The following is a 72,089-nucleotide window of genomic DNA, read 5'->3' on the forward strand; positions in this document are numbered from 1 at the left end:
GTCCCCAGCCATGTCCCAAGACTCTCACTCCATGTTCCTAAGCACCCTGTAAACTATTCGGGTCCAACCCAACACTTTCATACTAGGTGACTTCAACTACCCCTCCATCAACTGGGAAAACTACTCATGCACCAATACAATGGCCCAGTGCTTCCTGGAATTCATAAATTTCAATGCCCTGAACCATCTCATTATTACCCCCACTAGAGGAAGCAGCATCCTTGACCTGGTCATTACTAACATGGGCAACCATTGCTCTACACCAGTAGTCAATTCCTCCCTGGTTAGATCCAACCACAAACTAATCACCATGGAAATCCCCATCTCACCCACGCACAAAAGTAGCCACCATGAAAAACTTCTCCAAAGCTAACTTTGGGCTCCTAAAAACAGAGTTGGCTAACTTCACGGCACCCATGTCAATGGAAAATAGTTGCATGACTGCCGAATCATGCACCAATGCACTGTACAAACACGTACATAAATGCATGGAACTAGCCATACCCAACAGAACCAAGGTACTCTCCTCCGAAAAAAGGAAGCCAATCTGGTGGTCCCCTACCATTAATAAACTCTACAACAGCAGGAAGAAACTGTTGCAGAAAAAGGTAAAGTCCCAAGACTGGAAAAACTCCCTTATTAGCCTCAACAAAAAGTTGAGATCCTTTATCAAAACACCTAAAGCCAGCAATGAAGGCAGAATTGCGGCAGACACTAAAAACAACCACAAAGCCTTCTATAGTTATATCAAGAATCTCCATGGCAATACCCAGGTTTGCTCTGAGCTACTACACAATGGTACCGCCTATACTGAGCCAACAGATATTGCCAGCATACTGGCCGACAGATTCAGTGCCAACTTTACCCCTCCACCCTCAAAGGACCAATCACAATACTGGAGGAATGCCAGGCATCCAGTATTACTGCAGCACAGGTTAAAGCTGCATTGTCCATGGCCAAGATTACAGCTTCCATGGGATCCGACAATATCCCTGGATGTGTTCTACAAAGTGAACTGGCACCACATCTGTGTGTCCTGTTGAATCACAGCCTCACCTCAGGCTTTGTCCCTACCAAATGGCGCAGTGCTACAGTCATCCCACTCCATAAAGGGGGAATGGCTACAGACCCAGGGAATTATTGCCTCATTAGCCTGACGAGTCTGATATGTAAGGTTATGGAGCACATCATCATGGACTTAATTAACAAGGATATAGGGAATCTCCAAACTCTAGATCCCACGCAATTTGGTTTTGTGAAAGGTAGATCATGCCTGCTCAACCTGGGTGACTTTGAGTCAGTCGCCAGAGCTGTGGATGAGGGCAAGGAAGTTCATACAGCCTACCTCGATCTGGCCAAGGCCTTTGATACCATTCCCCACTCAGGATTATTGATAAACTCACCAAACTAGGCATCAGTGCCTATATCACTAGGTGACAAAACAACGACAGTAGCTTCACCAAGGCTAGTGTCCTGCAGAAATGCAATTATGTTTCAAAGAAAGTCCAAAACGAAAGAATAATTTAAAACCAATTTAATTGGAACAAAATAAAAACAAAAAAACAAAATGAACGAAATAAAAAGTCCCTTTCTTAACACACGATAAGTGCTTTCGATAAAATCTTCCTCAGAGCGTAATAGGATATGGGACTGATGTTCGTTTTAAATAATGTATCAGCGATTCATCATCCAATCTGCAAGCAGTAAAAAATTATTAGAACCAATCAAACATGGAGTTGTACCATCTATTTTGCATATGCGGAGCCAGAGACTTCCGCTCATTAATAGCATATCTACTATTAACTTTAGGAATGCAAATCCTGTATTGAATGCAAATTAGCAGAATTGTGTAACCAATCGGGAATCTCGAAAATGTGGCAACAGCCAATATCAGATTATCTAAAAAGTGGTTCGCTGTAATACTGCTAAGTCCAGCATTAATGCCATTAAAATATTCTTGTTGATGATTTTTTAAAGTTATTCCCACAGTATGAGTGTCTTGATGAAGCAGCATTTGCAAACTAGAACGAAGGCGGTTGCGGTAGTAAAATCCACACTCATAACGCTCTTTATCTTAGTGGGAAAGAGGTAATTTGTCAAGCACAGATAGCCAATCCCTACTCCCAAAGAGCCACCAGTCATGCCAAATACAATCCAATCGATGTACACTCATGGAAGCCCCATCCAGTCAATCAAAAGAACCACTTTAGAGAGATTTAAAGACTTCCTGTATGACATTTAATGTTATATGATATGTTGATCAAGGGATTCACATATAACAAGGCACATAGATGCAAAATCAGGTTATCGCTCATGACCCGAAGCATAAAAGTTCATGAAGAAATCACAGGGCATGATTCATCACCCAAAATATTTCCAGGCTATAAAAGCGACCAATCCTAGTTACTTAATTTAACTATATGGCCAATCAAAAACACTCAAAAAAAATAAAAGGAGTGTTACAGTCTCATTCAACGCATTGTTAAAGCAACAAATAGGTACGACCATGTTGCTGGCTCTTAAATAATCAAGATTTCACCATCAAAAGCTCCATTCTGGGGAAATTTAGAGACTTCCTGTATAAAATTTAGTATGACTTATATGACATGTCATCCATAAAATTAATATATGGCGAAACACATAAATGTAAGATCGGGTCATCACTCATGTCTTGGTGTATAATGGTCCACGAGGAAACTACAAGGCATGGTTCGCCAATCAAAGCTCCCAGGCTGTAAAAATAGCCAATCCTAGTTGCTTGGTTTGACTCCAGGGTCAACCAGAGATACTCAACAATGGAAGGGGCATTACAGTCTCATTAGGCATATCCTAAATGGTTTCCCATATCGCTATGGAGGTTCTCCGCGTTCGTTCTAGTTTGCAAATGCTGCTTCATCAGGACACTCATACTGTGGGAATAACTTTCATCAACAAGAATACTTTAATGGCATTAATGCTGGACTTAGCAGTATTACAGCGAACCACTTTTTAGATACTCTGATATTGGCTGTTGCTGCATTTTCGAGATTCCCAATTGGTTACACAATTCTGCTAATTTGCATTCAATACAGGATTTGCATTCCTAAAGTTAATAGTAGATATGCGGAAGTCTCTGGCTCCGCATATGCAAAAATAGATGGTGCAACTCCACGTTTGATTGGTTCTAATCATTTTTTACTGCTTGCAGATTGGATGATGAATCACTGATACATTATTCAAAACGAACATCAGTCCCATATCCTACTACGATTTGAGGAAGATTTTATCGAAAGCGCTTATCGTGTGTTAAGAAAGGGACTTTTTATTTCGTTCATTTCGTTTTTTTGTTTTTATTTTGTTCCAATTAAATTGGTTTTAGATTATTCTATCGTTTTGGACTTTCTTTGAAACACCACTGCATTTCTGCAGGAGCTAGCCTTGGTGAAGCTACTGTCGTTGTTTTGTTGCTATTTTCTTAGGCAGTTCACCGCAGCAGTGGGAGAATTTTATTTTTGTATATCACTAGGTGGGTTGCAAATTGGCTCACAGATAGAACCCACAATGTGAAAGTAGCAGACTACAAGTCAGACTGCTGACCAGTCACAAGTGGAGTCCTACAGGGATTGGTCCTGGTTCCCCTCCTGTTTGGCATCTACTTCTCAAAAGTCCAGGCCAACACAGAGGGACTCTGGCTGACCAATTTCACAGACAACTGCAAGCTGGGAGCATTATTAGCTCCCCAAGTGATGTAGACATCCTACAGAAAGGCCTCACTGAGACCAATGACTGGTCTCTAAACCATGGCCTTAAGCTTAATGCCAAAAAATGCGTTAGTTCCCACTAATTACCACATCAATGGGAGCCCACTGAACACTGAAGGCGTTATAAGAGCTCTGGGGACACAGGTTGACAGCAGCCTCTCCTTTGACCACCACATTGCCACTGTGGTTTGAAAGTCCTTCTATGTGGCCCATCTCATTATCAAGGTTTTGCATCCAGGAAGAAAGAGGTCATCATCTCTCTCTCTCTACTCTTCCCTCATTAGGCAAATCATCGTATAATGCCTCATTTGGCATGTACCTCACTAGACACATGCAACAGCTGGAAAGGCCACAAAAGTACCTCACAAAGAGGATCCTAGGCCTTAAACACATGTCCTACATGGACAAACTCAAAAAACTCCAGCTATTCTCTGTCTTATATCATCTACTAAGAGGCGATCTCTGCTTGACTTACAAAGTCATGTCTGACCCAGCTCTGTTAGAAATGCTACATCTAAAGAAATCCAAATTCCTCTGCATCACACAGTCCAGAAACCTCAAACTCATTACTACAATCAACAGAACATGCTGGAGGGACAGGTTCATAACACAGAGACTACCCATGCTCTGGAATAGATTTCCCATACACGTCAAGCAGAGCACCTCACTGGCCGTCTTCAACAGAAATTTTGATGAGTGGATGGGAAATAGAAAGTTCACCCCAGGGATCACTCCGGTGGCTCTACTTGATAGAGGCACTGGGAACTAACATCGGGCGGCACGATGTCAGGGCACTTCTATGAGCTAGGCTTGTAAAGGATCCAGGGCCATTAGCCTAGTACACACCTATGGACCTATGAACCTATAAACAAGATACCTAGAAGATCACTAAGGATTTTTTTCTCCTCAGACTTGGCCTTGCTGCTGGTATAACTGAAGAAATCTTCAGACAGGTTTTTAGCAACTGTTTGTGTACATCACAGGTAGTTGGAGAATGGCTAAGCAGTACATTTTGTCTGTTACAAACTTCTAGAACACAAATATCTACCAAGCACTAAGTTGTTAATGGTGCAAAGATGTACACTAAATATGTTTTTTTTTTTTTAGAAAATGATGTAAAGGTATTAGTTCAGCATGCTGCTAAGGACACATAATGTGGAACTCTGAGTAACTGCGTGTTTTCTTTTACGGAGAATATCTACCAGGATAAAGCCAAGAATCTGAAATCATAAATACAATCAGGCTAATATATACTGAGCAAAATGTATTTCATATCAAGATTTTTAATGAATTGTCATTCCTAAAGCTTACTATTGTTTCTGTGAATTTGGTAGTCAGTATAAATATTTAAAGCAGTTTATAGAAACTGATTAAAATGTAACTTTTTAAGATACAGTGCATAAATGCACTTCCCTATGCATGTTCTTTCAGAATGGCTGACTATGGTCTTTTCAATACTGCATGTACATTTACATCTGTCTGCAAATGAATGCGTGTGTATTTGTACACAATATGTGTCCACTTGAGTGTGTGTGTGTGTGTGTGTGTGTGTGTGTGTGTGTGTGTGTGTGTGTGTGTGTGTGTGTGTGTGTGTGTGTGTGATGCATAGCAATATATAAAACTAATGGCAGAGTCACAGTTCACTCTTTACTTGGAAACAATGCTGTGCGATACTGTTAAACAGATGAAAATGTTAACAGTAGAATGAAAAACATTTATGTTTAACTTGCATTTTGTCTTCATAGTTTCAAAGTTTCAGTTTATGACATCATTGGTAATGCCTAAGCCTGCTATCCCACTTGCATATTTGTTACCACCCATTTTTGAGTCTAGTTTAATGTGAACATTCTGAAGAGTATTATCATATTTATTTTTAAGAGGAAGTGTGGTTTCTTTAAATTGCTAAACCAATGCTGTGTTTTGTTATGCATCACATGATAGTTATGATTATCACTAAAAATGTGTTAAACTTTCAATAAAACTTCCTGTTTGAACTTTATTTTGAGCCTCTTGGTCTCTTAAGTTTTTGTGAAAAGTTGTTAATGAATTTTTTTCCCTCCCCTGTTCAAAAAATGTTTTTTTTCTTTTCAGGCAGGAAGAATGAGGTCCTTACCTTGGGCTTCAAATGGCCTGACTACTCCTCTGGAAGAGACTAAACAAAGGGTAATACAAAAACTGAGAAAGTCACTTTTTTAACAGCAGCTTCAGTTCTATCACTGGATACTTTAGAGCTAAACATTTAAGGTTCATATGAATAATGCAAGCAGAAGGTTATAAATCGAAGTGGAAAGGAATGATGATAAAACGGGAGAGTTTGAGAAATCCCAATCCCTCCGAGCTACACGCTCCAGGGACCTAAATCTTGTCACCACAATAAACAGAACATGTTGGAGGGATAGATTCCTTTCCCAGAGACTTCCCATACTCTGGAATAAACTACCTATCTATATCAAACAAAGCTCCTCATTAGCACTCTTCAAGAAAAATCTTGATGATTGGATGGGAGATAGGAAATTCACCCTGAGGATCACTTCTATGGCTATGCTCAATAGGGGCAGACTTCATAGAAGTTTTTTTCAGGTAGATGGCAAATACTAGAGGTGTGATGGAAAAGAGTGGAATAAATGGGAACATGTTTTTGTAGGTGTAACAAGTGGGCAGATCTTAAAAATTCTCTGCACGGTACACTGTTGAGGGAGCAAATGGCTATAACCAAGGAAATGATTCTTTTGATCTGGGACAAAGGATCTGAATTGCCTGTACATAGTAAGGCCTTACTAATTTTAATGCTATTGGCTGTCAAAAAAAGCAGTTACTGGGAAATGGAAAACAAAAGCTAAACCAACTGAAATTGAAGTACTGAATATTGTAAAGAAGATAAAAGAAGTAGAGGTAGGATCTTTAGAAAAGGCAAGGAGCAGATTACATAAAAATAAATGAAATTGTGGGAACAATACACACAGAATAATGTTCAGGAGTGGAGTTTAAGGGCTGGTAGGAACTGAACAATTTATGTAATGCTTGAGTAAAGAATAATTATTAAAAAGAAAGAAAAAAAAAAAAATATATATATATATATATATATATATATATATATATATATATATATATATATATATATATATAATGCATGAGTATGAATAGGAACAATATTAATATGGTTTGTCTTCTTTTCTGTTAATATACATGTGCCTATGTCTTAAGTGATAATTTAATAAAGATGTTTAAAAAATAATTAAAATTCTCTTCATCACCCCTGTAAATGTAATCTGCTTATTCTAAGAGACTTTAACCTTAGTTTTCTTGCACCTGCTGCCAGTGATGTGACAGAATCTCTGGCCAGTCTATACCTGATACAATTAACTCATTCACTCCAATGGAGTTCAGGAAGTTTGCACTGTAACTTCCAATGGGCGGAGCCCAAGTCTTTTGACAGAATCATAGATTCATAGGTGTGTACTAGGCTAATGGCCCTGGTGCCTTTACAAGCCTAGCTCATAGGATTACCCTGGCATCATACCACCCGACCATAGTTCCCAGTGCCTCTGTTGACTAAAGCCACTGGAGTGATCCCTGGGGTGAACTTCCTATTTCCCATCCACTCATCAAGATTTCTCTTGAAGAGGGCCAGTGAGGTGCTCTGCTTGGCATTAAATTATGTCTTCACATTTCAAATAAATGTTCATATCTCTGGAATCATAGGGATTATGAAAGAACTATACATGGAAAATTCTTGAGCACAAACTATTTTTATAGTGGTAGTATTCTTTAGGTTTTAGGCCTTAAAACAGATTTTATAAGTCACAGTAAACACAGTAACTATTACATTTGTAATATTTTGTAAACAATTTACAATATCTTAGCAACCACTCAAGTTACACACATACTGTCAGCAGGATTATATTCATCTAGCTGAGAACTTTTGTATGAGGCTAAGTTCTGTCTGTGTAATTTGGTTATTGAGATATTTAGAAAAATGTGAAAATAACATCTGTATAAATTAATATCATAAAAACAAATATCTATTTACTTGCACTAGACAGAGGTTGAATATTAATGCAGTTGAGTTTGGTATTGTGCAAGCTTTAAGATGAAATATTCTTCTAAAACCTTGTATGTAGCATGGTTTTGGAATTACTGATGCAAATATGAACAAACAATATTTGACTCCTAGAAGCCTCAGTAGGAGTTAACTGCAGATGCACCTGGAGGTGCCACTTGGATGTAATGAGTTAAAACCTGAACCTACACAACCCAGCACACACTCATCCAACCACTCCCTACTAGACCTAGTCCAGCCTTACCATGCAGACCAACTTTCAGTGAACACTGCCTCATAACTTTCACTATACATGACCATCAGCTTAAGCCCGTCCCCAAACACATAACAGTTAGAACAAAATCACATATCAGCAATGACAACCTAGAACACCACTTACCAATACCTAACTGGACCCTACTTCTCAAATGTCAAGGTCCAAATGAAGCAGCATCTAACTTAACCCAAACCCTCCTCTCCCTTCTGGAGAAATAATTACTTCCAGTTACATGATATTAAATCCACTAAATAAACTGGATAACTAAAGAACTAACTCCTACTAGCCTTGAAGGTGAAGCTTGGCCAAATTAGAAACAAAGCTACTGCACTCAGACATATTCTGTACTCTGAAATCTCACCAAGCAAGCTATCCAGACATACAAGAATGCTTATTATAAGTGCAGGCAGCATTCCCTCTTGAACATATCTAAAAATTTCCATCTTGAAATAAATCTACTCGCAATATGCAAGACCCAGAAAACTCTTGCTCCAGAGTCCTAAATAGCAACAGCTCAGATCTCACCATTGCAGAATTTCTCCATGAATTCAGAAATCAACCAAATGTCTCCACTCCCTCCCAACTCCTTACCTCACCATCACTTTCCCTGTCTCCTGTACTCCTCCCATCCTTCCACTTTAAACACATCAGGTGCAAAGATATTGACACCCTGCTAGAACAAACTCCCTCTGACTCTATACCTGGTGCAAACAATATCTACCCTTGTTCATTTGTCTATGCAAATACTTCCTAACCACTTGTTTTACTAACATTTATAACTCTTGCCTAACAAACATTATACCCAATATCCAGAAAAAAATCCCTAATAACACCTATTCTTAAACAACATAAACCATAAAACTACTCCCACTTTATACCTTTATACCTTTATACCTATTTATATACTTCACACACACTTGGAAAAAATTCTTGAGAAACAAATCCATGCTCAGCTGACAGACATCAATATCACCTTCTCTCCAAAATGCAACATCCATTTTGGTGGGAGTTGCAGCACTGCAACAGCCCTACAGATCCCGATTGATGAAATCCTGTGCAAAAAGACACAGGAAACCATGCCAGGAAAGTCTTCAATACATTTAACAAGAGTATTCAACCTTATTAACAACTCATTGCTACTAGAAAAACTAATAGATTTTGGTGATTTTTGGTAAAACCGTTTAACACCAAAATATACCATGAGGCATTTTCATCCACAAAACAGAGACTTCCACAGAACATAGTAATGGTCAAATCACCCACAACCCATCATTTATATACTCTACTAAAATATATAACAAGCATCAATCAATTAACTAATAAAGACTTTATAATTTGTCAACAATTCCCTTAAAAATTAACTCTTACCAAAAGTTTAAAAAGCATTACATAAAAGTAGTATTAAAACTACACATATAAAACTAATTGAATAAACAAGTAGTGGTTTGAAAAAATCTTATTAAAAACATAAGAAATAAAAAGACCAGAAAGTGTGTCCAACAGTTCAAGTACAAAATATTATTTTATATATAAAATTTTTTAAATTTTGCTGCCTTCAATTTCAACACCAGCATTATTGTGGCATTTTCATTTAGCTCAGAACGGTTACTGGCATTAAATTTAAATTGCCAGAATAACACTTTATATTCAAGCTGCACTTCCCAGTCTCAACCCCTTAAGTCCATATTTACTCTGCCTAGAATTCCAAACTTGAAACTTGTATAATTTTTACAATTTAAAGCATGTTTGTATAAAGCATTATTCAGATTCTTGATTTTTAATGTCATATTTGTGCTCATAAATTCTTTTGTTCAACTTTCTACCCATTTTGCCAATGTAGAAAGCTGAAAAGGATGGCCCAAATATACCATCATTTTTGTTGAACAGTCCCCATTTTTTAAGAAAACAGTTTTTCTTTGTTTGCATCTACAGTACTTTTGTTTCCTACCGGGATGTCTTTAAATTTGTTGCATCTACCACATTTACTAGTACCCTTTGTTTCAGTCATATAATTGTCGGCATTGCTGCCCTTTTTCTCTAGACAACGTTTTATGTTCCTATTTGCTTTGTTTAGAAAATAAGGCTGTTTACCAACAACTGGCAACAAGTCAGAATTGGTATCTAACAAATTCCAATTCCACTTAATCATCTTTTTGACTTTCTTACCTCTGTTTGAATATCTGAGGACTAGAGCTCTGTTGAAGGAGTTAATTCTATGCTTACTAGCCCCTGAGACCATTAATTCAGCTCCAAGAAGGGGCTTATACTGTAAATCCCATTCTATGAACACTTCATCCTTTAAGTGTTTGACCATGTTCCTTCATGTCACTTCATGCTGGATGCCACAGTGGTGCAGCAGTAGCACTGTCGCCTCACAGCAAGAGGTTTTCTGGTTTGATTCTCGGCATGCCTTCTGTATGGAGTCTCCATGTCTGCCCTGCATTCATGTGGGTTTGTTCCGGTTTCCTGCCATTTTTCAAAGACATGCATCTGGAGCGTTTCTCCCCAGGCCTCTGCTGAAAATTGTCTTTGCTCCAAGTCGGACTTTCCTGGTAAACAAATGTTAAATAAATAAATAACATTCCTTAGGTAACTTCTAACATAAAACATATTACATAATTTCTTTAACTCAGCTGAAGGGAGTTCTTTGTTGGAAGTCATCCTTGACACTCTAATCATTTGGCCCTTTACCATTCCTTTCTTGCAGGAAAAAGGGTGACTGTTGTTGAAATGGAAAGTTGGTTTCCTGCAAATTCTAGATGCAAAACCATTATTGTCTACAGTAATGGTGGTGCCTAAATAATTGATACTTCCCTTGCTGTGCTGGTAAGTGAACTTTAAGAAGGTTATAGAGACTGTAAGAAGATACACAAAAGAGTTAACTTCAATAATTGGTCCTTCCCACAATATAAAAATGTGATCTCGAAAATGCAAATACAGTCTGACATGTCTAAAAAGCTCACTTTTGAAAATGTGTTTGGTTTCCCAACCCTTCATAACCAGATTTGCATATGTTGGTGCACACACTGCCTCCATAGCAAGTCATTTAAATTTCTCCCTCAAAAGAGATAAGTTCTGATCCAAAATTAATTCCATTAAATCCATAATGAAATTAATTTCTGAATTGTCCAAAAAGTCACAACTAATCAAACTCTCACAAAAAAAAACTCCAACCTTTCAGCCTTGGGAATACAGATGAACATAAATAGTTAGCAACATAAGGTCTCTAGCCCAAAGATCTTTTGTCAGACATCCCAAAAAGTTCCACAAATGTTTCAAAATATGTGGGCATGTTGAAAAGATAGGTTTGAGATGTCTGTATATGTAAGTGGGTATGTTTTGGATCCTTGTGCTGCCACTATAGGCCTGAACGGAGAATCCAAAACATTCTTGTGAATTTTGGGAATGCCAAAAATGTTAGGGATTCTGGGAGAAGAAATAGTCAAAAAATCGTAAATATTCTTTGTTAACACTCCCTGCATCAAGGCATCCTCAAGGAAGATGGCAATCTTCCTATATGCTATATTGATTTCATTAATCAAATAACTTTCATATACCAAATCATTTTGCAAAATACTAAATATTTTCCCAAGATAATCTAGTTGGTCAAAAATGATCACTCCCCCACCCTTATTGGGCTTCATAACTCTAATGTTTTTGTTATTTAGTAATTCATCCAACACAGACTTCTCATCCCTAGCTAAATTGGACTTGAAATGCACATTGTTCTTGCTAATCCTGTTTAAGTCTTGCTCACATAATTTCTCAAATATAGAGATAGAAGGCTGAGGTACTGCCAAGTATGTATTCTTCTATTAAACACACTGGTGATGAAATTATCACTACATGAACCATTTTGAACTGCTAAATTCAGCTTCCTAGTGAATAATCTACATTTATGCAGGGCATCTACTAGATAAACCCTGCAAGTAGGAACAAATTTAAAGCCTTTCTTTAATAACAAAAAGTGTTCTTTAACAATGGGAACAGTGCTATAACTGAATATATTGAAACCATTTTAAGTTGTCTTGACCTAATATACATACCTGTTCCCCCATGATTTTCTCCATTCCCTGTGACCCTGATGGTTTATCTTGAGAAATTGCTCTCTGCATTTGGATATTCCCACCTGTTGATGCTCTCTCCATTCTGCTATTCTTTCTGAGCGTCTCAGAGTGAGAGATTCTAAAGGGTCACTAAAATTGTTACTACTAACTCCAATGTCATGGGTATCTTCCACCAAGTCACTAAATTTAGTGTGTTCTGTAGCCTTGTATGGTCCCTCATTGTACCCCTCATTGTGGCTATTATGTAATGGATGGTTGTTCTTAAACACATAGGCTTGATTCAGCATATATTGCTTAACATCCCTCTCTATTTTTTGGGGTTTTTTTTCTAAATATAATTGGCTGTATTTGTTTATCAATGTCCTTAAAAATTCCTTCATATTTACTGCTATTAAAACTGAAAAGTGAATTATTACTAACAGAATTGTTAAGCTTAGCAGTGCCCTCAAATTGTTTCTTAATAATTTTGTGTGTATGTGTATACATACACACACACACACACACACATATATATATATATATATATATATACATATATATATATATGTATATATATATATATATATATATATATATATACATATATATATATATATATATATATATATATATACATATATATATATATATATATATATATATATATATATATATATATATATGTATATATATATATATATATATATATATATATATATATATATATATATATATAGGTCCAGTTTGTAATTTCGAAATACTGAAATCCTGAAATTCAGTATTTCAGAATCAGAAAGCCGAAAACTCAAGCACAACTCACAAATGCGAAAACACACAACCGCGATTTTCAAAATCACGACACTATGTCACTCATACAGTACACACATAAAAACAACCCCCCCCCACAATCAAACAAATGTATCTAAACTACATATAAGCAGGGGGCAAGCCCCACTGCACCCCCCCATGTGGGGGGCTGTGCCCCTCCACCCCCCTATTTATATATTCTAATTCTGAGACCGGACAAACAGAAACACAAATGAAACTCACACACACACACACACACACACACACACACACACACACACACACACACACACACACACACACACACACACACACATCTTACAGTCCCTCACACACACACATCACAGTCATAACACACACTCACACACACTAAAGCCCCTAACCAACATACTTACACACACAAACATACCTAAATTAAACTCAAACATCCACACACCACACCAGCGGAAACAGAAATTCAAAATTTATGTGCTTCGGGATTTTAAATTTTGCGCTTCTGCCGGTTTCAGAACTTTGAGTATTCGGCTTTGTGATTTCGAAATACTGAATTTCGGGATTTCAGTATTTTGAAATTACAAAGTGGACATATATATATATATATATATATATATATATATATATATATATATATATATACACACACATATATGTATATATGTGTGTGTGTGTGTGTGTGTGTGTGTGTGTGTGTGTGTGTGTGTGTGTGTGCAGCTCATTTTTCCTACCTTTGGCCAGAGTGGGGGATCCCTGTCAGGGAAGACAGGTGCTCCCTCAATTCCTGTCAGATATCAATATTTTTCCATTCAGAGCTGGCAGTTGCTAGCTCCAACTATGGCAGATATGACTCCTGCAGCATGTAGAGGAGACGTTTGGTCTCTTTATCTGACCAGCTTGGGGCTTAACCCTGGGATTTAACAGATGTCATTATCCAAAGTACTAGTATAAGAGTATACTGTATATGTGTAAAGCAGGGTACAAGAGAGTATGTACCACACCCTCTGAGATGTAACATCACCATGCCCATCCCATACAACCATATAGGAGTACTGCCTATGAAAGTGATAGCAGTGTGAAGGTTGGTATAGCAACATGACTGCAGCACTGACATAGACGTCTATCTTTCAGTAGCATTGTTTATTAAGTAAGTGAAAAACTTCCTACATAATAATACCTATATAGTTTGTTGCCCTCCTTTTTTTGGGTGGGGCATTTCTGTGTACATACATCTATACAAATATACAAGAGTGTATGCTTTAACATTTTTTAATCGCACTGTTTATGTTACCATGAGCTGAAGATTTTTAATGCATGCTGTGACTTTATCCTGCATTGTGAAGGAAGTTAGATCATTAACAGTACGTTATCTAATTCTGATCCTTTTTATCCCCCCCCCCCCACTTTCAAGTAAACTATTGGTAGGTGCTGCAAACTATTGTAAGGGTATTAATGATGCAATGATAGTTAGACAGAGTAAAGCTCAAATGACTGCTGGTGCACTAAATAGTTGGATATAAGCTCTAGCACTCATTGGCTTAACATGCACCCTAATGTTTATGAAAATCAGGATTAAGTTCTGAGTTTCTAAAGTATAGTCAAACACTCTATTTGTGCTGTTCTGACAAGGTCAAAAAAAGACTGAAACGTGTAATGTCTACAGCTAGTGGTGTTTGCCTTTATTGGCCTGAATATACTCATAAAGACTCAAAATGTAAAAAGGCATGGGCATTCAGAAGCCATGTAGCTGAAACACTGGTATGCCTTAAGGAGCTATATACATATACTGTATACCATGTGCCTTACCTACAAAAGGTTTAAGGTATTACATAGTGAAGACTCTGTCTTGGCTGCGTCTTTCTTGCAGTTTTTACTGAATGGTTTGTCTGTGTGACCTTTTTACCCTTTGGTTTATGTGCTGAAACCTCACTCATGCACATAAGTACAGCTCACCCACAAGAAGCTGAAGTAATTTTATACTTATTGGAAGGGATACACACTTGCTCTTTGGTGTGATTCATAGTGCTTAACTCATTGAAGCTGCATTTGCATAGTACGTTTCTAAATCAGCACCAATTTATGACAATAGATATACATCCACCATGTTCAACTGTGCAGAGCTAAGGTTGTTGTTGACAGTCCCAGTTAAGCACGAACTAACCAAATGGAATTAATAACAGAGGAAATAAGCAGAAATTAACAGAGCAACAAACAATTTGTATAATTAAGAAAGACTTCTGTTCAGATGCATTTCTGTACATGTAACACATGAAAAATAGTACCATTTTACAGACTTATGAGTGACAGGACTGGGAATGTATAAATGTCATTTTACTGCTGTCTGCATGTGTCAAGTGCTTTGTAGATTTTAAATTACATTCTTAATGGTTACAGAAAAATAGGGTATTAGCACAGAATGATTTTGCAGTACCTAAAATACCTAGAACCACTTCATAACATACAAAATTTATATACATAACTCTTCACAGTTAAGTACAGATTGGTATGACTTATGGAAGAAAAGTAACACCTCAGTCAATACACTTATGTCATTTGCATTAGCAAACTATAGTGTAAGTGCCATCTGTGGAAGATTGTTTTAATTGTGGGCCAAATTTTTTTATTCATTTTATTTTATTTTATTTAACATTTCTTGACCGGGATAGTCCGACTAGGTTCAACAGAGCCTGTTTTCAGCAGAGGCCTGGGGAGAAATGCTCCAGATGCATGTTTTTGGAATGTGGGAGGAAACCGAAGTACCCAGAGGAAACCCACACGAACACAGGGAAAACATGCAAACTCCACTCAGAAGGCACCCCAGCCGAGAATCGAACCAGAGAACCTCTTGCTGTGAGGGGACAACGTTAACCGCTGCACCACTAAAATATATGTTTTCAGGTTCTAGCATGCAGTGATCAAGACATCAGTATGACAACTTTAGTCCATAGAAGAACCTCATCCTCATGGATGCTCTGAGAACATATGGACAATTGTCTGTCTGTCTGTCTGTTTGGGAAAGAGGGCCAAAGCAGGAAGATATATCTAAGGCATAAATCAAATAGTGGTTGATATCAATGCTTAAGGGTGAGGAACAGCACATTGCCACAGGAAGGAAAAGAGCAAATTACCTAAGTGGACATTTAAGGACTAAAGCTAGGAGGAATGTAATTGCCCATAGCAGCAATGGTAGGGGCCCTTCCACACTCCAACAGTTAACACTCATTGTGGAATATCTTCTCTGCATAAGGGGTAACGACTTTGATGAAGATGAAGATGCAACAGGAATCATCATAGCTGATATGTAAGTCAGAGCTTTCAGACCACTACAGCAGCCACAGTCATGCAATGTGGAAGGTTATTGCATAGCTGGTGGCAGTACTATTCTAACATCTACTGCATAAGATACTTGTGTACATATAACCCATAACATTTTCCATCACCAAGTGACCTATCCACATCAACCATATAGAAAAGTGCCAACTGTCTGCATGGTAATTGTGGTCATCATCTATTTATAGATAAATAATTTTTATTCTAATAAGGTATCAGTACCATATAATCATTTATTCCTTCACAGAGTCAGCACCAGAACCAAACACTTACACTGTGCCGTTACAGCCAGCTGATTTTGACAGTAGAATGGCTGTTGACAATGAAACCATAGCTCTCATATTTATGACAGAACATGAGGACAGTGGCACACAGTCACAAAGTTACTGGCAGGATCCTAACCTCACAGCAGGCAGATAACTCCATAAGCAGTGATATGGGCTCATATATATGTATATATAACTGGGGAAGGAGGGACACAACGTAGCTCAACACCAGTCTGTTGTAAACAATCTGAGCACCCTGAGAAAGTGCTACCATCTCAGATTTAGCATTACCCACTGCCACACCTGTATCAGGGGGTGCTAGGCAAAGGCATAGTTCACAGTTACCTCCTGAAACATGTAAGACTTTGGTTTCCCAGAAGAGGATGTGCCATGAAGTAATGCAGACACAGACAGTCAGGAAGAGATGGTAAAGATGGTTATGAAGTGCATATATGAAGAATTTCATCAGTACATGTGAATTTTAGAGTCAAAGGGCAATGCCATGATGATTCTCGTGCAGTGTATGGTAGCACACACAACATTCATATGTGCCTTCATGCACACACTAGTAAAGAGTTACCAGACTCACATTGGAAGAACAGGTGGATGTGGATGGGGACTACCTGCACACATAGAAGACAAGTAGTCTGAGCTCCATGTGATTCTCCAGAAAGTGCTACAAGAAATATAAGCTCACTGAGGTTCTGTCACAGCTTGCTGTGAGGAAAATATTAGTTTTTTTGTTTTCTTGCATTTTGTTATGCTTGATTGCCTTCTTCTGTTTTGCATACTGTGATTTATTTTCTTTACACTGTATTTCACTTGTATTCTGCTCTTAGTTGCATAATTAAACTAGGAAAGAGACCACAGCTGTGTCTGCAACATCTACTCCAAGGCCACAAATTATTGGAGAGCCCACATTCTGTCTCTCAGTAGTCATCTTGGGATTAGTGCTTCAGTTTTGCTCCTGGTGAGAGAAGGAGCATAGAGCATTATTTCCTGAAGACTGCTGCTGATCACCGGAAAGCCTAATAACTGCTTCATATTAGCCAGCTTGGAATTTGTGCTCATATTTTGTTCCTGGTGAGAGGATAGATTGTATTGATTTCTGACTGTTTCTAATTGGGCAGTGAGTGTCTGTGTTTGCAGGAAAAGGCTACAACAAGCCTACTGTCCCTTGCATCATCTAGGACAAGACTGTTGATCACCAAAGAGCCAGTGGCCTGCTTCTCATCTTGGGATTGGTACTACTGTTTTGTTTCTGGTGAACAAATAAGCAAAGGAGCATTGTATCCCAGCAGTGTGAAGCTGTGGTGAGACCAGTACTAACAGTAGCCTGGCAGTAGCCATTCAGGCAAATCCTCACATTTCATCATTCTTGACAAGCTACTTCTTTCTTTTCAGTCATTGTTCCACTGTATTCAGCATTCATCAGACCTATAATTGAGTACAATGCCCCCTTTGGTATGCACCTAACCAGGCATGCCCAACAATTGGAATGTCCAAAGAGGTTCCTCAATAAAAGAATACTAGTCATGAGTAACATAGGTTCATAGGTAGGTACTAGGCTATCTGCTCGAAGGCATTTATAAGCCTAGCCAGAATGTGTTGGCTTTCGCCGCCCCCTTAGATTAGTTCCCTGTGCCTCTGTCCAGCAGAGCCACTGAAGTGATCCCTGGGGTAAACTTTCTGTTTCCCATCCACTCGTCAAGGTTTCTCTTGAAGAGTGCTAGCGAGGAGCTATGCCTAATGTAGATTGGAATCTTGTTCAAAAGCATGGGAAGTCTCTAGAACAGGAATTTATCCCTCCAGCACGTCCTATTTATTGTTGTGGTGAGGTTTAGATCCCTAGAGCATGTGGCTCGATGGGATATGGTTTTCTTTAGGTGGAGCATGTCCATCAATTCTGGGTTGGACATGGCCTTGTATGTCAGGCAGAGATCACCTCTGGGCAAGCGGTATGCAACCGAGTACAGCTGGAGTTTCTTCAGTCGAGCTGCATAGGGCATCTGTTTGAGGCCAGTGATCCTCTTGGTGAGGTACTGCTGTGGTCTTTCCAGCTGTTCCAGGTGTCTTGTAAGGTACATCCCAAATGTGGCATTGTACTCTATGATGGCTCTGATGAGTGATGAGTAGAGGGGCGTAATGACCTCTTTTGATCTGGATGCAAACCCTTTTGTGATTAGGTGGGCCACATAGAAGGATTTTCTAACCACTTTGGCAATGTGATTATCAAAGGAGAGATTACTATCTACCTGGGTCCCCAGATCCCTTATTACATTTTTCGTATTTAGGGGACTACCACCTATGTGGTAGTTTGTGGGTACTTTGTTATTTCCAAAGGGAATAACTATGCACTTTTTGTCATTTAGCTTGAGGCCATGATTTTGACACCAGGTATGCGTCTCAGTTAGACCCTTTTGGAGGATGTCTGTGTCAGCCTGTGAGTCAATTATAGCCCCTAGTTTGCAGTCATCTGCAAACTTGGTCAGCCATAGTCCTCCTGTGCTTGTCTGTACCTCTGAGAAGAATATGCCGAACAGGAGGGGTCCTAGGACTGAGCCCTGTGGAACGCCACTTGTAACCGGTTTAGGGTCAGACCTAGCTACCGCAACTCACCATGTGGGTTCTGTCAGTGAGCCAATTGGCAACAAATCTTGTGACAGGTTTATGTTCAGGCTGGTGAGCTTGTCTATAATACCAGAATGGGGAATGGTGTCAAAGGCCTTTGCAAGGTCTAGGTAGGCTGTGTATACCACCTTTCCCTCATCTATAGCCTTGGTAACTGTCACAAAGAAGTCCACCAGGTTTAGGAGGTATGATCTGCCCTTAACAAAGCCAAACCAGGTAGGGTCCAGTGTTTGGAGGTTCCCAATGTCTCTGTTAATGAGTTCCATGATGATGCGCTCCATAGCCTTGCAGACCAAGCTAGTCAGGCATATAGGATGATAGTTCCTGGGGTCTGTTGTGGCTCCACCTTTGTGGAGTGGATTAACCGTTGCTGTGCACCACTCTGTAGCCTGTGGAGAGGCTGAGTTTGAACAGTGTGTTTAGATGAGGGGTTAGTTCATCTTTGAGCTCATGTAGGACGCAGCCTGGGACACCGTCCGGTGCCATTGATGCTGTGGTTTTGGCTTTGGAGAGGGCTATTTTAACCTGCGTGTCTGTGAGATCAGGGGCTCTATATTCTTCTGGTATGGTTATGGGCCCTTTTGGGGGTGAGGGGGGGGGTGAAGTTTGCATTGAACCTGTCTGCCAGGATGTTGGCAATATCAGTTGGCTCAGTGTATTTTGTGCCATTCTGCACTAACTCCGAGCAGATCTGAGCATTGCCACTTAGATTCTTGACATAGCTAAAGAATGCCTTGTGGTTATCTTTGGAGTCCTTGGCAAGTTTCCTTTCAAAGCTCACCTTGGACAATTTTATGAGTGATCGTAGTTTCTTGCTGACCCTTCTTGGGATTTTACTCTTTTCTGTACTAGTTTCCTCCTTCTATTGTATAACTTGTTTATGGCAGGGGTCCACCAAACTGGTTTCCTTTTCTTGGAGGAGTGAGTCTTGGTTTTGCTTGGGATAGCATGATCCATGCATTCTTGTAGGTGCCCGTAGAATGCATTAGTAAAGTATTTAGCAGCTTGGACAGTGTTATCCTTTAGCATGGGGGCTTTGAAACTTTCCACCTCCGTCTTAAGTAACGTGAAGTTTGCTTTTGAAAAGTTTTTCACGGTGGTTTCCTTGTCTAGGGTAGGGGGCGGAATGTGGATATCCAAAGTGATTTGTTTATGGTCACATCTAACCAGCGAGGGGTTGACCTCCAGTATGGAACACCGGTCACCCATGTTGGTGATGACCAGGTCCAATATGTTGTCACTTCTGGTGGGAGTGTTGACCAGTTGTTCCAGGGCATTTGAGTTTATAAATTCTAGGAAATGTTGGGCAAGAGAGTTAGTACTTGAGTAGTTCTACCAGTTAATGTTGAAATCACCCAATATTAGGGTGTTTCGTAGGACCTTTATGTTACCCAGTGTTTCCAGAAATGTGGAATGGGGGTCCTGAGACATGGTGGGTGACCTGTAGCAAGCTACAATTTGAATTGCAGTTTTGCCCATTGTTAGTTGCACGTGGATAATCTCTGAAGCATCGTGGTGTGCCACTAACCTGGAGGTGTGGGTATCCTTGATGAATATGGATACTCCCTCACCTTTTGTATTTCCATCCGGGTTCTGTGGCTGAAATGTACGGTATGAGTTGTAGCCTGGTAGTGCTGGGGTGCTCTCTGGAGCCTTAAACCAGGTTTCTGTTACTGCACATATATCGATTTTCTTCATACTGAGGAGTGCCTCGAGTGCATGCATTTTGAGGTTTAGACTTCTGGCATTGAGTAGTATTACCCTCAAATTTTTGTTACTTGTACTATTTATGGCGGTGGGTTTGTCTTTTGAGCCTTGCCTAAAAAAGGCACTATTGGGTGGCAAGAGCCTTGGCCAGTATTCAAAAGCCTAAGGGTGACAGGTGTAAGCCATCTCTAGCAAAGCAGCGTGGCTTGTCGAGCACGTCATCCCAGGCAGAAAGACACTGGATCCCCTTTGAATGACACCAGAAACTTAGCCAATTGTTGAAATTGATAACTTTTTCTTTATACCGTGGTATCATTCTTGGTGAGGGCAGGATGCTACTCAGGGTCAGGGTCATACCGGCCTGGGCTACATGATCAGAGAGCTCTTCCATGTCTTTTTTCATGTAGTCCAGGGAAGTACGGCTCAGGTCATTTATACCAACATGGACAATGACAGAGTCGTATTTGTACTTGTTCTGGAGTGATCCAAGTGCTTGTGTTATGTGGCAGATCCTGGCACCCAACAGGCAGCTAACAGTAACCTTCTCTTTATTCAGCCTAGTGAGTGGGACATCAGTGTGCCTGACTATAGAGTCACCTATTACTTGTATGTTGGGTATGTTATTTTACCTTGAGGGCTGTGATTGCGTGGCACACTGGTTTTGTGAAGTATGTGTTTCATGGTATGTTTTGGGGGGGTGCAGCTTGCTTGGATGTCTGCTTTGGAGGGCTCTGTTGCTTTTGCAGATTTTTATTTAGTGCCTCCAAGTATGTTTTTGTGTAATTATGTGTGTTTTTTGCCAGTGCTGGTTTAATGGGTCTATGTGAGACTGGTGGTGTGATGCCAATATTTCCCTTCTCCTCTTGACTGTCTGATACAGTCTTGGGTTGAGAGATCTTAGCCTCCAGTTTGGCTGTATAATTGCATCTCTCGTATGTATTAGTGTTTGGTGGTAGGAGGAGACGGTTGTCTGTGTACATGAAGCAGTTGTAACATTGCCTCAAAATGCCCAGATTCATCAGTTGGACTGGAGAGTACACCTGAAACTGCCTTTTGGACATGCCTGGATAGGTACAGTAAACTGTTTTACTGAATGGCTCATAAGGTAGAATAGAGAGCCTTGTCCTTCTGTAGTGCTAGGATTTATAAGTGCTTGCTATGAGTTTTGAGCAAGTGCTGGCTGAGAAATGAATGACTTGAGTGCTTAAGTTGAAAGCTTGCCTAGTTCCAAGGGAAAAATTGAAGAGGAGACTTTGTGAGGCCAGGAATAGATATACCCTTACTAACCGGTGCTGCCCAGTGCACAAACCGGGCAAATGCGTTTTTATAGCAAGGAAATGAAACAGATAGAAATTAGCCCAAAATGGCCAATAAACTACTACTTTCTGGGCTGAAACCACTCCTCCAGGGACAGATAGGCTGTTCAAACCTCCCTTCTCTTACAGGTGAACAGCGAAACTTCCTTCTATCCAAGTAAGGTATGGGCAAACACAGAGATTTGTAACACAGCCCTGAATTCAGCACTAACCTGAAAACTGGACTATACTAGCTTAGAAAAGTGGGAAACAAGTGTGTATATATATACATATATATATATATATATATATATATATATATATATATTTTTTTTTTTTTTCAGAAAAAAAAGCAGATACAATCAAAAAAACATTTTAAATGTGCATAAAAAGATGTTTATTGTTATATATCTCAGTTCAGAGTTGTAGTCAATTCCCCTAGTAATAAAGTAGGAAGAAACACAAATACAGTAAAAGCAGATGAATAAAGTGCATTTTTTACACACACACACACACACACATATATATATATATATATATATATATATATATATATATATATATATACATATATATAAAACAATAAAAAACGAACAATCTGATTTAAACAAGTTACCCAATTAACCAGAAAAAAAATCAAAACTTAGCCCTGTTCCAGCAGTCTTCAATCAGGCAAGTTCTAACTGCACACTCCCGCTACTAGGGTGCAGGGGAACATTCTCCATAAAAGATGGCCTGGATCAGTGCTCAAGTTATACAAACAAAGCTAGATTCAGCAGGCCTGAATCTGGTCCTATGCTACAGCAACAGGGTGCACCAATTTCAGAAAGAAACAGTTAGAATAAGCAGGCACAATAATCCTGTGACCAGAAATTCCCAGCTCAGAAGGGCAGAATCCAGCCTCTCCTCCCACAAGAGTGCAGACCACAAACCTTCTTAATGTAGAAAAACTGGCCTGAAGCCCAAGTGCTTAAACCAGAACTAACACACTTTTAGAATAGCAGACACTGAGCTTTCAATCAGCAATTCCCAGCTTAGAAAGATGTAAGCTACCTGTCCTGCCACAACAGTGCAGAGCACAAACCTTCTTAATGTAAAACAACTGGTATGAAGCCCAATTGGTTAAACCAAAAGACTTAGAATAACAGTTACAATTTAATCAGGCTACTACCAAGCAGCAATAAGTGCAGCAAAATAAATAAAACTGATTACTTTTAAAAAGAGGCAAAAGCAAAATAAAGTAGGAGGAAACACAAATACAGTAAAAGCAGATGATTTTTTTTTGTTTTGTTTTTTTTTTTTTTTGGTAAAGTGTAAGGAGAGAGGGAGGAAGAACCTAAGTGGGTTGGTCTTCTCAAATCTTCTCTCTGTATTGAGTGAACACTAGACTCAGAATATGATCTCACTGTATTTGTTAAGTGAGCAAATGAGATGGACTCAGGAGGAGTGTTCAAATATAGACTTACAGGAGGGGTGGGCAGTTCCAGAGCCACCAGCACTAACACCAGAACAAGAACAGGGAGGGTAGGTGGGGGCAAACAAGAAGAAGAAGTACATTTGTACAGATTACAGAGATATTAAATCAAAATGCAGACAAAAAATGAGAATAAACATGTATCTTTGCTCAATATCACAATGTCCTTTGCAGACCACCTCAAGATCCTATCCCTGTATTTTTGTTTCCTACAAGCAATTGTGGGGAAATCTATGACTGGCATAGAGAGCATTGCCAGACATCCCCCCCCCCCCCCCGATGGACCTCCTGTTTATCTGAAAAACAGACAGCACCAGAATCACTTATTCTAAAGACTTAAACATTGCCTGTGATATAAGTAAGACCTGCTGGAGAGACAGGTATGTATCCCAGAGACTACCCCTTCTCTGGAACAGGCTCCCCATCCAGGTGAAGTAGCATTCCTCCCTAACCAAATTCAAGTGTAACTTGGACAACTGGATGAGAACAGGAAATTCATCCCTGGTTTGGCACTTATGTCTGTAATGGACACAGGTAACCTGTAAATGTGTCATCTCCCAGGCCCCTGCTTGTAAATGTTTCATCTCCCAAGCCTCTGCTTACACTTATCAAGGGTATCAGACCTTTTCAGACATTTGAGATGCATGGCTAGACTTAAACAAAGTCCTGGTGGTCATTAGCCTAGTAGACACCTATGAGCTATGAACCTATAACCCAAAAGAAGGCAACCAGGTCTTGTCAGTTTTCCATAACATGTAGTAGAACCTCTCAGTCGAGGTTTCAGTCTCACAGCACTGTCAGATCAGTATCTAGAGGTTCTACTGCATCCAGTAGATCACAGTATCGCAGTAACTCAGCATCAGGTTCACCTGCCACCACTTGCTTATGACTACTGGGACCATCACCCACACTATTCATAGAGGACATTGTGTATGACACCTTAGATCTATAAGTGACATTGCAGACCACAATGAATTAAAGTCAAAAGTCACAAGCAGTAATAGTGCATGATAATTCACAACTTCTGGAAAGAATTGATGATACTGTAGAAAACTATGGAAAAAAATGAGACGGGTTTATATAGTTGTGCAAATTATTATTTAAAATAGTATTTTGTACTTAGTGTGGGGAAATGTAGGATTACGTCAATTAACATGTTACTACAGTCTTGGTTAATCCTGACAGTTAAAAAATCACTGTTGCCTCTTGACCCTCAGCACTACACAAATGATGACTATTATGACTTATAATAATGCAAGAGGATTTTTTGTGAACAAATTAAGTAATTAGTCTGATGTGCAGTCTCACTGGACAATACACCAGACATCATAGCTAACAGTACATGTAGGGCATGCTATAACTGGTTCCCTTCAATGTTTAGTAAGGAAAACAATGAGTATTCGCCAAATTGTGACTTTTCAGACAAATACATTTCTTCATTGTTATATCTAAAAAAACAGTAAAAAGACAGCAGAACAAAATAAATAGAACAGTAAAGACTTCAAATGTATACAATGGGTTAAAATGCAACCACCCAATAAAATACCAAATCTAATAAATATTCAGTCAGGAAATTTTCTAATGAACTATGCAAAAGGAAGAAGTATTAGCCCTTTAATAACCCTTAATATTTAATTTTCTATCTGCTAAAAAAAATGTTATATTAATACTATCATTAAGACCAGGTAGACTTGCCACTCAGTTTCCCTCTTTTCCACCTGGTTCTTAAAATTTCCACCTCTTAAATTTTCCTTTACACAATCCAAAATGGCAAATGTGAACTTTTTATATGCTATACATTTCACTGCATGTTTGTATAAAGCATTCCCTAGAATTTAATAAACTCCATGTAGGCACAGTATACAGCCTACATGGAATGTATCCATGTACACGGCCATGGTGCCCCCTCAACAGAGTGCCATGCATATTAATGATGGTGTTCTGCCGAAGGAGAGCTGAGGTACTTGGATATTGAATCTATGTTTTTTTTAAAAAGCATGTTTGTGAGACACAGAGTGCAGCAATGCCAAGCTGTGCTCACATGTACACAGCTGACACCTGCCAGACATCTAACTATAGAAACTGGATGTAATTAGTAAGCTTAATAACATTTTATGTTTTTTTTTTATTTGGCATTTGCGTGGTGTAGGGCGCAACTAAGCTGAGTGGAGCTCATGCATACATGGCATACACCTGCCAGACATCTAAAAATAGAAACTGGATGCAATTAATTATTATTTGTTTTTAAGCATGTTTACATGGAGTGGCACAGTGTTCAGCATTACTAACAGGTAGCTCAGTGGTATATGTGAAGGTATACCGGACTTCTTAATATCCATGTAGCTGAAGGCATACTAGGCAGGAATTCTTCAGAAACCATTGGGGTCTATAATCTGTCGATATGGCTGGTGGTGTTGGAGAAGGTGTGCGCTTTTGTGTGCAGCAGTGGAGCATTCAAGAGTCCACGGTCATGATTGGGCTCCTTGTGAAAAAACATGAGGATAGGCTGCTGCAGGGCAGTTTCCAGGGCTCAGAATGTAAGGCGGAGGCCTGTGACTGGCTGGCCACAGAACTCACCAGTGTTACTGGTATCCCTTGCACAGGTGAGCAGTGTCATCACCACCATGATGACCTGAAAAGATGGAAGAGGGGAAACGTGGACACCTAGGTGCAAGAGGTGAGGGCAGGGAATGCCCCATAAGTATGTAAGTACTTTTTCTCTGTTTTACCAATATGTAATCTGATTGTCTGCAAAACTGGTATACATATTGGTGTGCTTCTCACCCAACAGCTGCAACTGGGAGGGCTTGCAATGTTGAGTCTCATACTGGGTGCCTGGCCAGGTTGTGCTGTGACCATGGTGAGTATGGATGCAGTCTGCCAACTGTAGTGCAATAATCAAAAATGCAAGAAAGCATTAACTGTAATAAAGTATATACAATAAAGTATGTAATGCAATAAAGTGGGAATTAGAGCTGTAGTGCAATAAATGAATAATAGCAACTATAGTTCAATAAAAGCAAGAAACAATACCAATAAAAGTAAGGAAAATGGTGGACATCACAACTGTCTTGCCATAACTATTGCAGTAGAGCTGTATGCATTGAGACTGTAAGGTAAGGTTACTGCAGTCAAGTATAACACTGTAATAGCTGTAGAATGCAAATCTAATGGCTGCAAACTGTATTGCATAACTCTTAGTACTGTACAAATCCTTCTCTAAGCCAATGCCAGTCACATAATGCTTTTTCTTACACAGACATCAGGTAATAAAGGTATATGGGTTAGGTAGGCAACTCCACGGCCAGATATTGTCTGTGTGGACGTTACAGATATTGCAAACCAATAACAGTAGTATGTGTTCACTTGTATTGTTAAAAGTGAAATAATGCTGTGGTAATATATGGAGTATGGTTGTATACCATGCATGTTTGTTCTATTGGCACTGCAGTCTAGTAAAACACTGTAACAGTAATAGAATGATAGAGGAAAGTCCTGTAACTTGTATTGCACTCATAGTATGTTTCCAGGTGGTCTCCAGGCAAATATCAGTCACCCTACAGTCAGCAGTGCCTCAAAGCTCAGTCTGTAAAATTCCTTGTATGCTGTACATGTTGCCACACACAGTCCTGGGTGTGAATCCAGTGCTATGTAGCACTACATTTTCAGTATCAGTCACGTAATGCTCACAATTTATCTCTCTCCAAGAACACAAAAATGTGATAGGTGAGTTAGCCCATATTATGTGCAGATATTGTGTTTAGCTCTCACGGATTGTTACACTCAGTAGCAGGAATGTTTGCATCAGCATTGCTGATTCAGAAATAAAACTGTGTAATCCCAGTATGGCTGTATCCCTTGCTTGTCCTTACTATGCTGCTGCAGTCAATTATTAAAGTATTTGCAGATGTCCCCTGCAGTCACAGCTAGTGGGTTCTACTCCCATGCCTGCCAACTAAGCCATGACAGCTGTCCAGTTTAATTACTGTACACAAACATGCCTCTCAAGTGTCACAATTTCTCATAATGCAATTAGAACTGACTAATCTGTCTGTCACATGTTTACCACATAAATTATTACCTGGAATGCAATGTATTACCAAATATATTTATAGAACACCCTGGTAGTTATACAAGTCCACATTATGTGAAACTGTTCTGAGTAGTTCTGTACCTACATTTGTTACTGCTTGCCCCCTATTGTCTCATGGTATCAGCTTGAGAGGTATGTACTTGCTACATCAGCTATAGGAGAATTGTAGTCACTGTAATCACAACTGTCAGTACACACCTGTAGAAGTATGTATGACCAGTTTTGTCAGGGAAATCATCTGAAATCACACTAATGGAATGTTTTTCTCTATCTCTCACCACTCCTTATCTTTATTAATTATTGTAAGTGTTATTATGATTTAATATTAACATATTTTGTTAAACTAACTATATGCTGGAACATGTGGTTGATTATTGTTATGTTTTATTATGATTTCATATTAACATATTTTGTTAAACTAACTATATTTTGGAAAATGTGGTTGATTATTGTTATGTTTTATTATGATTCAATACTAACATATTTTGTTAAACTAATTGTTTTGTTGACCTTATGATTTACTTCACACTGGCATGCTGTTACCATACTGACTGTTATGTTACATTATGTTGTGTTGCACATAATATACATTAATATGTATTTGGCTTAATACATATGATGTTCCATTCTGTTAATACTAACAATAGTTTGGTTGTTACTTACCATAACATATTGCTTTACTTCATGTCCTACAGCATGTCAAGGTAGGCCATTTCTGGCTGATTCCCCTACCTTGCCTCAACCAGCCATGGCACCAGGTCTCACCACGTCTGGGACCCAGACCAGTGGTGGTCCTTCTGCTGCCTCTGCAGTACCGCCCAAGGGGAACCTCCTCTGGGAGCAGTGGCAGAGGGAGAGTGGTCACCTCTGATGAGCTACCAGTCCTGGTGCACAAGATAGTCCACCGTGTCTATGACCAATGCCTGTGCTGGATTGAGGGCATGCTGGCCAACCTGGTGGGGCAGCGAAGCCCTGGTACCCAGCCTCCAGCACAGCCACCGTTGGGGCAGTGAAGGAGCTGTGCCAATGGTCCCATGGGTGGGGACATGAGTCATGCTGCTGCTGTCTGGAGGCACATGAGACTTGGATTCCACAACACCCTCCCGTCAAAGGTGTTCACCCCCTCATGTGTCACACACTGCCCCTGTCTGCTGTCTTGTCTGGTTGCAAATGCATCCTCACTTACCCGACGTCCCTTCCCCACATGTACCTATGTTCCTTCCCCAACATTCCACTTTCACCAAAAAAAAAAATGGGCACCTGTCCTCCAAAAAATATCATCCCATACATAGCTCTCCATTTTGCATATGTCCACTGAACACACATAATTTGTTCCAATTGGCTTGACAACACAGTTATGCTGTCCTCACCCCTCTCTCTGGGGTTTGAGAATCCAAATTCATCTCTAAATCTCAATAATGAAACACCCAGATGAAAGGTAGCTGGAATAAATTCACCACAATGACTGAAATAAAGTAAATCCACAACAGTATAAAATCCACTGATTTAATGAATAAATGTAAGCGCTTTCGCAATGGTCAACATTGCTTCATCAGACAAATGACTAGCAAAGAGATAAAACTTATATATTCTAGACCAAATTCAAACTACCCAATCCTGTCTCCTATAATTAATTACCGTAGTTACTACATACACAATGAAAGCAACAACATCATAACATATAAAAGTATCAAATGAAAAAATCATGTACTCTAATACATATTTATATATACAAAACATGTAAAACATGTAAAAATACATTTAAACTTCCTGCCCTAGTGATATATTTAGATTATTAAAATATGTTGGAATCACTTCAGTTTCCTAGATTTTAGGGCTGGTTTAAGAGGGACACAGTCATTCACACCTAGCTCTCTTAAACCAATCCAGTCCTAATCTCAATATCCATTGAACTTCCATATTTTCCATTTGATTTACTATGTCCTCCATCCTACTATTTATATTCTGTACATGCAACACTTCAAACAAAAATGTATGTTCTTCACTCTTAAACAAGGTGTGCTTCGCCAGGGCGCTATATCATCCACAACTTGTAGATGTGACTATACACATAATGAGGAAGGAGAAATGACTAAGCAGCAAGGAGGGAGTATCCCTTCACCTAATTCAGTTCCCTCGGTATATTCAACAGCAGTGGAAGTTCCTTCTAACTCAGTAATGAATGAGGATCTACAAAATACAACAGCAATGGTTGTAAGGAGAAAAATAATCATGGAAGCAAGGCAGCAACAGGTTTTTCCCATTCTACCCCTACCCTTTCGTGCAGGAATGAGAAGGTCTGTAGAGCAAGAATTAACCAAAGGAGGACAGAAACAGAAAGAAGCACCAGTGCCATTGCAGACACATATCATAAAGAGAATGTGGGGATATGGTCAGGAGACCTAGTACGGAACCTGTCGAGTCATGAATTAACTGCAGCTGACACATCCTTGTTAAACAAAGGTTTGAGTTTCATACCTACAAGTAAAATGGACATTAGTGAAATGTTGCTGTGTTTACAAATGTTTACACGTAATATAGCATTAAAATTACAATTTAAAGATGTAAATGAACTGAGATGTATGCAATACAAAAAGAATAGCACATTTGTACCGTTATTAACACCCAATATTGAGACTTTTTTAAAAGCTTGTGAAAATGCATTATACAATAATGAGATTGATTGTGTTTTAAATGTGAAAGGACACAATTTATCATTAAGTGAATGACAAGCATTATATGATTTACAGCAGAATAATAGTATTGTTATACGTCCCTCTGATAAAGGGGGCCCAATTGAAATACTGAATTCTAATTTTTATTATGAAGCAATGGAAGAAATGCTATCAGATTCTAAAGTTTATAAAGTTATATCAACAGCAATAGTTTATGACATGAGTAATTACATTTTTAATACTCTACATGAAAGTATGTGTATGGGATTGTTAAATAAGGAATTACTTCAGTTTTTTGTTGTGGAAAATCCTTTGATTGCCCAGATGCATGGTCTCCCAAAGATCCATAAGAACCCAGTAAGCCCTAAATTTAGACCGATAGTGGCAGGAGCAGGCTGGTTGACAGAACCCATCTCTATCTATCTAGATGGTGAACTAAAAAAAGAGTTAAATTACTTCATATATGTTCTTAGGGACACTAAACACTTCTTAGTGGATTTATATGAGGCAATAAAAGGAACAGAAATGGTGAACATGGGCTTGGTAGCCACAGCGGATGTGGTTTCGTTATTCACAAGCATACCCAATGAGAAGGGGATAGACATGGTAAAGTCAGTATTATTGAAACATGGTAAGCTGTCCCCACAAAAAATAGATTTTTTTGTGTATGTTATTGGAAATCGTACTCGAACATAATATTTTTATGTTCAAGGAAACTTGTTATTGGCAATTGCGGGGGGTTGCTATGGGCACTAGCTGTGCCAATACTTATGCGAACCTAGTCACGGTGGACTGGGAGCAGAAGTATTTATCTGACCCCCGGATTGCCTTTTACAGGTGATTTGTAGATGATCTTTTTATTTTTTGGAAGGGGAGTGAAGAACATCTCAAGTCTTTTCATTTGCAACTTAATAATACTAGTGATTTTTCCAGTTTACAATGAACCATTCTGTACATAGTATAGATTTTTTGGGCGTTACTATCTGTAAAGAGGAGATGGGGTGATCTACTAAGCTTCACAGGAAACAATGTTATCGTCCAACATTTTTGCATCATAATAGTATGCACAATCAGCACATTTGTTCCAATATTGTCAAAGGGCAGGCAATGAGGGTGTTTATGCTGTCAAGAGGAAATCTATGAAAAGGAACTCTCTAACTTAAAAACAGGATTTTTGAGCAGGGGATATCATAGACAAGAACTTGATAAAGTATATTATAATGTACATAAGGAAAGGAAAGGGAAAGCCAGACGATACTACTTGGAGAGAACAATAGGTGAATATTCTGAGAATAAAAATAAAGAACTGCCCCAGATTTCTATAGTGTTGCCATATAAAATGGATGTTGAAAAGTTTAAAAACATCATTTACCAGAACTGGCATATATTGTTAGTAGATAATGATACTACCAACATAGCAGGTATACGACCACACTTTACTTTCAAAAATAGAAAAAATTTAAAACAACAGCTCTGTTATCCAAAAATAACTAGGATGATAGAGAGTGCAAGTTATGGTACCCACAAATGTGGAAACTGTGCATACTGTATATACATTGATGAATCTAGATTTTTTAAACATCCTGGGACAGGGTATCTTTGGGAACTTAGAATCTCAGTGGATTGTAACACAAGTAATGTGGTATATGTGGCCCATTGTAAAATATGCTTTTAATTTTATGAAGGCAAGACCAATCTTCGCCTCAAGGAATGCATTAGGGACCACCTATATTGTACAAGGAAGGGACAGGAATATAATGCTTTGGCAAAGCACACCTCGTTTAAGAGTGAAGAACCTACATTTTGTTCCAAGTGTTGCATATACAGAATATAAATAGCAGGATGGGGGGCATAGTAAATAAAACGGAAAATATGGAAGTTCAATGGATCTTGAGATTAGGAGCACACAGAGGGCTAGGTCTGAATGACTGTGTTCCTCTTAAACCAGCCCTAAAATCTAGGAAACTGAAGTGATTCCAACATATTGCAATAATCTAAATATATCACTAGGGTAGGAGGTTTAATGTATTTTTATATGTTTTACATGTTTTGTATATATAAATATGCATTAGAGTATATGTTTTTATAATTTGATACTTTTATATGTTACGATGTAGTTGCTTTCATTGTGTATGTAGTAATTAGGGTAATTAATTATATGAGACAGGATTGGGTAGTTTGAATTTGGTCTAGAATATATAAGTTTTATCTCTTTGCTAGTCATTTGTCTGATGAAGCAATGTTGACCATTGCGAAAGCACTTACATTTATTCATTAAATCAGTGGATTTTATACTGTTGCGGATTTACTTTATTTCAGCCATTGTGGTGAATTTATTCCAGCTACCTTTCATCTGGGTTTTTCATTATTGATATTTTACCTCACTCTTTGGGTCTGCTTGAGGTCGTTGGGAAATACTGCTACTGTTTCATCTCTAAATCTGTCAAAGTGTACAGTTGTTGCTGTACAAGAAATTGATAGCTTATGGTTCTTTCCTACACCCTTCCTGCACATCCCTCCCTGCCTTTCAATATGTTTTCTCCCTTCTTGCCCCATTTCACCACTTTCCTATCTCTCCTTTTTTCTTTTCTTTATATTTTTTAGCGTGGAGCTGCACAGCAAGCCATATCACCCAGCTTTGCTTAGCTCAGCTAAATACAGCTATAAGGAGTATATGTGTTTTTAACATTGTAAGTCACATGTACAAAATAAACACCTCTGCGATGTTTCGAACGCAAGCCCATCACACCTGCAGCACACTGCATTAACCCACCAGGCCATGCAACTCTTAATTAAAACAGGTGGTTTAAACAAAACATAGTAATTGCCAAGCACAGTCATGCATGTTTAGCAGAGCTGCACGCTGCACTGCACAAACTGGAATAAACAGTAATGGAAAAAATGGGAGTGTATCGTGAATTCTGGTGCAACAGTGCACCACTAGACAGCCAAAGACATGATAATGGATGTAATGGAGGCCTGTGATAGCAGTTACATGTGCCCTTTTATCAGCAACATGTAGAAAGTCACCTGCTAAGGCATTAATGGCAAAATACATGTTCAACTGGGACTCTGGTGCAGAAATACATCCATATAAAGCCATGCACTTAGTGATGGATGTAGACAATGTTTGTCACAGCCTGCATGTGTGCACATATATCTTGCAAGTACACCTGCTGTTGCAGTGACTCAGTAGCTCAGTCTGTTAAATGACTTACAAACAGTACATTGTGCCACACACAGTCCTGGTTTCAAATCCAGTGTTGTACTGCATTTCAATTACATTATTGTAAAGACAGCAATTAATGGATCAATAATGCACTCTTTATCCACACAAAGAATTGCATATTAAATAGCCGCTTTTCAGTGCATTGCATCACAAGCCTGCAGGTAGGGACATACTTTACATATCCGTATAGCAATACAATATGTCACCTAGTTATCGACACAGTTGCCTAACATCCATACCTTAAACACATGTCTTAATTGGAGTGCAAAGGGTATCTTCACCCTGGCACTGCTTCTACAACAGGGCTGACACAGCTGACACAGATACACCTACAGCTTGTTGTCCTCCAAAGTGTCCACACTCTCTGCCTATGTCTACTACCTGCAGCAGCAGCTGCAGCCTGTGATACACACAGTTCTATGTAAAGCTTTCTGCTACAGACCTACCCTGTGTGACGATGTAGTCTCTTCACTCCAGTAGTGTCCATCTCAATAGCTAAGAAAGGGGCCCAGGTCTACATGAAGGCCTTATAAATTGCACAGTGCTTCCATGTCATTGGCTAATGATAGTGCAATTCAGCTGCTTTAGCTGCAATTAGCATTTCAGAACCACAGATTAGTTTAGAGGCAATCACCTGCTGATGAGGAGCATATTTAAAAGGCAGGCAGCTGGCTATAGAGAACCATTCAGTATGAGACCTTACTCATACAGAGCATGCCTTTGTAAACCTTTACCAGATACACAGTTCAACAGAAGAGTATTTCACTCTAGCAGGTATGTAACTGTTTTTTGTATATAACAGGATTCAGATGGGAGGATGGCGGAATGGGGTATAGGGATTACAGCAGTAAGCTGGTCATAGACCTGTAGCAATGACATGTCAGTGATAACCTGCTGACTTACACTTACAGGGGATGTACAGTACATAAGGGTGGCATTGTCTGTTGTCAGTGTGGCACACTGGTGTTGTCGGACTATCCCTATATAGTGGTTGTTATAGCACACTGCTATTTGTCTGGCACTGCTCCTATGACATATTATTGTGTGGTTGGCCTTAGGGGACAAACCACAATGGACTGGAGTGTTGGGCATATGATCATACAGCAGATGCTGTCATGGCACACAGAGAATACCTCTGTAATAGTACTATCTTGATTGTATCCACACTTGTAGTATGTTGTCACACTGTTGGTTATGTCATGTGTGAGCAAGCAGTGGATAGTGCCGGCCATTGTGCCTTTGCCTTATCTGTACATAGTGGAAATCCACATATCTGATCCTGTAATGTGTTGCCCTTGTGTTGGCTTTCAGGAATAATGTACCACAGATGACACCCACCCTTCCTGGATGCAGAGAATTAGATAATCTTGCAAGGACTAAGGCATTATGACATCCTGTTACCCAGGGGAACAGTGGGCTGCATTGTGGTCAGACCTTGTCAATGATGTTAATCCCAGGGGCCAGCAGGGCAGGACATATGAGCAGGTTCACCACCGGGCATCTGATATGATTAATGCTACATATCGACGGGCAGCAGATATAGCATGGGATTGTGCTGTCACCGCTGGAGGGCCTGCAGTGGAATAGCAACTCTTGGCTACTGAGAAATTCCTGGCATACCAAGGCACACTTGACAGCTCCCAGGCATCCATCACACTGTACATAGTGGAGATGTGTGCCACAATTTCCACAGCTGAGGAGTGTGCAAGTAAGCTTGCTGTTATCAGCATTGTAATACTGTAGCAGTCAGTGTGTCAGGCTGTAGATACATTTATGTGGGGGTCAGGTCTTTTTTCTTTGAGAGTAGTGTAACCCCAGGTATACACTCATACACAGATTGGGACCTATACAGCAAGTAACAGACTAGCTACTGTAAATATCAGCTATATGGATGTATTACCTTGTTCTGCTGCAATATGCAGTGGTACTGACATTACCCCACCCTCAACTTTTCACAGGTCCATCAGGTATTGCCCAAGGCTGTGGTCCTGCCCTGGTAAGTATGACACTTGGTTTGTTAAGGAAAATTATAGTCTAGTACGGTCCAGGGCCAGAATAATGTCCTATGTACACATAATTATGTGTGTAGACAGCATAAGATGTTTTTAATTGCCAGTCTGGAGGAGGTACCTAAGATTTTGAGAGGGGGTAGTCACAGGAGTTTAGTTCAACAAACAGATACAGGTAAGTTACAGGTAAGACCAGATAAGGCTCCTGGTTTAAATGAGGCCAGGAATCTAAAATGCCTTTTAAAATACAACAGGTTGAAGTAAAATACAGTAGGCAGTGAGATGTGTATTTCCATATAATTCTTAAGAGAGTTGTACTGGGTTTTATGTGTTGTTTTTTGAATTATAGTGTCAGACTGAGTAAGTAAAAGGTAAATATTACTGTTCATGTTTGACTTGACTTACTTCAAGTTATGGCTATAAAGGTCTTGAGCTGAATTTGAATTGTGTTCTGAGGTAGAGCTTTATGGACAAAGGCAGAGAAGGAAGTTATTTGACCACTAATGCAGTTGTAGGTCTTTGTTGTTAGGAGTCGTGGATGCTTTTCATACACAATAGTGCAGGTATTAATGTACTGCTTTTTCATTCTTATTGCAGGTGACCATGAGGGTTGGAGTCTGTCCCGTACAAAACCTGATGTCAGTGTCTCCTCAGACACTGATGATGATGGTGGCCACAGTGAGGCACAGGTGGGGGTGTCAGGGGCTGAATCTGTCCCAGTGGTAGACATCACTCTTCTGTCCCCTTTGTCACTGCACACAGTCTGTATGCCCACACATACCCCATCCCCAGAGGCCACAGATATTGGACAGTCAGAGGGTGGAGACATTGAACAGGAAATTGTGGCAACTATTGCTGCAGTGAGTGTAGACAATGTCCATAGCCAGAGAGCTGGTGAGGTCCCACACAGGCAGATTGACAGGGGTGCTTGTAGGAGGCCCATTGTCCATCCACCACCTGTTGCAGGTGTCACATCATGGATCACCTGTCACATGTTTTGAGCCATCATGGAGGCATAGGCATGTTCTGAACGGAACACCAGGCTTATGCTTAGGGTTATGGATGCTGCACAGTTTGACATCCGTGACAGCCCCCACTGCATTGGAGACACCCTGGATCAGTTGACTGATGCAGTGGACAGACAGTGGGCTGAGACAGTGTCTGTCTTGGACCGCACATTGGCTGTCCTGGAACATGTGGTTGGAGCTGAGCATCAGACGCGTGGAAGTAGGGCAACAACAACATCTGCTGAGAGTCCATGTGGCCATGCACAATGATGCTCCCATAGTGGCAGTACATCCAGCACTACAGAGGGGAGTTTGCTGTCCACACCACAACATGACAGGTCATGGGCGGTCCCGTGAGGGACACAGTCCCAGCAGACAGCAGTCACCATCAGGTACTAGCACCACTTCTGACCTTGGGCATGGAGATGCAGTGCAACCTCTGGCAGAGCCAGTTCCTGTGTTTGGGGCCTGAGACAGTGAACTGTCAACTCTACCATATACGGTCCAAAGCTGTTCAACATACACACATGTAGGGCTAGCACTGAGCTTGACTATGTGCATGCACACACTCACACACCACTGTCATATGCAGTGCACCTACAGACACACAGAGCACCTCTCCATGGTCCATCTGACATGCTCCTCCCTAACTCACACACATGATGTCTACCGTTTGGGCCAGCCTAGGCCTCCTGCATCCCCACACAACACCCTGTGTAAGGGATGATAACTGTGCCATATTCTTGTCATCCTTGACATCCATGCAAGGAAATCTAGCTATGTGTCTGATGCACAGGGTGAGTATATTACTTAACATGTACCTGTGTAATGCAGTGTTGGTTCACCATGCCACTTGTAGTGGTTAACGAGAGAGATACTGTATGCTAGTATTTGTCACGTGTATGCCACATACATTTCTGTACCTTATGTGGCCCTTATGTTGTATGTTGTTGAATTGGCTGTATAGTTACACAATGACAGGTGTGTCACGGACTGTTTATGTTTCTTTTACAGGAGTCTGTTAGGATACCCTATGCATACACACTGGAAATAAAGCAGCACAGGATAGCATGTCAGCACCATGGACATATGTCATCAGCAAGGTACTGCACTATAACTGCATGGCTCCATAGGTCCATATGTCTATAACAGGCTAACAAGGGCAATGTTAGCATTCAGCATACTCATGAATCCCTAATCTGTGAGAAAGTCTGCTACCCTTCATAAGTGCCATCAGAGTTCTTATGGAGATGACACAGCTACATATATCCTGTGTCCAGTGCCAACAGTTGCCCAGCAACAGTTATGATTGTTGTGTTCTGCATCCCAGTGTGTAGCCTGCACATGATGTGTGTCACAGCAGATGTGTGCATGACATGCATGGGGGGGGGCTGTGTCATGTAGGGTGTACTGCCAATGTTACGTACCTGTCTCAACAGCATGTACTATGCATACCACACTGATGTTGTTGGTGTGTAGCACAGGTGGGGTCTATGTTATGTGATAGAAACCTTAAATTATCGAACACCTAAAGGTCGATCATGAAATATCAAACCCTTAACATCAAAAATGGCCATTTCCACATAGAGAAACAATGCCGTTGGCCAAATTAAAAAAAAAAAAGTTTTAAACAGAAATGAAGTGGGGGGCTTCACCCTCCACCCCCCCAATGTGGGGAGCTGTTCCCCCCACACCCCCCCTAACTAAATATACCAACTCCATGATCACTCTACAGCAGAGAAAGAACAAAATCTGCATAATGGCCAAATGGCTCATTTCCCTATGTGGAAACGGCCGTTCGCAATTTTCAGACTTCAACATTAAGTGATCAACCTTTAGGTGTTCGATAACTTAAGATTTTGATCATGTAATAGGGAACCCACAGGTGACATGAGTTAGTTCTGTCATGGATACACAGGAGGTACACAGTGGGGCTGAAACCTCCTTGTATGGAGACATACACTTCCCCTCCAAAGTATTATGGAGACAGACTACACATATATGGTCCTGACATGGACTCCGTAGGACATGTTGTCTACAATGTGTATTGGGGTACCTTGGCACCTGTGTAGTTGCTACAATTGTATGATATGCCTGTGTAGTGACATGGCAAGGGTGCCATTGCACACAATGATAGCTGTGATGACTGCCACATTCAGTATTCCAGTGCCAGTCTTGGATGTATGTCCCAAACTTGTTGGCATCGGTTGTACAACAGTGAATGCATCCACATCTTTCTGACTAGTGACAGTCGAAGGCTACAGTAGTCTCTGTTTTCAATCCATATTCTCTGTGTTCTATCCATACATCCCATGGTTCCATGACATGTTGTAAAATGCTCTAACAGGCTCACACAAACACATAGCTACATTAAGGCTAGCACAACTTCCAATCAGTGCATACAGGATACGCCAAGGCACACATGTAGTGCAGGTCAGCTGTATGTAGGTGTGCACACTTACCTATGTAATGGTACATACAACAGATCACAGTACATGGTGCATGCAACACACCTCATGTTTTCTAGTACTATCATTTTAGGACATATTATGCTTGATGACATATATAGGCCTTGTTGTGGTCAATCCTTTGGGGGGGGCCACATCACCCACCACAAATAAGACACTACAAAGCCCTACATATGTCTAGGTTACCAAGGTTATGCCATATGGATTCACACACACACTGTTAGAAAATATATATTTACATACATGCTGCCTAGAAAAATATATATTTACATATATACTGCTTAGGAAAATGTGTATTCAAACATTCAGACATATATAAGTTGTGTGGTCAGATATATAGAGAAATGTGTGCTTTAGACAGGAATAAAGGTGCTCAAATCTATATAGAGAACAAAGGTTGAAAAATAGCATGAAATGTAATGCATTTAATTCTGTTCTACTAGAATAATAGTAGAAATAAACTCGCATATTATTGCTTGAAGCATAAGCTGCAGTGTAATTAGAAATTTGGCCTTGGCAGTGTTCAAGCACAGCCTGGCTCATGTCTGTCAGTAAAGATTATTTTGCAAAGTTAGAAAATAATGAATCTGTCTGCATGTGTATCTTTTCCTGCTTCCACCAGAAGAATAGCCTTGTGCGCACTATCAGAGATAGTGTCCAGCTGGTAAGCAAGAGAAGGAACAAAGAAAAGCATTAAAGAAGACATGCACCCATTGTATTCGAACTAATCTAAGAGCCTTGAATTGGCTACATCCTCGGAAGGACACTGTGACTGACCAGGTGCTTGCAAGGCTGTAACATTCTCATGGGAAAAAGATTTTTGAAAAACACCATCTCAGCACTTTTTCATAAGTTACTATGATGTAGAGACCCTGTCACTGACCACGTCAGTGAGGTGGGCAAAAGCTGATAATAAACTGTATAAAATGTCGTATGTTACACCAATAAAGTAGACAAAATTCTGTACAAGTTTGTGTATGGGTTTTTTGCCTCCTAATGTACATTAGAGTATTAGAGATTTAGATACTTGAGCTTTCCTGCATTACTGTTTGTTATTGACTGTCATTATTTTTTAATGCCAGATGAATTTTACAGTCTGACTTTAACAAATTTATTTAACATTTTGGTCCTAATCGTGCCGGAATTCCCTCGGTAAGCTGCAGGTCAGAATATATAGGTGGCACCGAAATCTGCGCAGGAGAAGGAAAGACCTCCGACTGAATTGTCGTATCTAAAGAGGCTGTCCACTTGTCTGATCTGTGGCCGAAAAGCGGAAAACTGGATCCTAAAAAGAAGTATCCGAACAGTAAGCGGGAGGCTCGGGTAAGCAGAATTCCTCTCTTTGTTTTTGTTTTAGATCAGGGACCAGGTTACACTGTGCTATTGCTAAGGTTTGTGATAGCAGGGAGAGAGGTAGTCGAAGTATTGTATCTTGAGTCATAGATCAGGAAGTAAACAAAGCAAAGTAAAACAGTCATTCTAGACACTACTGTGAATACGGGGAATAAGATACCACGTGGTACAAGAGAAAGGGTTACGTAACAGTTCTTTTTTTCTTTCAGAGACATGGGAAATGAATGCACTAAAGGGTCACGTGACCCGCCCCTAACAGAAGATGCAAAGTATATGCAATTGCAAAGAGCAGATAATGTGAGATATTTTTCAAAATGGGTTAATAAGTATGACTTTGATGGCAAATTAGATAAAATATCATTAGTAAAACTTTTGAAACAGTTAAAATCTGACGCAGAAGGTCAGGCAAAAAAACAACAACAGTTGGGCGTTCCTCAAGCACATAGGTGGATTGAGGAAGTGAACCGAAGGGAACAGAAAAATAAAAATACAAAGGCATTATTTTTAGACAAAGAGGATAATAATACAATAGTAGCATCGGTCCCTCCCCTACCACCTCCTCCGATGCCTTACTTAGAATATGAAGCGGGAGGGCGGGCTGGACCCCCCCCACGTTATCCGGAGACAACAGGGGTATTAAGACAACCATTTGTAAGAGAACCTATCGGAACTAGATCCCGAACACGTCAAACATTTATAGATGTTCAACCAAGCGGAAATTTATTAGATGAGAGTGAGGAAATCTGTCCATTAATTGAAGTACCAAACCCACAGGCAGGACAGGAGGGCCAGGCCTCAACTCTCTTAGTGTATAGACCGTGGACACCGGAAGACATCCGGAAAGCCACAGAAGGAATTCCCCATCCAAAAATTAACTTTGAGAAATTTTTACAGGATTTACAGGGCATGAGATTGAGTTACCACCTAAATGGGGAAGAGGTAGAAAAAGTAGTTAGACAAATTTTAGGTCCGGACTGGCACATGATTTGTGGTGCCTGGAATGCCCGTGACGCACAACTCAGGCCACTCCCACATAGTGACGCAGAACTAGATGCTAGATTGAAGGGTCTTACAGACCGCATTACTGAAAAATGGAAACCTAGGGCAGACTGGACTTGTATTAACCAATGCGTACAACAAGATAATGAAACAGTAGACGATACTATGGTAGATTATTAGAATGTTTTAATAACCATAGTGGTATGACTATTCCTGAAAATCAAAAGAATGATAGCTCATATGAACAGCAGTTGAAGAATGCATTTTTAAAAGGTTGTATTGCCCTATCAACAGCTTCGTCACGAAGCATATGATAGATCACCGAGCAGTAGGCTTCAAGCCTTGTTAGAGTATGCTAGACATGCCGAAAAACATTTTAACAGTAAGAAGAAAAGAAACGCAGGTCTTCACAGCTGAAGACGGTGCGGAAGTTTTGTAGTACAAACAGCCAAAAGGGTAAGCGAAATATTCAGGGTAACAAACGTTCTGACACAAACTCAGAACTTTCTGAGGACAGGAAAAAGAGGTGAGTGCTTCAATTGTGGTAAGAAGGGACATTTGGCAAGGGATTGCAGGAGCAAGGCACCTGTGGAAAAAAAGGATAAAGATGATGAGGATTGACTAGATGACAGTTATACTGCTCGGCAGTCATTAGGAGAGACTAATGAGCAGGGGAATAATGTAAATACCTTAGAAGAAACAAATGACATGCAACCGGATGTAGAAGTTGGGGAAAGTGAAGTTTTGGACTTGGCACTACTGAGCTTAGAGCTCTATTTAGGAGACACTAAACCGGAAGTTACACTTCTGGTGGAAGGGAGAGAAGTCAAATTTTGTGTGATTCAGGAGCATCACGAACTTTGATACATCCTTCAAAGTTACCGAACATTCTGAGTCACCCGATTATATATTAGTGAAAGCAGCAAACGGACAGCTGTACAGGGAACCACTTTCCCATGATATAGCAATAACTGACCCCGTCTCGGGTATGACCCAGAGAAGTAAAATAGTACTTTCTGCCAAATGCCCCATGAACTTATTAGGAAGAGATCTTATGCAACTTTTTGGCATAGCAGTAGTCCCTACCATAAACGGTATGGAGGCACAGAGACAAACTGATACTTTTGTAGTACGATCGGAGGGTGAGGCCTATTATTGGTACAGCCAGGATCTGGTTACAACCGGTCCAGGGGCAGTGACCAAGGAACTGATGAATGTAGCCACCAGCAAGGTGCTTCCCCTCGATGTTGATCAGCAACATTTGTTACATTGTACCCTATACTATTGTAGCACATCAGGACCTGATAAAGAATATGAACAGAATTGTTCAGGAATCCATAAATAGACTAATACTACGGACTTTATACTGGGACACTGAGGGCAATAGTGTAGTGAGTTGTTCATTACCTCAGGAGTTCTTGGAATTGTACAAATCCAATAAACTACCACATGTTAGCCTAACCAAAAACAGGAATGTTAGGTGGGTAGACTTGGGTGACAAAGTGACAAAATGGGAGAAACTAACTGACTTAGAGTTATCGGACTTAGGAATACAGAAACAAAACTAAATTGGTTAATCTAGCACGCCCAGCTGTACACTTACAACAGAGTGAAGACAGCTGACTGGCGTTCTTGATAGAAGAAGAAGAAAAGCTTTGAGTAAAATACCAAATGTTCTTTGGTCAACAGGAAATCAGATGTAGGACTTATTCGAACAGCAGGGCCAGTAGTTATTACACCAAAATCGGCCTTTAGACCAAGGAAGAGACAATATCCTTTGAGCAAGGATGCAGAACAAGGAATCAAACCTATCATAATGGCATTACTTAAGAAAGGGATACTGGTAGAATCCTTAGATTCACCATGTAATACTCCTCTATTTCCTGTTAAAAAAGCAAACGGGGAATGGCGGATGGTACAAGATTTACAGGCTGTAAATGATGCGGTAATACCAAGGGCACCTACGGTGCCAGACCCACATACCTTGTTAAATGATTTGAAGCCGCAACAAAATATTTCACCGTGGTAGATATTAGCAATGCGTTTTTTCAATACCTATCCACCCTGACAGCCAGCATTGGTTTGCATTCACATTTCAGGGCAAAAGGTATACGTACACCGACTACCACAGGGATATAGTGAAAGTCCAACAATATTCGCACAAGAGATGGCTAGCAACCTGGCGGGGTTTTCTCCACCAGGGGGCAGCCAAGTACTACTTTATGTAGATGACATCTTGCTTGCAGCTCCTACCCAGCAGCAATGTAGGGAAGACACAATAGCATTGTTGAAATTCTTAGCTGAGCAAGGGCATAAAGTGAATAGACATAAATTGCAACTTTGGAAAGAACAGGTTAAATACCTGGGATATGTGATATCCAAAGAAGGTAGAACATTAGATGAAGATAGGAAAACAGCAATCTTACAAGCACATAGACCAACTACCAAAAAGGAAATGATGTCCTTTTTGGGAACGACTAATTTTTGTCGAAGTTGGATACCGAATTATGCTTTAGAAACGGCTCCATTGGCTGATTTAATATTTAAAACACCAATGGCAGCACAAGAAACACTACATTGGACACCGGAAGCAGAAGCAGCCTTTTGCAGACTAAAACAACTGATAGTCTCATCGTTAGTTTTAGGGCTTCCGAATTATCATAAGAGATTTTTCCAAACTGTAGATTGTAGGCAGGGATATATGACGTCAGTACTGACGCAACAACATGGCGGCAAGCAACGCCCCATAGCTTACTATTCATCACAGTTAGATCCGGTGGCACGATCATTACCACCCTGTGTACAAGCAGTTGTCGCAGCAGCTATGGCAGTGCAAGCTTCGGCCTCAGTGGTATTGTTTCATCCTCTCACGTTGAGAGTACCTCATGCAGTTGCGATAATTTTACTGCAAGAAAAAATAGCATTTTATCCCCTGCCAGACATCTTTCTTGTATGACCATACTATTGAGTCAACCCCATATGACAATTGAACGATGCACGACATTAAATCCATCGACATTACTTCCGATTCCTGTAGATGGCACACCACACAGTTGCCTACAGGAAATGGAACAAATAACCACACCCAGACAAGATCTTACTGATGTACCTTTAGCCGATGCAGAGGTGACATTTTTTGTGGATGGGTCCTGTAGACGAGGTCCTACAGGAAAGAACCTAGTGGGTTATGCAGTAGTGACTGATAACGAAATCATAGAAGCACAACCCCTGCAACATAACCTGTCAGCTCAAGCAGCAGAATTGATAGCTTTGACATGTGCTTGCACTCTAGCGAAAGACAAATGTGTTAACATATATACTGACAGTCAGTATGCTTTCTCTACAGTGCATGTCTTTGCACAACAGTGGAAAAACAGGGGAATGATAACATCTACTGGCAAACCGATTAATCATGCACAATTGATTTTGAACCTATTAGACTCCATTCAGTTACCCACTAGAATAGCTATCTGTAAATGTGCAGCCCATACCAAACAACAAGATAGAATTTCAAAAGGGAATGCTCGGGCTGATGCAGCTGCAAAGCAAGCTGCCTCAGGCCTAGAAACTGTGTTTTTAAATGAAGAACTACAACCTTCTGAGACTCTAGATTTAGAAATGTTAAAAACAATGCAGACATTAGCTACGAAAGCAGAAAAGCAGAAGTGGATAAAACGAGGAGCAATCCTTGAAGAGGGACTGTACATCTCCAAAGAGAAAAAAAACAATATTGCCATCTAATTTATTTAGATATGCAGCTTTGTTGAGTCATGGGCAGAGCCATGTCTCAACAGGGGGGATGGTACAGTTAGTTAACAAAACATTCCAAACATACGGATTTACTTAATTATACACAAAAATTTTGTGCAACATGTCATATTTGTAGCAAACATCATGCACAGGGAGCATTTAAACCAAGCGAGGAGCTTTCCAACACCACCCTATCTGTTCCATACTATTTGTATGGATTTCATAGAACTGAATAAATGTGAAGGGAAAAAATACTGTTTAGTGATCATAGATATGTTTTCAAAATGGGTAGAAGCTTTTCCAACCAGAAATCCAGATGCAGCAACAGTAGCAAAAGCCTTAGTGAAAGAAATCATTCCTAGATTTGGCATACCGGAAAGAATTTATAGTGACAATGGAACACATTTCGTAAACCAGACAATACACCAGCTTGGGAGATTTTTTGGGATTTCTTTGAAAAACCATTGTGCTTATCACCCTCAGTCAGCAGGACTGGTGGAGAGGTACAATGGAATTTTGAAGAACAAGTTGAGAAAATTGATGAGTGAGACTCAAAAGACTTGGATTTGCTGTCTGCCTTTAGCACTGCTGAGCATGAGAACTGTTCCAAATGTAAAGGGCTTGACCCCTTTTGAGGTAGTGTTTGGAAGAGCATATTGTGTGCCACAATGGAAGGCCCTCATGCCTGCAGAGCTGGAGGTCGATGGCTCATTAGCTAGTTATATGAAGAAATTGTTAACAAATAAGACTGTTTTGCAGTTGAACTCTTTTTCAGATAAACAAGAAGCAAAACCGAGGCCGTGCTGACCCGGGTCCTGGATCTGGCTGAAAGTCATCAAAAGAAAGAACTGGGCGAGTCCAAAGTGGGAAGGTCCGTACCAGGTACTATTGGCAACACCTACTGCAGTAACAATTGCTGAGAGATCATCTTGGGTTCATTTGACGCATTGTAAACCACTCAAAGAATTTAATTTGGATAAACGTTTTTTAACTGACATACCACAGAAACAGGATGGCCAGAGGCAGAGTGAATAAAAATGTGAAGCAACCCCAAAGACATTGGTTCACTGGCCTACTGATCATACATTTATTAACTATGTTTGTAGTGACCTTTTGTTGTTATGGTTTTCTTACATATAACTACAGAAGTGAAACTGATAAAACGTGATGAAGGACTGGCTATAGACTGGCACCCGAACTTCAACACATACCTGGCTATGAAACGAGTCTATGTAGAGACTATGAACGTTTCAAATTGCTGGGTTTGTACTGCAATACCCACAGCATATGGAGGACTTTTAATGTCTGCTGTCCCCTTGGGGATAAATGAAACTTGGGAAAACCTATTATTTGATACAGGTACTGTGAGATCACAAGACAAAGTGGCATTATATTTACCCGTTACTCAGAAAGGAATTGTTTGTTTTGTTAAAAATGATACACTCCAGGTTGGTTGGAGTAACTGTAACATAACTGTGTCTTACAAATGTTATATAAAACCTGTAGACCAAGGTACTAGTTGTAGCACGAACTATGGTTCGTATTTAAGCTTGATGAAAACAACATTGAGAGATGTGCAAAAAACTCCTGAAATATATAGACAATTATCTGTTATAGATAAAAAAATGTTTCATTCAGGGTTAACCCGCATCAGTACTAAAGTAGAAAACTGTTATTTTGTTTGTGGGAAAAAGGCCTATAAATGGTTACCTGAGAATTGGTCCGGCAGTTGTTTTTTGGTTATCTGGTTCCAGCCATAAGACATACTGCAGAATTGCCTCTGGGTAAAATACGTAATGTGAGAAATGTAGCTCAGCAAGCCGAGAATACAGTCAGAAAACCTGCTAATCCAGTGGGTAAGATTGAAGCAAGCTGGAAGGATCATTCGCTGTGAAGGACAAAGAAAAGTTGACCCATATGGACTTGAGTGACAGTGTTATATCCTGGGCTGGGATATTCCCAACCCACGGAGCAGTCAAATCGATTTGGGAACTGAGGAAATTGTCAAAACTCCTCGAAGTAATGAGCAATGCGACTTTTTCCGCTCTTGAACTTGTGACTGATGAAATGAATGCAATGAGAACAGTTGTATTACAGAACCGAATGGCTCTCGACTTCACCCTAGCGGCGAGAGGTGGTAATGCGTCTTGGCGCTTATCAAAGAAGAATGCTGTGCGTACATTCCAGACAACCAACATGAAATCAATGATCACCTGGAGGTAATACAGCAGGTGTCAGCAATGGCAGAACCAGGCCCAAACCCACTGACGAACTTTTTCCAGAATCTATTTGGGGGGTGGGGGTCGGTCCTTATGAATATTCTGATAGCAATTTGTGTAGTACTGCTCATAATTGGAGCATGTGTCTGCTGCGGCATACCCTGTGTGAAAAAATTAGTTAAAGACTTAGTTGACATATCAGTAACTGAAACTATGTACCAAGACATGGAATTGAATTTGTTGATACCAAGTGAAAGCCTATCTGAAATATAAAACAAATGACTTACTTAGCTGAAAGTCCTTGAAAGGAAAAGGCTAAGAAATGAAATGATACTGTTTATGTTTCAAATAGAATGAAATGCATTAACAGGAGGGAGAATGTTAGAAAATATATATTTACATACATGCTGCCTAGAAAAATATATATTTACATATATACTGCTTAGGAAAATGTGTATTCAAACATTCAGATATATATAAGTTGTGTGGTCAGATATATAGAGAAATGTGTGCTTTAGACAGGAATAAAGGTGCTCAAATCTATATAGAGAACAAAGGTTGAAAAATAGCATGAAATGTAATGCATTTAATTCTGTTCTACTAGAATAATAGTAGAAATAAACTCGCATATTATTGCTTGAAGCATAAGCTGCAGTGTAATTAGAAATTTGGCCTTGGCAGTGTTCAAGCACAGCCTGGCTCATGTCTGTCAGTAAAGATTATTTTGCAAAGTTAGAAAATAATGAATCTGTCTGCATGTGTATCTTTTCCTGCTTCCACCAGAAGAATAGTTTTGTGCGCACTATCAGAGATAGTGTCCAGCTGGTAAGCAAGAGAAGGAACAAAGAAAAGCATTAAAGAAGACATGCACCCATTGTATTCGAACTAATCTAAGAGCCTTGAATTGGCTACATCCTCGGAAGGACACTGTGACTGACCAGGTGCTTGCAAGGCTGTAACATTCTCATGGGAAAAAGATTTTTGAAAAACACCATCTCAGCACTTTTTCATAAGTTACTATGATGTAGAGACCCTGTCACTGACCACGTCAGTGAGGTGGGCAAAAGCTGATAATAAACTGTATAAAATGTCGTATGTTACACCAATAAAGTAGACAAAATTCTGTACAAGTTTGTGTATGGTTTTTTGCCTCCTAATGTACATTAGAGTATTAGAGATTTAGATACTTGAGCTTTCCTGCATTACTGTTTGTTATTGACTGTCATTATTTTTTTAATGCCAGATGAATTTTACAGTCTGACTTTAACAAATTTATTTAACACACACACACACACACACACACACACACACACACACACCAAGTGGGCTGGAGTGAGATTATAACCCCATACCTATCTAGTCTTATACACTACAGATCACGGTACTTACCGCATGCATCATGGCTTACATCTGGTTTTACACTGTCACCTGGTAGTCTTTAAGGTGGCTGACATCATCAGGCTTTGTAGGGAAGTGTGGAAGCCAGCAGAAAGTTACAGGGCCAAAATGTGCATAACCATTGCAGGTGGATAGCCCATGAGGGCATGTCCATTCATTTGCAGGAAGGTACACAGACACACACACTGACACAGTTACATACCAAGTGAGCTGGAGTGAGTGTAGAATCCCTACCTATTTAGTCTTATACACTATTGATGGCAGTACTTATCACACACACCACACATTAAGTGTGTTGTATGTGTGATTGCAGGCACAGTACTTGTGCTTTACACAAACTAGGCCTGTGTTGACCAGCATCTGTGGCCTGTAGTGTGATAGTGCTTCATACTGTTATATGCATCTAGTATCTTAGCAGTGGGATATCTGTAATTATCCTAGCTATGTGTGTACAATTATCAGTATGGTCATATGTGGCTGTTTGCAGTTACATAGGCATACCTGTGGGCAAGGACAAGCTGCCCTGTCCATACATGCATTGACAACATTATCCATTACAACACCTGCTCACCTGTGTCTGTCTACATGGTGACATCCAGCAGGCACATGGGTCTGTGGGTAAGTGGAATTTGTACTGTTGCACCCTTAGTTTGGATCCTTTGAGCAACAGTATGGCTGTGTGATAGTGGAGATTTACTTATCATTATAAAGGTACATCGGACAATGCAGACATCCACACACATATTTCTGTATATAACAGGGATATATCTCACCAAAGCCATAGATATGGGTAAAATGGTTCACACAGCTTATCTAGATTTCGCCAAGGCTTTCGACACCATCCCCCACTCTGGAATTATAGATAAGCTCACTAAACTATGTAAAAATCCCTATGTCACAAGATGGGTTGCCAACTGGCTCATGGACAGAACCCACACTGTGAAAGTAGCGGATTCCAAATCCGACATCAGACCAGTGACAAGTGGAGTACCACAGGGTTCAGTCCTGGGTCCTCTCCTGTTTGGTATCTACTTCTCTGAAGTGCAGGCCAACACAGAAGGTCTTTGGCTAACAAAGTTTGCAGATGACTGCAAACTAGGAGCCATAATCGAAACTCCTAATGATGTGGACAAACTACAAAAGGGCCTCACTGAGACAGATACCTGGTGTCAAAGCCATGGCCTGAAGCTCAATGCCAAAAAGTGTATTGTCATCCCCTTTGGTAAAAACTCTGTACCCATGAACTACCACATAGCTGGTAGTCTATTTAATGCTGAAAATGTGATAAGAGACCTTGAGACATAGGTGGACAGTAGTCTCTCCTTTGATAATAACATGGCCACAGTGGTCAGGAAATCCTTCTACATAGCTCATCTCATCACAAAATGATTCTCATCCAGAAAAAAAGAGGTCATTGTTCCCTTCTACTCATCACTTATTAGACCCATTATAGAGTACAACGCCCCTTTTGGTATGTACCTCACAAAACATCTACAACAACTGGAAAGACCACAGAAATAGCTCACAAAGAGGATTACTGGCCTCAAACAGATGCCCTATGCAGACCGTCTCAAAAAACTACAGCTTTACTCAATCGCATATCGCCTACTCAGGGGCGATCTCTGCCTAACATACAAAGCCATGTCAAACCCAGAGCTGTTGGACATGCTCCACTTAAAGAAATCCCAATCCCTCCGAGCTACACGCTCTAGGGACCTAAACCTTGTCACCACAATAAACAGAACATGCTGGAGGAATAGATTCCTGTCCCAGAGACTTCCCATACTCTGGAACAGACTACCTATCTATGTCAAACAGAGCTCCTCATTAGCACTCTTCAAGAAAAATCTTGATGATTGGATGGGAAATGGGAAATTCACCCCGGGATCACTTCTGTAGCTCTGCTTGATAGGGGCACAGGAAAATAATTTTCTTGGGTGGAGAAAGCCAGGGTATATTTTTTAGCTAGGCTTGTATGGGCCCTAGGGCCGATATCCTAGTACCTACCTATGAACCTATATATATATATATATATATATATATATATATATATATATATATATATATATATATATATATATAAAACTGTAGCTGCATGTGTGCATGATATGTATATGTGTTTTGTAGATATATGGGGGGGTGTATGTATCCTTTTAATATATATAACAGACAAACTTTTGTGTTTCAGATGTTTTATCCTTCAGAACATATGAACTAATGCAACACCATTGCTGCCAGTGACTTTCTAGGTTTATGGGGACAATATCTGAAATCTGTCCCTATCTTTGGGCCTCTGTCCCCCCATTCTTACTGGCTTTGTTCAGATTCCTTGCAGTAAGTGGTGGACTTCTTTGAGAAGGTCACCAAAGTAATGGATGACGGCAAAATTGTTCACACTGCCTACTTTGACCTGGCCAAGGCATTTGACAAAATACCCCATTCAGGCATTGTTGACAAACTCAAAAGGTTAAGTACAAACATGTATGTCACCAGATGGATAGCCAACCAGCTCACACACAGGACCCAGGGAGTTAGAATTGGAGAGTCCACCTCCACAAAGAAGCCAGTCATAGGTGAAGTCCCTCAGGGATCAGTCCTTGGACCACTCCTTTTTGGCATTTACTTCTCAGAAGTCAAGGCCAATGTCAGTGGTCTCTGGCTGAATAAATTTGCAGATGACTGGAAATTAGGAGCTGTCATTGAATTTCACACTGACACAAACGCTCTCCAGGAGGGGCTGACACAGACAAACAACTGGTGTCAGAGTCATGGACTAAACTAAATGCCAAGAAATGCATAATAATATCCTTTGGGAAGTCATCCATCCTTGGTGACTATCATATTGACAACACACCCCTTAGAGTTGACCCAGTAGTCAGGGACTTAGGGACACACATAGATAGTAATCTAGCCTTTGATCATCACGTGTCTACAGTGGTGAGGAAATCATTCTATGTTGTGCAACTTATAAACAAAGGTATGGCATCTAAGTACACGGAAGTCATTGTTCCACTGTATTTGGCATTCATCAGATCTATTACTGAGTACAATGCCCCCTTTGGTATGTACCTAACCAGACATATCCAACAATTGGAATGTCCACAGAGGTTCCTCACTAAAAGAATACAGGGCATAAGTAATATGTCTTATGCAGACCACTTCAAGGCCATATGCCTGTATTCTGTCTCCTACAGGCTTTTGAGGGGAGTTCTATGCCTGGCATACAGGGCATTGTCAGACCCCACTCTGATGAACTTTCTGCATAACCACAAAACAAACAGTACCAGAATTACCCATTCTAAAGACTTAAACCTTGCCTGTGATATAAATAGCACCTGATGTAGGGATAGGTATGTATCCCAGAGACTACCCCATCTGTGGAACAGGCTCCCCATTCATGTAAAGCAGAGTTCCTCCATAATCCAATTCAAGTGCAACTTGGACAATTGGATGGGAAACCAGAAATTCATTCCTGGTTTGACACCTATGTCTCTGATGCAAACAGGTAACATGTAAATGTTTCAACTCCTGTTAGCCTAGTAAACACCTATGAATCTATGACAGTCTGTGAAAACACCAACATAGTACTGCCTCACATGCAAAAGATGTGAGTAATTCCAGATTATAACTATCGACACCATCACCCATGCTAGCTTCTCTTGTTCACTGAGCCCCTCAGGTCACCAGACAGAGAGGAGTCATTCATCACACATTCAACAACATACATATGCACATTGTTATCCGGCGTGAGGAGAGACATACAGTGGTGTGAGAATATCTGTGTTACAGCCCTGAGATTGCCTGGTCCACTGGTATACCATAGGTGATTTTCTGTTAAAGCAGCTTTATGGGTACACTGCTGTGTTGGGGGTGGGGGAACAACGGCACATGATCTGCTGGGATAGACAGTAGTCCAAATATCATGTGACCCCACTGTTTAACATCTGCCTTGACTGATGTAGTGAATATTCCAACCATGAGGCGTAGTTACTACTAAGGAACACATACTATTGGACTGGGTATCTGTAGTCCCATGTGGATGTTACATCTGTCCAATTAGCCCACTATATTTCCTTGTCCATATATATGATATATTATAGTAATCCTTACAATTAATGTGTAGGTTAGAGACTTACCTTGCAAATGCAGCAGTTGAGAGACCTGCAATTCAGGGTTGACTTTGTGTGATGCAGGTTATACACAACAAATACATGGATAGGTACAGGTTGTGTGGGTTGCCTGGCATTAACACGTTTACTATATGTATGTGAGTAGGAGTAAGGTGTCAGTCCCTTGGGCCCTAGGTTGTCAGTGAATGTGCTATGCGTTGTCTCTTAGCCAATGCCAGGGCATACTGGGCAAATCTATGTCTGTCTATAGGGAAGTCATCAGTGGCTCCTCCTCTGAGTCCTTCTGTGGCTGTGGTGACCTAGGCACTGGTGGGGGGCTGTATATCCCTTCCCTTTTCTGATCCTGGTGCAGCTGTTTCTACAGGATCATATTGTGTAGCATGGCACATATTGTGAGCATATGTGCACATGTGCCTGGAGACTACTACAGATCTCCACCAAATATATCGGGACACCGGAATTGTGATTTCAGCAGCCCAAACACACACTTTATGATGTTCCTAGTTTTTGTGCGTGCCTCATTATGATGTTCCTCCATGAGTGTGTGTGTGCATTTCTGATGAGTGTCATCATCCACGGTTCCAGGGCATAGCCAGCATCCCCCAGTAAATGGCCATGTGGGATGTCCCCCCTAGAAAACATCTAGTACAGCTGTAATGCATGCCAGATATGGGAGTCGTGATAACTGCTAGGGTTGCCAACACACACATTCATGATAATGCCCTGGGCATTGCAGGACCCGGCAGTTGATGAAGCGGTACCCCTTGCAGTTGACATAGAGTCTACCCTGCTCACCAGGTGGTGCCTTGATGTGTACATGATTGCAATCTATGGCACTCAGTACCTCATGGTAGTGAGCTACACAATAGAAGTGTTTCATATTGCTGGCCCTCACTTCAGGGGTGAGGAGAAAATAAATCTGCTCACTGGCATATAGTAGCATAGCATCCAGGAACTGGTGGAGTACCCTGGATGCTGATACCTGTGAGACCCCCATCATGTCCCCAGTTTGTCTTTGCAAGGTACCTGTGGCTATTATCCTAAGGGCTACAGATACCTTTGTTTCCACTGGGATGGGTTCTCCTCTTGGTTCTGGGTCTGAGTTGAGGGTGGCAGAGGTCAGTGAGTTCTTGTAGTATTTCCCTGTGCACCCTGTAGTGCTCTTCAATCTCTTCATGTAGCTCTTGGAAGGTTACCCTGGGCCTGAACACTCTTCTCCTTCTCTGCCTAGGCCTATTGTCAGCAGCACCAGCAGCAGCATTGACTTTGGCATCTAGCACATACAGATGTAGCAGACCTGCAGCAGCCCCTAGCATTCTTTCAGTTAAAATTCCCAATTCTGAAATCTAATGGTGCAGAGTATGGGTGAAAATTCAGAATGTAGGGTGTATGCATACTTTATAGTGCTCTACTGTAGGTGCTGACTGTGTGATTGGCTGCCTATGATGCATTCCACCTGCCTAGTATATCATTAACATAATTTACTGGCCCTAGTTTAAGTTAAACAAGTGTTACAACTAATTACTACAGCATTGCTTTTTAGGCACTCTCAGCAATGTGGCATGCTGTGCGAAGACAAGGAAACAAGAGCCATGATGGTAAACAAAGCTTAGCAGTCACTGTACATACCCCCTGAAAGGTCAAGCTCATCACGGTGGAGCACCGAGCAAACATGCAGAAACACGTGCCCTGAAGATAAATAAAGCTTAGCAGCCAGTGTACACACCCCCTGCTGAGGACAGCAGTGCTCCATGCAAACAGGCACAGCTGAGCTCCAATGAGATTACAAGTCCATAGACAGACCCTTCTTGATGTAAACTAGCTGTTCTGTTCTGTGCCTACATGGAAGGGATATGCGGACACAGATACCTTTTGTGCTATTCAGTAACCCCACCTCATTTGTATAGGGATCTGTGCACACAACCAGCAAACTACACAGTTCCAGGCTTTATCTAGAAATCAACAGCACCATTCCACCATTGCAGATACTCCACATAGGCTCCTATAATACATTTCTGTCACATACTATTAACTGTGGGTTTTCCACTATTTCTTTTCATATGTATTGTAATATTTTATTTGAAAATTCATAGCACGAGACTGTTCATTTTATGTTTATGGTGAATATTAAATCCTTGTTTACTTGTGTTCTTCAGTCTGAAGGGGTGGAGTATGTTAGGAAATTTTTAAGTAAACATACATTTATAAACCATCAGTTAATTAGCATGTATATTTATCTTTTAGAAATTTTGTTAGAAAATAGCTACTTCCTTTTTAATAAGAAATATTATAAATAATTAAAGGGAGTAGCTATGGGGGCTACAGTGGCCCCCACTTTTTCCAGCCTAGTTTTAGGTTGATGGAAGAATTAGATTTTAACTAATTGCTAATTGTTGGTACAACATAATAATACAAAATATCTCCACCCCATACTTCGAAGGACAATGGGACATATAAATGTTATACCTGTTGTGATGCCCCAACACTGGCCCAGTAATCAAGGATCCTCAATCCTCATCACTGGCAAATTGGAGGATGACAAGTACACACACAGTAAAGTGCAATTTCCCTTAAGACCACACTGAGATCACAGTCAGTCTGATGCTAGTTTCTCCCTTTTCCCTGATCCCCAATAAGAGTCCCCACTGGCACAGCTATAGAGTTGAAATCTCAGCTGAGTGGCCAAGCTAAGACCTCCAGCACCCTCTCACACACAAATCTGGGAAAGGCTGGCACAGGTCTGCTAGCTATAACCCTTCTGCCCAGACTGCAAGGTAGTTTTCACTGTCACCAGCCAGCTCCTTATCAGCTACTTTAAGGCCCTTAACAAAGGGTTTCAATCTTACTGTCTAATGTTACTATTAATCCAAATGGTGGTTTGACCAAGAGACAAGGCTATTAGGAGTGGCCCACAGTGTCACCAAATAGATATGCAAGTACTCTAAAAGCTTAAATATGTCTCACAAATATCAGCCACAATAATAGGTTTAAATATAACAAGACAATACTCAGTAAGTAACCAGTTACATCAGAGCTCAAAATCACAGGAAATATTTAAAACAACATTGCAGGACAGTCTCAAATAAATAAAGACAACATCTAAACTATACGTTACTATATTCCTATCTGAATCTAAAAGAGTTACTATGCCCTATACAGAACAACAAGCAGGTAGAAGTGGTGAATGGATGTTTCCATGTCAAACACAAAATACAAAATGCTCCCCCCTCTCTCTCAGAGTTCTTAAATTAATGCCTCAAATATTGCTGCTAGGATTCTTGCAGGATGAAATCACGTTCGTCATCTGACTATCCCAGGTGAAAACCCCATTGCTAGAAACTGCCAGCATTTTAGCATCTCCTTGTGAAAAATGCACATCTCTCAGATCTTTGAAACTGCCAGAAGACATAAAACAATAAAACACTTACAAAAAATGCAGAAGAAACCCTAGTTCTAAACATCCTGTCTCATTGCTGCATTGAAACTAACTTTTATAGCATAATCATAAAACAATTTAATTTAAACTATTCTCTTGAAGTTTTGCAAGTTAACCTTCTATGTTCCAGTTTCCACTGTTAAACATATATACATCCACACAGCTACAATAGTGTATATACATTTTTTTCTAATCCAGCAGAGTACACTTTAGTCACACACCTAGGCTCAGCACTGTAAAAACCCTGTTCAACACATGCTTCTGTACCAGCAGTTTAATATACACATAACATACAGTTCTAATACATTTGTAAGACAAGCATATGAATCATGTTGATATTCACAAATGACATATGATTATTTACAAAATTCCAGAGAGCTGGGCTGGCAGTATTTCCTTTTGTGACAGTTGTAATATTTGTCGATATATTCATAAAGGACCATCTATAGCACTAGAACATCTGACTTACAATATAAGAGTGCCAGGTAGATTTAATTGTAATGCTACAGGGCTGATTTATATTGCCTTATGTTCAGATTGCCCAGCATTCTACATAGGAATGACTATGAGAATTTCAAGTAAAAGAATAAAAGAGCATACATAAGCTATAAAAAATGCTTTATACAAACAAACAGTGAAATGTATAGCATATAAAAAGTTCATGTTTGCCATTCTGGATTATGTAAAGGAAGATTTATGAGGTGACAATTTTAGGAACCAGGTTGAAAAGAGGAAACTGAATGGCAAGTCCGCCTAGCAACTAACTGTCCACCTGGTCCTAATGATAGTATTAATATAAAATGTTTTTTAGCAGATAGAAAATTAAATATTATGGGTTATTAAAAGGCTAATACTTCTTCCTTTTTTATAGTTCCATCTGGTATTTTATTGGGTGGTTGCATTTTAACCTATTGTTTAAATTTGAAGTGTTTACTGCTCTATTCATTTTCTGATGAAGTCTACACACGAATAGCGAATAATAAAGATTTACTATGTCAAAAACGGTTTTAGTGGATTCTTTTGCCTTGGACATCCAGTGTTTTTATTTGCTTGTTTTTGTTTACTCTGCACTGTTTCGTTTTTGTATTTTTGGTGGGGGGTTTACTCAGATTTTGTGTTTGGTAGGTGGAAATGAAGAAGACATCCATACCAAACAAAAATTAAGTAAGATAATTGATATGGAAAATTTCCCCTATATCAGGACTTTATCTAAACGTTATTGTGAAGAGTGCTATAGAAAATGATACAAAACAAAATGGCAATAAAAGATATAAATCTAAAGTACCCAGTCCTGATATAAATTGTAATTGAAAGTATATACATTTGAAAGAAAATGTGAGATGTACTAATTTACGAAATTATATTTTAATACCAGATGAGAATGTTACAAAGAGAAAGAGTACTAATTTACAAAATTATATTTTAATATCACATGAGAATGTTAAAAAGACAAAGAAGCCAAGAAAAATAAGTGAGATGGAATATATGACAGATATTTGTGTTAAAAATAGGGTTATGACAAAGTCAACTCAAGAAACTAATAGATTATCAGTTGATGTAGTTAAAAACTGAACTGATATCTTGATATTAGGTGATTCTAGGGTAATGTCAGCTGTCAGACAAATAAGTGATGTTGATAAAGAGCTTATTACAGTAATTGTATCACCAGGTTTGAAGTTAACTGATTTCTTAGGTTTATTGAATAAGTTAACTATCACTAAACCAAACCACAGAATGCATATTATACACACTGGAACTAATGATTTAAGAAATACTTCACTGAATTATATGAAAAAAACTCAATACCTGAAGTTACTGAATATTTGGAACATTAAAATGTTGGTTTTGTGTTAAGTGAAATCATTCCATCTCAAGACTGGTCTGACTATATGCAAACAAATGCTTTAAAATGTAAAAACTGGTTGAGGCAAATAGCATTAATGTATAACACAGACATTATTACGAAGTGGGAAGATTGTGTTTATGATTATGGAATGCATTCAAAGGATAATATACATTTAGTTGCTATGTGGCTTTAGTAAAATTAAGAGCCCTGTTAATTTTTTTTTGAAAAAAACATTGCTCAAAGTCTACAAGGTGTTAAAAGAAAACTGAAAGAATTATGAAGAGTAACTACTGTTATGTCCAAAGTTTAGGAAATAAATCTGAAGAACTTAAAGGGATAATCAATAATGAAAACCATAAAATAGCTATAAATGAATCATGGGATACCAAAAATTATCCAATTAAAATTATGTGAAATAGGAATATTTAAGGTATGAACAGCGTGGTAGTGGGGTTACCTTGTGGATCCATAATACTATTCCATAAATTCTAGCTAAAAAGATAAAAGAAACAGAAAGCTGAATCATTCAAATAACAGATTATAATAACAATAATAAGATACAGCTTATTTTATATTATTCTATACAAAATATGAACAAAATAAAACAAAAGTAATATAATGACAGTTTAGGTAAACATCTTGCTTATAAAAACTTTCTATTTTGGGGTGATTTTTATTACCATAGAATACCTTATTGCAATCTAGGATCTATACCAAATTTTAAACTAGATTTTATTAATATTATTCCTCCATATGACATTGCACAAATTATTAATAATAATGCTAGATGTAATAGCGTACTATACATACTGGTAACATCATAAAATTAATACATAAAAGTCATAGCACAATACATAATAAAATTAATACATAAAGGTCATAGCACCTTCGGGGCAGTCAGACCATAATGCAATTAAATTTGATTTATAATTTACTGTAAAAGAGAAAATAACATCTATAAAATAGAATTATGGACTGAAAATTGAAGTAAGTTAACTAATGAAGTTACTAATATCAAATGGGGTTCACTGTTAGCTATAACAGTTTGGATTTTGGATATAAACATTTATAAACAAATATGATAGTGTTAAACCCTGGGATCTCCTAGTCCAATCTAAGATCAATAATATAATAAAGTTGTTTAAGTTAGATCTTTGCAATTGTGGAATAGGAGGATAACCAGGCTGTCCAGAAAGAAAAGAAGGAAACAACACATTTAAGATACATCTACCTGTAGCTAATAAGAAAGATTTAAATAAAATGTGTAAGGAATTAAAAATCTAGCATTGAAGTGTCCAAAATTAATTATGAACAAAAACTGATCAATGACCATACTGATGGGAATTTTTTTTATCAATGTTTAACTTGTATTAACAAGCAAGTATCACCAACTAACACTTTTTGATAAATAGAGACATCTGATGTCATGGTTATAGCTAATGAATTTAATATGTTTTGCAAACAGTACAAAAATTAATAGTAAATGTATTACACCTTTCAATATGCATATACCAGTTATTGGTGATTATTTATATTTTAGTGTAAGCATGATTAAAATGCTTTACATAAATTTAAAAAGACATATTTAATGGGTTTGGACATGGTATAATACCATTTAATTTAAAGGAAGTAATTCTGTCTTACACATTATCTTTAATAAGTTGTTAAAGAATTGCATTGTACCTCATATATGTAAAGTTTCCTATATTACATCTATTCATAAAAAAGATCATAAGGTTAATATAAAAAAACATAAATCAATAAGTCTAACTTCAGTGATCAGTAAAATGTTTTGGAAGATGTGTGATAGATCTAGAACAACATTTATAGAACCCACCATCACAGCTCTCACATAAAAACACAAACCACAGACCCACCTTTGCCGAGGCTCTCAACAGAAATCTACCCAAACAGCAGATACCTCCAAAGCAGAAACACACTCAACCACCACAACATAGCACAAACCATAAGACACATAGCTCACCTACACAGTGTGCCCCTCAACCTAAGCCTCTAAGGCAAAACAGCTTGCCCAGTACACTAATCATAGGTGACACAATAGTCATGCACACTGATGTCCTACTCACTAGGTTGAATAAGGAGAAGGTAACAGTCAGCTGTCTATCAGGTGCCAGAATCTGACACATAACACATGCACTCAGGTCACTCCACAATAAGTACAACTATGACTCTATCACTGTCCATTTGGGTGTAAATGACCTGAGATGCACCTCCCTGGACTACATGAAAAGAGACATGGAGGATCTCTCGGATTATGTGGCCCAGGCAGGTATGACCCTAGCCCTGAGCAGCATCCTACCGTCACCAAGAATGATACAGCAGTAAAAGCAGAAAATGATTGACTTTAACAATTGGCTAAATTTCTGGTGTCATTCTAAGGGGATCCAGTATCTGTCTGTTTGGGATGACATGATTGACAGACCTCGATGCTTTGCCAGAGATGGCCTGCATCTGTCACCCTGGGGTTCCGGATACTGGCTAAGGCTCTTGCCACTCTATAGTGCCTTTTTAGGCAATGTTCCAAAGACCAAAGTACCACCAAAACAGCTATAAATAAATAAATACAATCTGAGGGTCATGCTGCTCAGTGCTAGAAGTCTAAATCTCAAGATGCACTTGCTCAAAGCACTCCTCAAAATGGAAAACATCGACATTTGCGCTGTAACGGAGACATGGTTTAAAGCAGAAGAAAGCACCCCTGTGCTAACAGGCTATAACTCATTCAACACCTTTCGGCCCCAGAACATGGACCAAAGCTCCAAAGGTGGTGGTGTCTCCATATTCATAAAGGATATGCACATCTCCAGACTAGTACCGCTGCATAACGCATCTGAGATTCTTCAAGTACAACTAACATTGGATAAGACAGCAATTCAGACTGTAGCCTGCTATAGGTCCCCAACCATGTCATAAAACTCTCACTCCATGTTCCTAAGCACCCTGGAAACTATTAGGGTCCAACTCAACACGCATATACTAGGTGACTTCAACTGCCCCTCCATCAACTGGGAAAATTACTCATGCGCCAATACACTGGCCAAACACTTTCTGGAATTCATCAATTCCAATGCCTTGAACCAGCTCATCCTTACCCCCACTAGAGGAAGCAACATCCTTGACATGTTCATTACTAACATGAGCAACCATTGCTCTACACCAATAGTCAATTCCTCCCTGGTTAGATCCAACCACAAACTAATCACCATGGAAATTCACATCTCACCCACACCCCCCACAAAGGTAACCACCAAGAAAAACTTCTCCAAAGCTGACTTTGGGCTCCTAAAAACAGAGGTGGCTAACTTCATGGCACCCATGTCAATGGAAAATAGATGCATGACTGCCAAATCATACACCAATGCACTGTACGAACATGTACATAAATCCATGGAACTAGCCATACCATGTGGTCAGAAAGTCCTTCTATATGGCACATCTCATTACCAAGTGTTTTGTATCCAGGAAGAAAGAGGTCATCATCTCTCTCTACTCTTTCCTCATTAGGCTAGTCATCAAGTATAATGCCCCATTTGGCATGTACCTCTCTAGAAGGTTTACCTTCCTTTCATCGAACATGGTTTGTGCAACGTCCTTCCATTGAAAGGACACCCGCACAAAACTCACAATGGTAACTAACATATGTTTGAATGGCTACAATGCAAATACATTTAGCCATTCAAACACATGGACAAATGTCGAAAATGGTTTTCAGCTAAACCATTTTGACATTTGTACTCGGAGGCTTTCTGTGATTTGCTTACTCGATTCGTGGCAATGCCTGCTCGCATAAACCATGTTTGATAAAATAAATGTAAACCCACTAGACACATGTAACAGCTGAAAAGGCCACAACAAGTACCTCATGAAGAGGATCCTAGACCTTAAACACATTTCCTACATGGACAGACTCAAAAAACTCCAGCTATTCTCTGTCTCATATTGTCTTCTAAGAGGCGCTCTGCTTGACTTACAAAGCCATGTCTGATCCAGCTCTATTAGAAATGCTACATCTAAAGAAATCCCTCCTCACTACATGCTCCAGAGACCTCAACCTCATTACTACAGTCAACAGAACATGCTGGAGAGACAGGTTCATAACTCAGAGACTGCCTATGCTCTGGAATAGACTTCCCATACATGTCAAGCAGAGTACCTCACTAGCCCTCTTCAAGAGAAATCTTGATGAGTGGATGGGAAATAGAAAGTTCACCCCGGAGATCACTCCAGTGGCTCTACTTGATAGAGGCAGTGGGAACTAACATCGGGTGGCACGATGCCAGGGCACTTCTATGGGCTAGGCTTGTAAAGGCTCCAAGGCCATTAGCCTAGTACACACCTATGAACCTATAAACCTATGAAAGGTATATCAACCACCAGTAATTTAATTAGTTTTTATTAGCAGGTAGCATTTGGTATGGTTTGGTGTTTATATCCAGGAGCTATATATTTAGATTTGACTAAGGCTTTTGACTGTTTATGATTTGCAGTCATTTATAAATGTTTAATGTGACTCAAAGTTAATTTTTATATAGTGAGATGGATTATGACCTGGTTGTCCAATAGAAAACAATATGTGAGAATAAGTGGACTTGAATCAGAATATTTACAAGTCAGTGCTGGAGTTCCCCAGGATTCTGCTCTGAGGCCAGTTTTGTTTAATATGTTTTTTCAACTATTCTTAAGGATACAAAATTATGGATTAGCAAATATGCTTATGATTATAAAACTGGTTTTCTATTGCATAATTCTAAGGATGATGCAGAACTTAATTACATGAAAAATAGTTAACTGGGCAGAAGATATGGGTATGAAGTTTAGTTATGATAAGTGCAATATTATGTATTTTAGTAATAAAATACCTTGACTTCCTTTATAACTCTCTCGCTAGTAACCAAAGTCAAACATTATAAAGATCTGGGATAAGTGTTAAGTCAAAACACATAGGTTATATATTTAAAACTCTTTCTAGGTTGTTTATTTAAAAATCTTTTTACTAGAGATGAGAATAATTTATTAATGAGACACAAAACATATATCAGGCCCATTTTAGAATACAATCATAGATTTTCCATTCATAATAACAGACAATTAGAGAAACTAAAAAATGTGCAGAGGAGATTTACAAAAAGAATAACAGCCATTAAGAACCTTAATTATAACAACAGGTGCAGATATTTGGATCTTACGTATGTTTAATATGGAAATTTACAGATGTATTACAACTTTTATACATAATAATATGGATTTTAAAACCAGTACATGCTCTGTTAAAACTCAGAGAAAATATATTACTATTAAAATGACTAATTTCTGGAATAAAACTCAAGTTAAAATTCAGCAGGCACAAAATACTGACATTTTTTTAAAAAAAATTAGATGCTTGGATAGGTAACAAAGTCTACAAGCCATACCTTAAGGAGTCAGTGTTCTTCAATGTCCTTATGGCTGGAACACTGGTTTGGAACATATGAACTTATAATCAACACATGTCCAAAGTATGTAAAGGAACTGCTGCAGTATCCCTAAAGTAGAAGCCTGTGAAATACTCAACATGCCTTGAGTCCCTCTCCATAAGGTCCCAATGGCAAGCATGTATATTCATTTATTTATTTACTTATTTACTAACATTTGTTTACCAGGGAAGTCCAACTGGGTAATAAATGCTCATTTTCAGTGGAATCCCAGGGAGAAAAGCTCCAGAAAGTTAAATAACATCAACTAAAACAGTACTGAAAAGCTTACATGCATACAATTTGACAGTGGAATACATAGGATACAATAAAGCATGAGGAGACACCAGTGATACAATAATAAAAGGGAAAAATTCAATTAAACATGACGGTGTATACAAAAATATTAGAAGTGTAGTCTACTATGTTAAGAAATAATCAAAAAGATGATACAATTCTCCCATAAGAATGGGGGGAGGGCAAGTGCTGAAAAGGTATAAACAGCATGATAAAAGGTTAGTAAGAATGTAAAGTTTTTCTTCATGTAGTTCATACTGGAAAGGTGCATGTGTGTAGCCATAAGTTACTGAGAAGTTCTTTAGAGAAGATTTAAAGACATGGAGGCTTGACAGAGTTCTGATTAAATTTGGGGTAGAATTCCTTAGTTTGGCTATATTTTATAGATATCAAGCAGGTTTTTGTCTTTAGTGCACAAAAGGTGATTTGGGAGATAGTGATATCCTGAGGAGATAGAATGGCAGGTACATGGGTTGTATAGTACTCTGTCGGTTAAAAGTTGTGTATGGGCTAGTTGATGTGGGAGTTCTAACTAGTTGAGAGAACATAATGCAGAGCAATGATGAGCTTTATGTGGCATCCTAGCTGCAAATCCAGCTATCTTATTATACCCCTGCTAGAGTCATGATTTAAGAGAGATCTGGATGTTAGTCAAAATAGGTGAGCCATAGAGAAGGGAGAGTATAAGACAAGAGTTAGGTAGGGTGATTCTATTTGAACGAGTAAGGAATGTTTTTGCTTTATATAACTGACCTAGCTTTTTTTTTGTTCAAATATTTTATTTGAAAAATGTTTTAAAAAACAAACAGTTAATAACTTTTACACATCAAGCAAGAAAAAAAATTTAGAGAACTATTTACATAATGTACAATGGCCTCAGATCAAATGAAGTTAAAGGAATACAATCATAGTTACACAGACAAAATTATGCTTTTTAAGAAAAATTAAAACTGACCTAGCTTTTGATGACTTTTTATATAGTTTTGTGTGTGAAGATCAAACTTTAAGTTGTCATGTGGTATGAGGAACTACTTCAGTAGTTGTACTGTTTAGACAGCTAATGTGGAAGGTTTTTTCAGCATTGCATGAGACTTTGGAAAAAGTAGTAGTTTAGTATTTTGGGAATTAAGTAAAAGTTGGTTTTGATGTAGCAGCAGTTGAACTGAGCTGAAGGAATCTTGTGCCATGCATTGCTGCTGTAGTGGGATGTCAGATGAGATGAGCGTTAAGTCATGTGCATACTGAATAAGGCAAGCTTGCTGAGAGGGGGTATTTAGGTTTTTGATGAAAATGTTAAAGAGCAGTGGACCAAGAATAGAGCCTTGAGGAACAGATGCTGTAACTAGGAGAAAAGAAGAGAGAGAGAGAGAGAGAGAGAGAGAAGAGCCATTTTGTAGATTGATATCTTTCAGATAGGCAGTTAGAGAACCATAGAAGTGTTGATTTGGAAAGGCCTAGAGAGGGCATTTGAGTCAGAAGTTTCTTATGTGACATGGTATTAAAAGCTTTTTGAGAGATTTAAAAAAAAAAATAAGAGATAAACTTTCCTTTAGTCTTGTTGAGGGCTTCAGAAAAGTTGAGGAGAAACCATGTTGTGTTGGGGTTAGAAGATCATTTTGTAACAGCTACTGAAGGAGTTGCCTATGAATACACTTTTCCAAGATCTTGGAAAGGAGGGACAAGATGGCAATTGTACTAAAGTTACCAATTTCAGAAGAGTTACCTCCTTTGTGGAGGAGAATACTAAAGATTTGTTTACCACAGGGCTGAGACATGGGAGTCTTGAATAGATCTAATGATGAGAATTGAGACTGTCTATGCAACAGATTCTGCAATAAGCTTAAGGTTTCCAGCAGGGAGATCATCAGTCGAAGGAGAACCAGTTTCCAGTTGCTTTAGAAACTGTCTAACATACGACGTGAAGACAGACTGGAGATTAAAGGCAGGGATGTAAGGGATAGTACAGGTATAAAGTTTATTAAATGGTTTCCAAGAGCTGGAGGTAAGAGCGGCTTTGATGTATATGACAAAATATTTAAATTTGGTAGCCGTTTCTGAGGAGGATAAGTCTGGATAGGGGTTTGCTGAGGAAAGGAAAGCTAGGTTGAATAATTTTCTTAACTGAGCTCTAGAATTTCTTTGGATTGCTTGTGATTATCTTGTGGGTCTATATATATATACATATTTTGTCTAGGTGAATTTGCTTCTTGATGAGATTATACAACTCTTTTATAGATACAAGGGGTTTCAGGAGTTTTCGTTTCCATGCTTTTTCACATTTTTGCATGAGAATTCCAGTTGAATGAGTCAGCCAAGGGGATGAGTATTTTTTATTCTTTTATTTCTGTAAAAGTATCCAAAGTATTCATGACTATATTGCTGAATTTGTTGATGGCTTTGTCTAGTCATAGGGTTTTGAGTAGAGACCAGTTAAAGGATTTTAGTAAATTATTAGGTGCATCAGAATGAAAGTTAGACAAATTGTGGATACTTCCATACTGATACTTTTTTGTTTGTTAGTGGGTGAGGTCTCTATTGCTGAATATGGGGTAATGATCACTAAGGGAATCAGGCATAACCCAGAGTTAACATACTGCTGGAGTCAGAGATGTGTCCAGTCGAGAATAGAATTCTTATGATTCAATTTGCTGAGCTGAGTAGGAGAAGAGATTAGCTGTTTGAACTCATGCACGTTAAGACTACTAGTTGGACTATTTAGTATCACAGATAACCAGTCAGTGTTAATGTCTCCTAAGATAATGGTTTCAGTACTAACATTTGTAGTTATCCAGCAATGGATTTCTTCTAATAAGCTAATATTATTACCTGGTGCTATATATACAGAACAACTATCTAAAGCTTCTTATGTTCCCCAGGTTTCTGTGCTGAGGCCTCTCCTGTTTGATATCTTCTTTTCTGAAGTAAAGGCTAATGCCAAAGGGGTCTGGCTGACTAAGTTTGCAGATGACTGCAAGCTAGGAGCCGTCATTGAATCCCCAAAGCCATCCTGCAGGAAGATTTGTCTCAAATGAATTGAAGGTGACAAAATCATGGACTGAAACTAAATGTCAAAAAAATGCATTATTGTATCCTTTGGGATGTCATCTACCCCAGAGAACTACCACATTGAAAATATGACCCTAAGAGTTGTCCTAGTTGTTTGAGATTTGGGAACTTATGTGAGCAGTGACCTAACTTTTGACCAACATGTGTCTGTTGTTGTAAAAAAGTTCTATATTGCACAGATTATGAACAAAGGGATTGTGTCTAGATCTAGGGATGTCATTGTCCCCCTTTACTCAGCCCTCATTAGGCCAGTCATTGAATATAGTGCTCCATTTGGCATGTATCTATCCAGACACATGCAATGACTGGAATGTCCACAAAGATACATTACTAAAAGGATACAATACCTAAATAACATGTCCTACATGGACCGACCCAAAGCCTGACACTATACTCTGTATCCAACAGACTGCTAAGAGGTGACCTGTGTCTGGCATACAGGGCATCCTGCAAGCCGTTACTGATGGAGTTACTGCACATCAGCCAGTCAAATGGCATCAGAAATACTCAGTCTGGAGATCTAAACCTCTTCTTCAATATCAGCAGAAAGGTTTGGTGGGACAGGTACATCTCACAGAGGAAACCACTGCTGTGGAACTGACTCCACATCCACATAAAACAAAGTTCATCCTCTTAATATTTCAAATGCAACTTGGATCTATAGATAAGAAGCAGAAATTTACCCCAGGACTGCCCCCTGTACTACTAATTGGCAGATGCAGCTTTTAAATTCTTTATCCCATGCATATGTCCCCCCAAGTTATCTACAGTATGATCCCAGTTATTCTCATTAGGGATAATATATAATTATTGACCATGGGATGGATAAGGCTACACTATAACCAAATGGGATTGGTTAATTCAAGCAGAAAAAGGGAAATTAGCAAGGCTTAAAATAGCCAGCAATGGCAGCTAACCTACTACTTATCTATGAACCTATGAGAGAATGTAGTATAAGCATTCATTGAATGCTATTACTAACTCATGGAACACTGAGCTACTTCAGCCTTGACTACCAACGCAGTACTACCAACCAATAAGTATCTGCTGATCATACACACTGAGAACTTGCACCCAGGTCACCTGACCTCTTGCCCCAACCTAGCTACTGCTCTGCTCTTCTTTGTATTATGATATACTCACCTGGGTTGTGCCTGTAGATGGCCCACTGAGATCAGTACACTATCCTGGTAAATAAATGTAAAATAAATAAAAAAGTATAAATAAAATGACAGTTTGCAGGCCAGATGAAAATGAGTATTGTTGATAGTAAGAGCGCATATTTAGTCCAGGAGATGAAACAACAAGTTTATAATAAGAATGTCTGACTTACAGAATTTATCCCAGGAAACCAGGTAATAATGCTAGCACTCTACACAGAAAACAAATCTATGGCAGAATGGTAGAGGCCATTTGAGGAAATGGAAGAATAAATGCAGTAAATTATTAGGTTAGACATCCAGGAAAGACAGGGGTAGAGCAACTTCACTACATTAATATACTGAAGGCATGGAAGAAAGCAGATAATTCTGCAGAGTTGGAAAGCTGAAGTTCTAGAGGACAGACCTAGGACCTGAAATGCAGCTAGAGGAATCCCTTGCAAAAGTTCAAAAGCAGTAAGTAAGAGAAGTTCTCTTAAAGCGTATTGGTCATGGTTGGAAGCATCTTTGTTTTACACTTATATTATTCTTTTCCCAATGTGCTTCTCATAGTAAAGCTGCAACTGATTTTGCAAAAAATAAGGGTCACACTGGCTGTTTTATATTCTTAGTTTCACTGTTTACTTCTTTTTGTTTTCTCAATAATTACGTCTGTAAAATTATGTAATGGTAAGTACTGAGCACAGATTAACATGCAACTGCAAAGCATTGTTGGGTAATCAAAATAACATACCTCTGGAGGTGCTGCATCTTGTTTGCAGTGTGCTTCCATTACTACATCATTATGTGTTCATTTTCACTGTGAGGTGTTCCATCTGCAAGAAATAGTTGACAACTTGCCTTTCTAGGAAGAAAGTAACTGCCTCTGATGCATTTAACTTGGAAATACATTAGTTTATGCAAAAATGTAGGTAGTAAAGCTTTGTAAGTCTTTCATGATGTCATGGCAGAGATTTTCAGCTCTTGAGAAAACTATTCAGAAGGCTGTTCATACCAACAAAATAACATGCAAAAACAACACGCTTTTGGCTTCAAAACCTATATAATTTGGTATAGTAAATAGTAAGGAAGATATATGCTATTCCAAAGTTTATTACTTGTACTTGCTTTAAAACATGACCGATGCACTTTAAAAAAAAAAAAAGAGTGTTTTCTGAAATGTGTTAAAGAACAAAACCAGAGCATAACAGAGATGGCACTTGGAATGAATTAGACAGAGACCTTACAGATTACCAGAATTATAAAAACAGTTAGAGAAGGCTAAAATGTTTACATTATGCATAAGTGAAAACACAAAGAGTGATCATTGCAACCCATTTGTTCTAATCCCTGAACCTGATGGAAATATCAAATTCTGTAACAGCTTTAGGAAACTGAGCAGCATTTCCATGATTGAGGGCTACCCCAATGCCCAGACTCAAAGAAATGATAGAGCACGTAGGCAAAGCCAGAAACTTGGCAGCATTAGACTTGACAAAGGGATACTGATAAATGGCACTCACTCCTTTGCCAAAGAAAAAACAGCTTTGGTAAACCTTGGTAGTCTATTGCAATACACCGAGTGCTACCATTTGGCTTATGTGAAGCCCCAGCTACCTTCAGAGGCAGATGGATAAAATACTGCAGCCTCACTTCCACTGTGCTGCAGCATACCTAAATGATGTGGTCATTCATTCAAAGGACAAAGAATATTACATTCCTAAAATGGTGGCTGGGTTAGAATATATAAGGCAGGCAGGTTTGGCTATAAATGGTAAGAAAAGAAACATAGAGAGAGTGTAAGATTGAGGCCATAAAAAATTGGCCTGTACCTTCTACAAGGAGACAATGAATGTTTTCCTTAGAATAGCGGAGTACTACATAAAGTTTGCCCCTAATTTTGTGATGATTGTTTGTTCTTTGACAGATATTACAAGAGGAAAATCTGTCAAACTGCAATGGTCTCTTGAGGCAGACAGTATTTAATGAACTCAAAAAGATACTTTGTTTGATTCAGTGCTACCAATTCCTGGTTTTCCTGAAGTGTTACCTTTATATACTAATGCAACAGAGGTAGATTAGGGCACATGGCAATCCAAGACATTGAAGATGAGAAGCACCCCCTGTGCTTATCATCCGGGAACACAGTAGTGCACAAAGGAGCTATGCTTCTACTGAATGAGAGCATCTTGCAATACATTGGGCATTCTTATGCCTTGTGTTATGATTTCTTGGACAGGCACCTTTGTAATGGTTAAGTGGTCAGACTTATAGTAATACAAAGTTTTTTTTTTTTGTTCCCACAGCAGCTGACCATCAAGCCGCCTTCACTGCTCCTATTGTCTCTTTCCCACAAGTAATTTCTTGGTGGGCAACCAGTTCCCCATTTGCTGAGACGGGCTTTCCTTCAGGGAAGAACCAGCTGTAAGGCAGGCTGTAATGGATTAAGCTTCTCTCTGGACAAGAGGTGAAATAGACTGGTACAGAGGCTGTCATCTAATTGTGTGTGATGATTTTTTTCCTGTTCTATCTCCCTCCTCCTATATGCTGACAATATTGTGTACACTAGTGTGGCAAAGAAAGGGCCACATCAAGTGCAAATTCTGACCCAGCTTTAAGGTGGCTCTGCTGTACTCAGTTTCCACCAACAACTAAGCTTGACATCATATACTTTGGGATCGGGCCTCTGCTAGAGTGCATTGATTTATGTCCAGCACATCCCTCCCTGTCACTCCATCAGTCACCTGAGCAGCTAATCAAACTCAGGTTGCTGAGACTGTAATCAGGACTTTATCCCACTATGGAACAACACTGATGGCAATACAAAGCTGCACTGGTGAGCACTATCCCTCCAGCCCTTTCAGTTTACTGTGATGAACAGGCCCAGCTCAGACAATAAAATTATGATAGTTCTCTAGGACCTACAACCTATTGTTATTATTCCAAAACCTCTGCTTTTGTGATAGGAGGTGGGTAGGTGAAAAATGTTGGCTCTGAAAAAGGAGTAATGCTTTTTTAAATGCCTATGAATGGTAAGTTAAGCAACACTTTGCATTGGTTAGATTGTTAACATGGTATTATTTGTCAATTAATGTTTTACAAAAGGATGTTGCCTAAAAGTAGCAAACAAGGAAGTTAGCTCCCTACTGAAGGATTGCCTGAAGGAAAACCCTGGAAGCATGCAGGGAGAGAGCCATTTTCCACCCTAGAACTAAATCAATCTGTTATTTTCACTCTATCTTTGTTTCCTGACCTATTTTAACACCTCAAAATCACTCCAAGTGCTTTATTTGTAATTTTAGCCTGTTTTTCACAACATGGCTACCAATGGGGCTTGATGTATCAATGTGATCTTGTTCTCCCTCAACCCTTTCTCTTTCCCATCATGCTTTGTATGACTAGTTCCAGACATAAGCAAGTAATTGTGAATTCCCATGGCACTGGCATATAATGGGATTTGTGTGAGTCACTTCCCCGGATTCAGCAAGCCCTGCATGGTGTGCAGGACTAGTGCAGGAACTCCAACAGGCAATATGTCTGCTGTGTGATCCAGGAATAAGCTTCAGGGACATGCACGAGTGCTCCTGCACTAGTCCTGCATGGGCTCAGCTCCTGTATGCAAATTACCCCATTTGCAGGTGAAATCCATGCAAATGAGGTAAATTTGCAATCTAGGAAGCTGGCAGCTGGTCATGCAGGACTAGTGTAATCTGCAGAAATGTACTCGGTTAGTAACCGAGTACATTTCTGCAAACTACAAAACGGAGCCATGACAGCTCCAAATAAAGGGTGTATATTATGTTGAAAGCATGCCAACGGCCAAATATATAGCCACTGGCATGGAAAACAGTTGCAAAAAAAAACTTATTATTTTAGCCAATTTCGGCTGTTTAAGAGT

The sequence above is a fragment of the Protopterus annectens genome, chromosome 1.part2 (genome assembly GCF_019279795.1).
Source record: "Protopterus annectens isolate FY-2018-M chromosome 1.part2, PAN1.0, whole genome shotgun sequence".
NCBI lineage: Eukaryota > Metazoa > Chordata > Ceratodontiformes > Protopteridae > Protopterus > Protopterus annectens.